The sequence below is a fragment of the Neoarius graeffei genome, chromosome 20 (genome assembly GCF_027579695.1).
Source record: "Neoarius graeffei isolate fNeoGra1 chromosome 20, fNeoGra1.pri, whole genome shotgun sequence".
NCBI lineage: Eukaryota > Metazoa > Chordata > Actinopteri > Siluriformes > Ariidae > Neoarius > Neoarius graeffei.
In genome coordinates, this window is record NC_083588.1 from 52,374,009 (window position 1) to 52,446,097 (window position 72,089).

Consider the following 72,089-nt stretch of genomic DNA (forward strand, 5'->3'; position numbering starts at 1 on the left):
TCAAGTGCTGTCTTGTTGGCAAAAGGGAGTTGTACAAAGTATTAACATCAGGGGTGCCAATAATTGTGGCACACATGATATCATCTCATCTCATTATCTCTAGCCGCTTTATCCTGTTTTACAGGGTCGCAGGCAAGCTGGAGCCTATCCCAGCTGACTACGGGCGAAAGGTGGGGTACACCCTGGACAAGTCGCCAGGTCATCACAGGGCCGACACATAGACACAGACAACCATTCACACTCACATTCACACCTACGGTCAATTTAGAGTCACCAGTTAACCTAACCTGCATGTCTTTGGACTGTTGGGGAAACCGGAGCACCCGGAGGAAACCCACGCAGACACGGGGAGAACATGCAAACTCCACACAGAAGGGCCCTCGCCGGCCACGGGGCTCGAACCCGGACCTTCTTGCTGTGAGGCGCCAGTGCTAACCACTACACCACCGTGCTGCCCACATGATTTCATGTAAAAGAATTATTTCTTAATGTGGGATTTTTTTCCCACTGAATAAATGCACTTGAATTAAAGGTTGGATTTTTCTCTTTTTTTGCATTGTTGTCCTATATTATTAAAAAAAAATGAATTTATTAGAAGCCTAAGAACATATCTTAATGAGGGGTGCCAATAATTGTGGAGGGAGCTGTATATATATATATATATATATATATATATATATATAATGTGTATATATATGTGTGTGTGTGTGTGTGTGTATAAACAATTCTAGCTTTTGTTTTTCAGTGCACCTGCCCTGCACTACTTTACACCTTGCGAACCGTGGAGCCAAGCAATCCTTCAAATGTCATTTTTATTTTACAAATGCTAAATAAGGCATGACTAAAGAGCTCTACGGCTCATATCCTGTATATTGTCCCAGGTGTTTCTACAATGATAAAGGAATCACATTTAGAAGTGTGTGTATTTGCTACAGGTTCAATTGTAGCATGTTTACGAAAGACTCACCTAAATGTCCATATCCCACAATTCCGACTCTTACTGGTGATGATCCGTCAGTCATGTCTGTACAGAAACAAAAGAATAATGACATGATGCAAACATTTCTGGTGTATGTGATGTCTATTGTGGCTCACGGCGTAGTTTTGGACACTGCTCATGTCTTTGTTGCACTGTGTACAGAACTCTGTACTGTACATTGTAGGAATACAATGAAATCAGAAGACATGAAGTTTATCTACGAGTGGTGAATATATTCACGAGTGAGCGTAGCAAATGCACCACTGTGTAATGTTCTTTATATTATATGGACACATTCACAAAAAAATACGCAAGTTAATCCAAAGGATTTTAATTTTGAACCGGTTCACCATTTTGACAATGCATGTGTAGTCAGTGGGAAAACACTGGGAGTGACATCATCGGAATGAAATATCAGGAATTATGATACATACAGGACGCTTTTTCGATGGAATAAAAACGTGTTCTATTCCCGTCTAGCAGGTTTCATTCATTTGGTTCAATAGCATGCAATATTGTTAGCATATCGCTTATCCTACGTGTACTCTACCCAATGGAGAATGAGCGTTGAATATGGTTTATGATATTGCATAGTTGTCAAGACAACACGACGTCACATGTCGGAGACATAAAACTTCCATGCTAACGAGCGACTGTGACAATTTGTAAACAAACATGGCCTTTTTTTCGTGGTCTATCAGTTATATTCCATTCAGCTAGCATGATATTGATGTCATCTTTGACTCATTCAATAGCATGCTAGCTGAATGGAATATATATATATATATATATATATATATATATATATATATATATATATATATATATATATATGATATACCACGGCGGCACGGTGGTGTAGTGGTTAGCACTGCCACCTCACAGCAAGAAGGTCCGGGTTCGAGCTCCGTGGCCGGCGAGGGCCTTTCTGCGCGGAGTTTGCATGTTCTCCCCGTGTCCGCGTGGGTTTCCTCCAGGTGCTCCGGTTTCCCCCACAGTCCAAAGACATGCAGGTTAGGTTAACTGGTGACTCTAAATTGACCGTAGGTGTGAATGTGAGTGTGAATGGTTGTCTGTGTCTATGTGTCAGCCCTGTGATGACCTGGCGACTTGTCCAGGGTGTACCCCACCTTTCGCCTGTAGTCAGCTGGGATAGGCTCCAGCTTGCCTGCGATCCTGTAGAAGGATAAAGCGGCTACAGATAATGAGATGAATGAGATGAGATGATATACCACTCAATGCCAGCCAATACTATTTAAATATGTCACTCAGATCCGTGATGTATTTCATATGAAAAATGCGAGTTTTTCAACAAGAGACGATAAACTTCATATCTTCAAGCCAACATGTGATTCTCTTTTTATTATATAGGCACATTCACAAACAAAAAGTACCTGAATTTATCAAAACAATTCATTGATTTCCTCACAAGTGAAGATACTGAGAAATATGTTACTCAGTGTCCCAGATATAGTTCATATGAAAAATACGTGTGGTGTATTTCTCAGTAAAACACTTGTGTGTGTGTGTATCCATCCATCCATTATCTGTAGCCGCTTTATCCTGTTCTACAGGGTCGCAGGCAAGCTGGAGCCTATCCCAGCTGACTACGGGCGAAAGGCGGGGTACACCCTGGACAAGTCGCCAGGTCATCGCAGGGCTGACACATAGACACAGACAACCATTCACACTCACATTCACACCTACGGTCAATTTAGAGTCACCAGTTAACCTAACCTGCATGTCTTTGGACTGTGGGGGAAACCGGAGCACCCGGAGGAAACCCACGCGGACACGGGGAGAACATGCAAACTCCGCACAGAAAGGCCCTCGCCGGCCACGGGGCTCGAACCCGGACCTTCTTGCTGTGAGGCGACAGCGCTAACCACTACACCACCGTGCCGCCCCGTGTGTATATATAATAAAAATAACTATAGGAGTAAATTTATGCAGTATACACTTGGATGTGAGGGTTATAAAGGCAGCACAGGCTATTAATACAAGTAATGTAGTGACATTACGAATACTGTAGAAGCCAAAACCTGATTTTCTCATCAAACTACAGTCCCATATTGTGACTAAGCCGACTCTCTGCAAGCCTTCGCTGCTCATTTAAATGCAGCATTTCAGGCTTTAGAGAGGGTTTTAAGTCACTTGGTGTTCCATATCTATGATCTGTGTTGTATCAGGAAACACTGCTCACATTAATCATGCATTACAAATACATGACATTTAAATATGTTGAGATGAGAATAAAGTTATCATAAATGCAATTATTCTAAACGACCAGGCCTCCTCCTCCTCCTCCTCCTCTGTTTCTCATTTCCTCATATCACATCGGTGTCTTTTTAAGGCCTTACATTCACCTCTACCCAAATCTCTACAAGTATTTCATAACTTTACCTGCTCGTTCCTCACCTTTTCTCCACTTGTCTGGCGTTCTCCGTTCTCCTCTGAAGCTCTTTCTGTGTCTGATCAGGCCAATGAGGTGTTTAAACCAGGTGGATTGTGGGAGGTTGAAGTTCATTGTAGCGCATATGTGTTAATGATTGATTTGTGCACCAGAGCAAAGAGACCCAGCTTCAGTGATTTCCCTGCTCCATCTGCTGTTCCCTAAATATATCAAAATATTATGCTGGATTGACAAGTGATCATACAAACTACTGTAGCGTGTGTATTACAGGATCATAAATTTATAGTCTCACACACAATTCCATATACGTGCAAGCACACTACACTTTTTTAGTTCCTCCATCCTCAGTTCTTCACTTTCATAACATACAACCCCGATTCCAAAAAAGTTGGGACAAAGTACAAATTGTAAATAAAAACGGAATGCAATGATGTGGAAGTTTCAAAATTCCATATTTTATTCAGAATAGAACATCGATGGCATATCAAATGTTTAAACTGAGAAAATGTATCATTTAAAGAGAAAAATTAGGTGATTTTAAATTTCATGACAACAGCACATCTCAAAAAAGTTGGGACAAGGCCATGTTTACCACTGTGAGACATCCCCTTTTCTCTTTACAACAGTCTGTAAACGTCTGGGGACTGAGGAGACAAGTTGCTCAAGTTTAGGGATAGGAATGTTAACCCATTCTTGTCTAATGTAGGATTCTAGTTGCTCAACTGTCTTAGGTCTTTTTTGTCGTATCTTCCGTTTTATGATGCGCCAAATGTTTTCTATGGGTGAAATATCTGGACTGCAGGCTGCCCAGTTCAGTACCCGGACCCTTCTTCTATGCAGCCATGATGCTGTAATTGATGCAGTATGTGGTTTGGCATTGTCATGTTGGAAAATGCAAGGTCTTCCCTGAAAGAGACGTCGTCTGGATGGGAGCATATGTTGCTCTAGAACCTGGATATACCTTTCAGCATTGATGGTGTCTTTCCAGATGTGTAAGCTGCCCATGCCACACGCACTAATGCAACCCCATACCATCAGAGATGCAGGCTTCTGAACTGAGCGCCGATAACAAATTGGGTTGTCCTTCTCCTCTTTAGTCCAAATGACACAGCGTCCCTGATTTCCATAAAGAACTTCAAATTTTGATTCGTCTGACCACAGAACAGTTTTCCACTTTGCCACAGTCCATTTTAAATGAGCCTTGGCCCAGAGAAGACGTCTGCGCTTCTGGATCATGTTTAGATACGGCTTCTTCTTTGAACTATAGAGTTTTAGCTGGCAACGGCGGATGGCACGGTGAATTGTGTTCACAGATAATGTTCTCTGGAAATATTCCTGAGCCCATTTTGTGATTTCCAATACAGAAGCATGCCTGTATGTGATGCAGTGCCGTCTAAGGGCCCGAAGATCACGGGCACCCAGTATGGTTTTCCGGCCTTGACCCTTACGCACAGAGATTCTTCCAGATTCTCTGAATCTTTTGATGATATTATGCACTGTAGATGATATGTTCAAAATCTTTGCAATTTTATACTGTCAAACTCCTTTCTGATATTGCTCCACTATTTGTCGGCGCAGAATTAGGGGGATTGGTGATCCTCTTCCCAGCTTTACTTCTGAGAGCCGCTGCCACTCCAAGATGCTCTTTTTATACCCAGTCATGTTAATGACCTATTGCCAATTGACCTAATGAGTTGCAATTTGGTCCTCCAGCTGTTCCTTTTTTGTACCTTTATCTTTTCCAGCCTCTTATTGCCCCTGTCCCAACTTTTTTGAGATGTGTTGCTGTCATGAAATTTCAAATGAGCCAATATTTGGCATGAAATTTCAAAATGTCTCACTTTCGACATTTGATATGTTGTCTATGTTCTGTTGTGAATACAATATCAGTTTTGAGATTTGTAAATTATTGCATTCTGTTTTTATTTACAATTTGTACTTTGTCCCAACTTTGTGCCAACACTGTTTACAGTGCGGGTGGGGAGCTGTTGACCTCGACTGGGGACATTGTCGGGCGGTGGAAGGAATACTTTGAGGATCTCCTCAATCCCACCGTCATGTCTTCCACTGAGGAGACTGAGGCTGATGACTCAGAGGTGGACTCGTCCATTACCCAAGCCGAAGTCACTGAGGTGGTTTGCAAGCTCCTCGGTGGCAAGGCACCGGGGGTGGATGAGATCCGCCCTGAGTATCTCAAGTCTCTGGATGTTGTGGGGCTGTCTTGGTTGACACGCCTCTGCAACATCGCGTGGCGGTCGGGGACAGTGCCTCTGGAGTGGCAGACTGGGGTGGTGGTCCCTCTTTTTAAGAAAGGGGACCGGAGAGTGTGCTCCAATTATAGGGGAATCACACTTCTCAGCCTCCCAGGGAAAGTTTACTCCAGGGTACTGGAGAGGAGAATTCGACCGATAGTCGAACCTCGGATCCAGGAGGAACAATGCGGTTTTCGTCCTGGTCGCGGAACACTGGACCAGCTCTATACCCTTCATAGGGTGCTCGAGGGTTCATGGGAGTTTGCCCAACCAGTCCACATGTGCTTTGTGGATCTGGAGAAGGCATTCGACCGTGTCCCCCGTGGTATTCTGTGGGGGGTGCTTCGGGAGTATGGGGTTCGGGGCTCTTTGCTAAGGGCTGTCCGGTCCCTGTACGAACGGAGCAGGAGTCTGGTTCGCATTGCCGGCAGTAAGTCAGACCTGTTCCCAGTGCATGTTGGACTCCGTCAGGGCTGCCCTTTGTCACCGGTTCTGTTCATAATTTTTATGGACAGAATTTCTAGGCGCAGCCAGGGGCCGGAAGGAATCCTGTTTGGGAACCACAGGATTTCATCTCTGCTTTTTGCGGATGATGTTGTCCTGTTGGCTTCTTCAAACCAGGACCTTCAGCATGCACTGGGGCGGTTTGCAGTCGAGTGTGAAGCGGCTGGGATGAGAATCAGCACCTCCAAGTCCGAGGCCATGGTTCTCGACCGGAAAAGGGTGGCTTGCCCTCTCCAGGTTGGTGGAGAAGTCCTGCCTCAAGTGGAGGAGTTTAAGTATCTCGGGATCTTGTTCACGAGTGAGGGAAGGATGGAGCGTGAGATCGACAGGCGGATCGGTGCAGCCTCCGCAGTGATGCGGTCGCTTTACCGGTCCGTCGTGGTGAAGAAGGAGCTGAGCCAAAAGGCGAAGCTCTCAATTTACCGGTCGATCTACGTTCCGACTCTCACCTATGGTCATGAGCTTTGGGTAATGACAGAAAGAACAAGATCGCGGATACAAGCGGCTGAAATGAGTTTCCTTCGCAGGGTGGCTGGGCGCTCCCTTAGAGATAGGGTGAGAAGCACAGTCACTCGGGAGGAGCTCGGAGTAGAGCCGCTGCTCCTCCACATCGAGAGGAACCAGCTGAGGTGGCTCGGGCATCTTTTTCGGATGCCTCCTGGACGCCTCCCTGGGGAGGTGTTCCAGGCATGTCCCCCCGGGAGGAGGCCCCGGGGAAGACCCAGGACACGCTGGAGGGACTATGTCTCTCGGCTGGCCTGGGAACGCCTCGGTGTTCTTCCCGAGGAGCTGGCCGAGGTGTCTGGGGAAAGGGAAGTTTGGGCTTCCATGCTTAGACTGCTGCCTCCGCGACCCGGTCCTGGATAAGCGGAAGAAGACGAGACGAGACTTTGTCCCAACTTTTTTGGAATCGGGGTTGTACGCTGTTGGTACACAGTTGGAAAACAGCTATATTCTGTACTCCATTATCTGTAACTGACCTCAGTTCAGAGCATCTTAATGAGGAGAGAGAGTGCTCATTGTCAAGTCGAGTTTATTTGTATAGCGCTTTTAACAATAAACACTGTCGCAAAGCAGCTTTACAGAATTTGAACGACTTAAAATATGAGCTAATTTTTATCCCTAATCTATCCCCAATGAGCAAGCCTGTGGTGACAGTGGCAAGGAAAAACTCCCTCAGACGACATGAGGAAGAAACCTCGAGAGGAACCAGACTCAAAAGGGAACCCATCCTCATTTGGGCAACAACAGACAACATGACTATAACATTAACAGTCCGAACATAAAGTCAGCTTCGTTGATGCCACAAACCCCCCCACTAATGGAAACCCGAGCACAAAACCGTTCACGACAACCGCCGTCCCAAAGTCAGCAAATCAACTGCAGTCCCCAGCCACAAAAGCACCACTGCAAGAGTCCAGAGTGTCCTCCAGGCGCGACCCCCAACTGTCCACATGGGGCCGCCCTCCACAGGAGTGATGCGATGAGACTCCAACCAGACACAGGGCACCAGGATGGATCGGGCAGGTCTGAGGAGCAGAAGAGGTCAGCATCTCGATCTCAGGACCAACATGTAACTCAGAGGGACAGATTTGGGGGGGGGGGGGGGAATAGGTATGCCCAATGTCACCTGAATAAGTAGGAGAAGTATACATATTGCACTGAGTACAAACAGGGACTCCGGCAACTAACTATGACAGCATAACTAAAAGGAGAGAGCCAGAAGGTAACACAGGCATGAGGGAGCCCCCGGACATAAAGCAGCCAGCCACTACACCGTCAACAAACTCGAGTAAGCAAGCAAGTGGGGACTGACAGCATCCATACATCCCAGTTTACCAAAACACTCTATGTCTGAGGACCCTCCAGATCTACACCTTTACCTCATAAACACCATTAACAAAAGGCTTGACTAAACAGATATGTTTTCAGCCTCGTTCGTTGTGCTGCTTGCTCTACCATTTAACGATCTTTGTGCTATGATGCTTTTGGGAAACCCACCCCGGCCATTTTCCTCAGACGTCTCTTATCAACAAGACGTTTCCACACACAGAACTGTCGCTCACTCAACTCAATGTTTTTTGCTTTCCGCACCATTCTGTCTGCGTAAACTCTAGAAACTGTTGTGTGTGAAAACCGCAGGAGATCAGCAGTTTCTGAAATACTCATACCAGTCCATCTGGCTGAAACCAACACCCGTGCCACAGTGAAAGAACGTCACACTTTGAGATCACAGTTTTTCCCATTCTGATGTTTGAAGTGAACATTAATTGAAGCTCTTGATTTGTAGCTGCATGATTTGATGCACTGTGCTGCTGGCAAGGGATCGGCTGATTAGAGAACTGCATCAAACAGCAGGTGTATGAGTGTTCCTAATAAAAGAATTGTGCCTGCCATAATTATTGGCACCCCTTGTAAAGATTAGTAAAAAGGGTTACCAAAAAAAGGGGTGGCACGGTGGTGTGGCGGTTAGCACTGTCGCCTCACAGCAAGAAGGTCCTGGGTTCGAGCCCAGCGGCCGGTGAGAGCCTTTCTGTGTGGAGTTTGCATGTTCTCCCCGTGTCTGCGTGGGTTTCCTCCGGGTGCTCTGGTTTCCCCCACAGTCCAAAGACATGCAGGTTAGGCTAATTTGTGGCTCTAAATTGACCGTAGTTGTGAATGTGAGTGTGAATGGTTGTTTGTCTCTATGTGTCAGCCCTGTGATGACCTGGTGACTTGTCCAGGGTGTACCCCGCCTTTTGCCCATAGTCAGCTGGGATAGGCTCCAGCTTGCCCGCAACCCTGCAGAACAGGAATAGCGGCTACAGATAATGGATGGATGGATGGGTCACCAAAAAAAAAAAAAATCCACCTTTTGGTCAAGTCGCTTCATCTCATACTGAAAAAATTAGAAAAATCCAACCTTTAATTGAAGTAAATTTATTTCGAGGAAAACAAATCCTTCATCAGGAAATCATTATTTTCAACAAAAACACATGCCACTATTATTGACACCCCTGGAACTTATAGTGAACACAATATAATCGAAACATATTTTCCATTTAAATTGTACATTTTTTTAGTTGATTGAATAAAAAGCTTGATGGAAATACTGGCCTGTTTGATGGATGGATGGTGTGATATCATACTATATGTGACGGCACATGATTTTCAGTTGAATATGATCCCTGTAATTGACATTACAGTTAGGTCCATATATATTTGGACACTGACACAAATTTTCTTTTTTTACCTGCTTACTGAAACATATTCAAGTTATAGTTATATAATGGACATGGACATAAAGTCCAGACTTTCAGCTTTCATTTGAGGGTATCCACATTAAAACTGGATGAAGGGTTTAGGGGTTTCAGCTCCTTAACATGTGCCACCCTGTTTTTAAAGGGACCAAAAGTAATTGGACAATTGACTCAAAGGCTATTTCCTGGGCAGGTGTGGGCAATTCCTTTGTTATGTCATTCTCAATTAAGCAGATAAAAGGCGTGGAGTTGATTTGAGGTGTGGTGCTTGCATTTGGAAAATTTTGTTGTGAAGAAAACATGCCGTCAAAAGAGCTCTCCATGCAGGTGAAACAAGCCATCCTTAAGCTGCGAAAACAGAAAAAACCCATCCGAGAAATTGCTACAATATTAGGAGTAGCAAAATCTACAGTTTGGTACATCCTGAAAAAGAAAGAAAGCACTGGTGAACTCATCAATGCAAAAAGACCTGGACGCCCACAGAAGACAACATTGGTGGATGATCACAGAATAATTTCCATGGTGAAGAGAAACCCCTTCACAACAGCCAACCAAGTGAACAACACTCTCCAGGAAGTAGGCTTATCAATATCCAAATCTACCATAAAGAGAAGACTGCATGAAAGTAAATACAGAGGGTTCACTGCATGGTGCAAGCCACTCATAAGCCTCAAGAATAAAAAGGCTAGATTGGACTTTGCTAAAAAACATCTAAAAAAGCCAGCACAGTTCTGGAAGAACATTCTTTGGACAGATGAAACCAAGATCAACCTCTACCAGAATGATGGAAAGAAAAAAGTATGGCGAAGGCGTGGTATAGCTCATGATCCAAAGCATACCACATCATCTGTAAAACATGGTGGAGGCAGTGTGATGGCTTGGGCATGCATGGCTGCCAGTGGCACTGGGTCACTAGTGTTTATTGATGATGTGACACAGGACAGAAGCAGCCGGATGAATTCTGAGGTATTCAGAGACATACTGTGTGCTCAAATCCAGCCAAACTGATTGGTTGGCGTTTCATAATACAGATGGACAATGACCCAAAACATAAAGCCAAAGCAACCCAGGAGTTTATTAAAGCAAAGAAGTGGAATATTCTTGAATGGCCAAGTCGGTCACCTGATCTCAACCCAATTGAGCATGCATTTCACTTGTTAAAGACTAAACTTCAGACAGAAAGGCCCACAAACAAACAGCAACTGAAAACCGCTGCAGTAAAGGCCTGGCAGAGCATTAAAAAGGAGGAAACACAGCGTCTGGTGATGTCCATGAGTTCAAGACTTCAGGCAGTCATTGCCAACAAAGGGTTTTCAACCAAGTATTAGAAATGAACATTTTATTTACAATTATTTAATTTGTCCAATTACTTTTGAGCCCCTGAAATGAAGGGATTGTGTTTAAAAAATGCTTTAGTTCCTCACAATTTTATGCAATCATTTTGTTCAACCCACTGAATTAAAGCTGAAAGTCTGAACTTCAACTGCATCTGAATTGTTTTGTTCAAAATTCATTGTGGTAATGTACAGAACCAAAACTAGAAAAATGTTGTCTTTGTCCAAATATTTATGGACCTAACTGTATATTTAAAGAAGAGTTTTTATGATTTGTGTACACAAGAAAGTGTGGATCAGGGTTATAAAGGAATAATAAAGTTTAGTGAGTGTAATAAGGATTTAATGATTTTAATGCATTAAATAAGGAATAAAAATGAGGACATACGCTGTTATAGGAAAATAATTAACAGTGGGATGATGTGATGTGATGTGATGTAGTCTGATGTGAAGCACAGTTTCCGTTTCCATGAAAAAGTTTATTTTCCAATAACAGCATTTCAAAAAGTGATTTATTCCTCTTATATTATAGCAATTTGCCAATGATTAGTTTTTGAATTAATTTAATAGTAGCATGCCATATTTATTAGTTTATAGTTAATTATAATGCTGTGCAACGTCCACAAAACGTTTGTTACATTTAACAAAGACAATAAATTAAAAATGCAGTTTGTCATGTTGCATATCAAAAAACTGCAAAGGGCAAACCTCTTCATCCTGAAGACCTTCCAGTGATGAAGAACTTAGGAACAACTTGACCTTTTGTTACAAAGCGCTGACACTGGAGACTCCTTCCAAAAATATTATCTTCCTACAGAAAATTTGACCATATTAACAGTTAAACGTATTTTTAAAACCTTTATTTGGAGCGTCCACCATAACAGTCCTTATCTACATTGTGATTGTAGAAATAATATCGTATTTGGGTGTTAAAGGAGAACTGAAGTCATTTTTAAACTTGCTTTATTTCTTAATTAACGTGTTATTCAATTACATTTTCAGTTTTAGTAACATTATATCGTGACTGGTATTGGCAACTAATTGCAATTAAATATTATACTTATCGGCCTATTTGGTTTTTAGCCGTGTTGAATTTAGTTCGTTTGGTCCACGGCAGGCGTCGCTTATCCGCGCGATCTTCACGAGACTTGTGTGAGACTTTGAAACGTGAAGTGTCAGCCAGGTGTCAGTGCTGCCATTTTGAAAACTGTTTTCCAAATGAAATATTGCACAAAAACGAGTTTAAATGACGATTACTGCCTACTTTTTTCAAACTTTCCTGATTGCTATCAAAACAAACAAAACTTCCGACTTGATTCCGTCAGCATTCAAAAGAGGGCGCGTGCGTCTTTTGACAACGTTGGCAGATGTTGGTCGCTTTGATTTCCGCTGTACGTTTTACTTCCGTCCTACGATGTCTCGCACAGGTCTTGACGAATCTCGTTTACGGCCATCGCTTTGACATATGGACTGATATATTACAGAGCATATTTCAAACACTCATAACTTGCTCTAGCAGTGACAAAATAGCGATCAGAAATGCATTCCTGTATTTAATAAAATGAGAAAAATAGAATTTTGATAATAAAAAAATTTGCCTTCAGTTCTCCTTTAAAGACCTTCTAACCAATCAGATTCAAACATTCAACAGTCATCATTCTGCCACTGATTTATTAGACCGCTATTCTGCATCTGCTCTCAGGTTGACTAATGAAAGAGTGTAATCCATGGGGAAGCCATGGTTAGAGAAGATGCTTTGGGACCAAAAGGTTGCTGGTTTGATTCCCTGGACCAGCAGGAATGGCTGAAGTGCCCTTTTTCAAGGCACCTAATCCCCAACTGCTCCCTAGGCTGCTCTGGGTATGTTGTATGTCACTCTGGATAAGAGTGTTTGCTAAATGTAATCCATATCTTAGGGGGCGGCACAGTGCTGTCGCCTCATAGCAAGAAGGTCCGGGTTCGAGCCCCGTGACCGGCGAGGGCCTTTCTGTGTGGAGTTTGCATGTTCTCCCCGTGTCCGCGTGGGTTTCCTCCGGGTGCTCCGGTTTCCCCCACAGTCCAAAGACATGCAGGTTAGGTTAACTGGTGACTCTAAATTGACCGTAGGTGTGAATGTGAGTGTGAATGGTTGTCTGTGTCTATGTGTCAGCCCTGTGATGACCTGGCGACTTGTCCAGGGTGTACCCCGCCTTTCGCCCGTAGTCAGCTGGGATAGGCTCCAGCTTGCCTGCGACCCTGTAGAACAGGATAAAGCGGCTACAGATGATGAGATGAGATGAGATGAGATATTATTTCTTTCTTTTCTTTTTTTCAAGTACTACAAGCGTTCCTGCACAACAAAACAGATCCTTGACCAACTTGATACGAACAGAAATGACCGGAGGTGTGACTTTGATTTCTATGCAGTTTTTTTACCCCCATTTTTTTTTGTTTTTTTCTTTTTAATCAAAACAAGTATGTAACTGTTAAGCTATGAAACCTTTGCTCATACTGATGATGTTGCCGCAAGGTCACAGGTTCTGAATAATGGGGGCAGGCTGTTCAGGGTTTATGGCTACACAATCTAACAGATAACGCATCACTCATATTGGTCTAAAGTCCAAATTCAGCTTTGCCAGTTCAACAAGCAGACACACTGCTTCCAGAGGCACCGCAAGACCCTGTGGAATAGATACATCCCATATTCACAGTGTGTGTCAGGGAGAAGGAGAAAGATGGACATCTTGGAGACGGACGCCTACGATAGGAGACAGCGCAGGAACACGGTAATCAGACATACACACACATGTGCCTACTCTCATGTATACAAATAATGTCCAATGATGCTGAGAAGTAATCCAATATAAAATATTTCTGAGGAGAGTTTTTAAATGGTGTGTGTGTGTGTGTGTGTGTGTGTGTGTGTGTGTAAGTAAAATTCTCTTGTTGTGCTCGATTATTTCCTGGCTATTATCAGATATAATTTGTCCATCGTATTCGCTCCATTGTTTGTTTTTCTTCTTTGGGAAATTGTCTCACTACACTCTTCTCATCTCTTCCCCATCTCTTCATTTTCAGTCCTGCATTCTGTTTCTTTTTCTCCTCCCTTTCTTCGCTTCTGCAGCACTGTATTTCTACCTGTGGATCCCAGATTCTGCTCCGTCCATCCTGGCTGCAGGTGTGAAGGCAGCCCCCGTGCTCTCACTGGTGTTCATGGTGCTGAGTTACAATGGGGTGTGGAGCCTGTTGGGCGTGGCTGGAGGGCTGGTGATGTCAGCGGGAGGAGACGTCTGTCTCATCTGGCCACATCTTTTCCTCCAGGGTAAATTAAAAAAAAAAAACCTGTGTTGTAATGCTGTACCTTGTGCACTGGCCATGATGAAATGAAAATCATGTGTATTGCAATACTGTTTGCAATAACCCACATCTAATACATTATATACACACAGGGCTGTGCAAAAGTCTTTGGCACCCTATTTTTTTTTTTTTACATACAAACTTTGTTATAGATGTCTATTTTATTATTTCTGCATTGTCGAGTCAGTTGAAAAACATTTTAGAGTCCAAATGTTCGTTTTCCAGCACAAAATTAAATGTTACAGAAAAAAAGGGTTTGTATCTGAGCAGCGTATTACATAAGAGAGCACTTTTCAGATTAAAAAAGAAAACATAATGAAGGCTGCTGGGTTTTGGTGCAAAATGAAGAAGCGAATGTGACAGTCAAAGAGTCCAGAAGAACTGTGGCTGGTTCTGGAAGATGCTCAGTAAAACCTACAGCTCATTTCCACATAAAACTGTACCTCAGACTACTCATCTCATCTCATTATCTCTAGGCCCTCGCCGGCCCCGGGGCTCAAACGCGGACCTTCTTGCTGTGAGGCAACAGTGCTAACCACTACACCACCGTGCCGCCCCACCTCACCTGCACCTTTTTTTTTAAAGCAAAGGGTCGTCTCACACCAAATACTGACTTTGTTTCATTTATTATGACTTACTGCTTATAGTATTTTTTAAATGTTGAAATATTTAATTTCGTTATTTTTAAGCCATTTTTTGTCTACAGCATTTCTTTACACGTGCCCAAGATTTTTGCACAGTACTATGTATTTAACAGTTATTACATGAAATCGAGTCGTACATGAGCTGATAGCTGACAAGGTGCATAGCACCGAGTCGGCTATAAGCCATGGACGATGAGATTGAGTGGAACAACTGTTATTATATCCACGTTCCCTGGATTTTGAGAAACAGAGTGTTTTTAGTTTTAGTTTTTGCAAATTCAGTAAATAAAAACTTTATACAAATGGCCCTTTTCCACTACCCTTTTTCAGCTCACTTCAGCTCGCTTCAGCTCACTTCAGCCCGACACGGCTCGCGTTTCGACTACCAAAAACCAGCACGACTCGGCTCGCTTCAGCCCCGCTTAGCCCCTAAAACTCGCACGGTTTTGGAGTGGGGCTGAAGCGAGCCAAACCGAGCTGAGTGAGGCTGGGGGCGTGAGCAGACACTCCCCTGTGCACTGATTGGTGAGGAGGAGTGTCCTCACATGCCCACACACGCTCCGCGAGCACGCTGGGATCTGTAAACACCGTAAACCCGGAAGAAGAATAATTACGAATTACGAGAATTTCTGAAGCCTTATGCGCCTCGCCTCATCTATACGCTCTTGCCAGTATCTGTTGGCGTTGTCAGTGACAACAAGCCACAGAACCAAGACCAGCAACACTAACGACTCCATGTCCTCCATGTTTATTGTTTACTATTCGGGTCGTGAGACTACCGCTTAAAAGATCACTGATGTCACTGTTTGCGCTGTTTAATGACATCACGTGACGTCCACCCACTTTCTCTAACTCCACCCAATGTGTCCACCCACTTCCAGCCAGCACGGTTCAGCGCGGTTGTAGTCGAAATGCAACTCCAACAGCCCCGCTCAGCTCGACTCAGCCCAACTCAGCACGGCACGGCTCAGCCGCGTTTGTAGTGGAAAAGCGGCAAAAATGTCCAACAAAATAATTTCCGCTTAGAATGTAAACAAACCAGCGGAATGACAGGAGCAATTTGTGAAAAATGCAATAATAATAATAATAATAATAATAATAATAATTCTTGAAAAATAAAAAAAAGATGTGCTTTTACCATCAAATACTTTCATTCCATATTTTGTTGCTTTTTATTTTTGTATTTTTTGGGAGTTTTGTTTTCGAGTAGTTTTTATTTCGTCCTCGGTTGGTTCAGCAACACGCTCCGCCATTTTGTTTTACTCTACTCACCACAGGCGATTGCTCTAAGACAACGAGGGAGGCTCAGCCTCCTCTAAAAATGACGAACATCGTGTAGGATGAATTGCGCTAGGCTTATGTTATAGCCGACCTTATAACATTGCTATTTCAGATCCAGAATCATAGAAATATATGTGCTCAACCCACTACAGTGCGAAACCATTCCCTTATAACTTTAATGTGTGCGTGAGTTTTTCCCCCTCGTGACAGCGCGATACAGCCCAGCCTCAGTGGATTGGGAGCTCTGTGCTTGTCAATCTCAAAATGCAAGACGATTATTGGACAAATACTGCGAAAATGCCCACCCACGGAGTCTCACAGACTCCCAGCCTCAATGGACTTCAACGGCATTTGGGAGCTATGCGCTTTTCAATCTCAAAATGCAAGATGGTTATTGGACAAATACTGCGAAAATGCCCGCCCACGGACTCCCAGCCTCACATGGGAGGGACATGGCAGTTTCCGCGAGGAGACTGGTGATTGGTGAAAGCGGCCGGATATTTTCTTTGATTGACAGCTCGTTTCAACTATAGACAGGCAGCGGACAGTGTTGCCAGATTGGGCGGTGGTTTTAAGTGTATTTTGGCGGGTTTTGAACATATTTTGGGCTGGATAACATCAGCAGTATCTGGCAACATCAGTTCAGTCCCATGTGGATTCGCAAGTGCTGTGGTGTATTGTAAGAGATCAGCTTACATTTCGATTTCATTCATTACATACGGTTTCTACCAGCTTTTTTAGTTTGTATATATTTTCATTGTAAATAAAGTGTAAATATAGTGTTGTCAAGTTTGCTATCTTAGTTCCAGAAATTTTGTTTATTTGAGTGACTGAACTTGAACTTGAGGGGGCTAGTCAGCTAGCAAGAAAGCTGCGCACGGATGCCAAGCATTGCTGATTTAATTTTGGCGAAGCCATTTGCCAGTCTTCCTTTCGAGGAAAAAATTAAAATTAAAGAGCAGGGTAGACCAACGCCTCAAATTGACTTGGTGAAAAAGGTAGGGAATAATACTCGTTCCTTTCAGCTCTCCTGGTACGAGAAAGTGAATTGGCTAACAGCAAGTGACCCACATCAACAACAGTAAATAGGCTACTTTAGTAATATGTCATGGATGGACCAAAAATATAGAATCTATTTAAAATATTTATGCTGAGTATATTATATTGGAATATATGTTTTTCTGGATATGAATTAAACACCGCTACAATTTGGAAAACATTTTTAAACAAAAACACAGCCGAGGTCAATTTTTAAACATGCCACAATTTTAAAATATAAAATGTTAAAATATACCCCCCCCCCCCCCCCCCAACACCACCATCATGTATATTGGACAGTAGGCTAATGGGCCAAAAGAACCTGTTATTTCACAGTTTGTGACGCTGCCAACAATCAGCCAGATCAGAGGCAAGAGTATGGGCAAAATTGATGTGTTTTTTCTTTTAAAATCTGGAAATATCGTAACCGACCAGCCTCCCCTGTTTGAAAGACTACCAGCCGCCACTGCTACTCACGGTATATGAGCTGATATCCTAGGAGTACAGTGGCCAATCAGAGCATGTGATTGCTCATATCCAGTGAATGTGGATAGAACAATATGTATTACACTGTGAATACATTCCCTGGCCAGATTATTAGGAACTCACGTAAACCTGTCCATTTATGCAATCATGTAGCAGCAGCACATTGCATAAATTCACGCAAATACACATCAAGAACTGCAGGTAATGTTCGCATCAAACATCAAAATAGAGGGAAATGTGATCTCGAAATGTGACTTGGCATGGTTGTAAGTGACAGGCAGGCTGGTTTGAGTATTTTAGAAACAGCTGATCTCCTGAGGTTTTCCTGGAAAGAAAAAAAAACCATCCAGTGAGCGACAGGTCTGTATGAGGAAATGCCTTGTTAATCAGAAAGGCCAAAGGAGAATGGACAGGTTGTTTTGATCTAAAGGAAGGTTATGGTAGCTCAAATAACTACTCTTTACAACTGTGTTGAGACTGAGAGGAAAAGCAACTTATAATGAACAACACAACAGAACACTGCAAGCTTTGAGGTTGATGGGCTAAAGAGCAGAAGACCATATTGAGTTTGGTAAGCCTGTGTCTATAGTAGACATGTACTGCTTAGCCTTTAGCAAACATTACTTGGACAAAAACACTCGAGAAACAGCATAAATACAATTTAACATGGTGGTAAGTGGTTTTCGATGCAGGCAATACCTATGTTTGATGTTCTATTTAATATATATATGTTATTTACCGGGCGGCACGGTGGTGTAGTGGTTAGCGCTGTCGCCTCACAGCAAGAAGGTCCGGGTTCGAGCCCCGTGGCCGGTGAGGGCCTTTCTGTGTGGAGTTTGCATGTTCTCCCCGTGTCCGCGTGGGTTTCCTCCGGGTGCTCCGGTTTCCCCCACAGTCCAAAGACATGCAGGTTAGGTTAACTGGTGACTCTAAATTGACCGTAGGTGTGAATGTGAGTGTGAATGGTTGTCTGTGTCTATGTGTCAGCCCTGTGATGACCTGGCGACTTGTCCAGGGTGTACCCCGCCTTTCACCCGTAGTCAGCTGGGATAGGCTCCAGCTTGCCTGCGACCCTGTAGAAGGATAAAGCGGCTACAGATAATGAGATGAGATGAGATGTTATTTACCAGCTGGAAGGTCCGTATCATGAAATTCCGTGACCAAGGTCTTGAAAGTACTGACCGAGGTCACAGTATTTCACCATATGGACTGACCTTAAGCCAGTAAATAATATATTTATTTTTTTCTTTACCAAATTCTAACAGAAAACGAGAGCGCCTGAAAGGCAAAAACCGAGCTGAGCCACCATTTTGAATCCTCATTCACGGCTGTAATGCAAATGGCTTCCTCCTCGGTATACAAGTGCACTTCCATGGCAGGAAAAAACTACATTTTGCCGCCTATGTAGTCCCCTATTTATACAAATAGGAGTCATTCAGGATTCAGCCATGACTTTGCTCGGCGTTAGCAAGTTACAGGTTTTTAGCTTCCTCCTGAAATGTTTTCTTTTATTTCTTCTTCCTCAGGGTAGTAAAACTCGCTTTTGCTGTGAAGACTGTCGTTATCGCTATCCATGCTGTAAAATTAATGCTATTCTCCTGAGAAATGCTGGCAAAAATTTATAAGATTTTTGATAATCTTATAAATAAATCTTATAAAAAAAGAGATAAATGTTGACAAAAAATGCAACTATGTTTGTTGTTGTTGTGAATGAGCGAGTCGCCAGAAGTCCGTAACTGGGGTCCGTAACTGGGGTCCGTATTGTAGGATATGGACCCGCTCGCTAGCCAATCAGAACACAGGATTTGATGGAAACCGGACCGCGAAAAAAAAAGTAATCTTATTGCACTATATTTGCATTATGGATAACAACTGTAAAACAAATTGGATGGAAAGCTATGTTATATATCTTCCTAATTTACTTTCTCTGTCTTTTAGGAATGGTCTGCTTTGCTCTGGCCCACCTACTGTACTGTCTTTCCTTCCTTACTTCCCGTTATTCCTCTCACGCCTCGTCTTCCTGGGGCTTCTACTTCTTCTGCCTCCTGCTTTGGGGAGCAAGTGGTGCAGTTTACATCTATCTCCTGCCCTTCCTCCAGAAGTCACCGGAGCCTGAGGTTTTTGTCCTGGCTGTTGGAGGCTACTCGTTTCTCATTGTTCTGATGGTGACTCTTGCGGCACGAACGAGGCATCCACTGGTCCTGCTGGGTGGCCTGGTCTTCATGGTGTCTGACTTCACTCTTGCGCTGCAGCAGTTCAAAGCTGTTGAGCATCTGGATCATGGCAGGCATATTGTCATGACAACGTACTACCTGGCCCAGCTGCTGATCGCCGTTGGTGACGTGAAGGTAACGATGACGGAGCAGGTCGAGGAGCTGCACAAATGGAAGAGGTCATAGGGACGGCACTGAGACTTGGGCATGTGGGACTAATGCAGACTTCATACAGATAGATATGAAGCATTACTGACAGGAGATTCTGTGTTCTGTATTTAAAGGGTTACATAACGTATCGGTTGTAATCCTGTATTGTTTAAGGAATAAATATGAATATTAATATAGATATTATTTATAGCTACTTACCATGCTTATCATTTGAGCTCAAACCGGGACATGTCCTGTCATGACAGAAATAAGAACTCTACTTAGCCTATACTATGCTTCTTACAATATTAAAATAACCAAAAACTCTTAAGCACTAAGTAAGAAACGTTGAATAAACTTGGGGAGTTTGCACATCTGAGCATCTCTCCTGATTCCCTGTTCACCAATTTCAGAGATTATGTGATATTTAACAGTTATTCCATGAAATCAAGTCATGATAGCCAATGAGGTGCGTAGTCCCGATGAGATTGAGTGGAATAACTGTTTTATTCTATCCACATTCAATAGATTTTGAGAAACAGAGCATTTTTACCTCCGCCAAGGAGGTTATGTTTTCGGTAACGTTTGTTTGTTGGTTTGACTGTTAGCAAGATGACGGAAAAAGTTATGAATGGATTGCTCTGAAATTTTTTTCAGAGGTGTGACTGGGCACAAGTAACAATCCATTAAATTTTGGCACTGATCCGGATCACCGTCTGGATCCCAGAATTTTTTAAAGGATTCTTGGCAGAGGTCTGCGCTCTCCGAGTGCTTTTCTAGTTATTTTTCATCTCATCTCTCATTATCTCGAGCCGCTTTATCCTGTTCTACAGGGTCGCAGGCAAGCTGGAGCCTATCCCAGCTGACTACGGGCGAAAGGCGGGGTACACCCTGGACAAGTCGCCAGGTCATCACAGGCCTGACACATAGACACAGACAACCATTCACACTCACATTCACACCTACGGTCAATTTAGAGTCACCAGTTACCCTAACCTGCATGTCTTTGGACTGTGGGGGAAACCGGAGCACCCGGAGGAAACCCACGCGGACACGGGGAGAACATGCAAACTCCGCACAGAAAGGCCCTCGCCGGCCACGGGGCTCGAACCCGGACCTTCTTGCTGTGAGGCAACAGCGCTAACCACTACACCACCATGCCACCCTAGTTATTTTTATTTTTTGCAAATTTGATCAATAAAAACTTTATACAAAACATCTGCCAAAATCATTTCTGCTTAGCATGTAAACAAACTGGTGAAATGACAGTAGCAATTTGTGAAAAATGCGATAATAATAATTGTTGGAATATAAAATAAAAAAGATACGTTCTTACCATCAAATACTTTTATTCTGTATTTTGTTGCTTTTTTGGTATTTTTTTGGGTTTTCTTCTTCTTCTTCTTCTTCTTCAGGGTTTTTTGGCGGTTGGCAAACCAACTTAAAGGTGCATTACCGTGACCGACTACAGTAGGCTGGAGCGTGGAACAGGAGATATTGGGAGGAGGAAGCAAAACTATATTCTTTTAGCTATTTCTGTTTCTTTTAAATACCTGATAACAATTTTTGGGGTTTTGTTTTCGAGTCGAGTTTTTATTTCATCCTCGGTTAGTTCAGCAACACACTCTGCCATTTTGTTTTACTCTATTCACAGTATATGAGCTGATATCCTAGTAGTAGAGTAGCCAATCAGAGTGCACGATTGCTCATATCCAATGAATGTGGATAGAATGAATTGTATTGTCCCTTAATGGAAAGGATCCACAGGACCAATGTTGGCAGTCCAGAAGTGATATTGATAAGGTGTGTGATTGTGTCAGTGTCACTGATTGTGCCATTTGATCAAACACTCTTCTAAACAGGTAAATAGTTCGAGACTAAACCTCATTTAATCATCGTGCTGTAAAAAGACATCCAGTTCGATTGCATTTCAATGACCTTGTGATTACTTTACAAGCTGAGTAGTCATGCAATTACTGCAGACGATTGCAACATCTAATTTCCCCACACAGGCCTGGATGATAACCTGAGCTGACTTTTTGTTGTGTCACTTACCGTACTAGGCATAACCTCCAAACACATTATTCATGTGGTATTTAAGGCTTGTTGTTGGTCCTCATGCCATCCAACATGACAAACTACTTCCAGCATGCAGGCCACACCATGAGGTGACTTTCCTCAGAGCACATATAAATACAGGAGTGTTAATAACTGCAGTAGCCTTACTGAATGTGTTTATCAACTAGTTAAGAGTAAGAACTGGTTTATAGATGAGTAATTGTGAGCCTGTAATGAATAGTACTATTATAGTTTAGGAGGCGAGGTGGCCAAGCGAACGGTCCCCGGTTCGAGCCTCGCCTCGGACAGTGATCTGGGGCTCGCTTCCTGTCCACCCAGCAGTGAATGGGGACCTGGTGGAAACACTGGGGAAGTTAAAGGCGGCGAGGAAAGGAACTGGCCACCCTACCTCACCATGCCGACGGCCTAGACAGAGTGTGCTCTCTAACAGGCACTCCCCAACGTACGTACGAAAACGTATATGGGGCTCTTTGACTTGACTTGATTATAGTTTATTCACTGAAGACTCAAAGTGCAACTTTCTACTTGACAGAGTAATACTGTACTGACTTTGACATCGATATTATCTTTGTGTTATCTTTATGAACTATTTAAATGTGTATGATAATCGTTTGGTAATTTATTGGAGCCATTTTATTCGTGACATGTCCACTCAGAACACATTTTTTTTAAAGCTGATGATCTGATTAGTGTAAGGAGGCTGTTATAAAACGTCTGTGAAGGTTCTCGGTCATCCAGGTCATCGTAATCCGTAGGTGTGACATGATACATAGATATTTGCAATATATACAAAACATGGTATAAATAAACAGTAGTGCAAATAGTGATAGTGCAATGAAGTCAGTTCAAGTCAATTCAGTTTGTTTGGGGGGGGGGTTGTTGATGAGTATGTGTGCATGGAAGGGGGAGCGTGGGGGGTGGAGTTCAGCAGTGAGACAGCTGAAGGAAAAAAACTGTTCCTGAACCTGGTGGTTTTGGTCCGAAGGCTCCTGTAGCACCTTCCAGAGGGCAGGAGAGTGAACAGTTTGCTCTCCTGAGACATCGCTTCCTGTAGACATCCTCAACAGCAGGAAGTGAGGCTCCCACGATATGCTGGGCGATCTTCACCACCCTCTGCAGTGCCTTCCGGTCTGAGACAGAACAGTTCCCATACCACACTGTAATACAGTTAGTTAGGATGCTCTTGATGGTACAATGGTAGAAGTTCACCAGGATGTCTGAAGAGAGGTGTTTTTTCTTCAGAGTCCTCAAGAAAAAGAGACGCTGGTGAGCCTTCTTGACCAAGTTGGAGCAGTTGGTTGTCCAGGTGAGGTCCTGCGAGATGTGGATCCCCAGGAATTTGAAGATGGTCACACGCGCCACTGCTGCACCGTTGATCTCATCTCATCTCATTATCTGTAGCCGCTTTATCCTGTTCTACAGGGTCGCAGGCAAGCTGGATCCTATCCCAGCTGACTATGGGCTAAAGGCGGGGTACACCCTGGACAAGTCGCCAAGTCATCACAGGGCTGACACATAGACACAGACAACCATTCACACTCACATTCACACCTACGGTCAATTTAGAGTCACCAGTTAACCTAACCTGCATGTCTTTGGACTGTGGGGGAAACCGGAGCACCCGGAGGAAACCCACGCGGACACGGGGAGAACATGCAAACTCCGCACAGAAAGGCCCTCGCCGGCCACGGGGCTCGAACCCGGACCTTCTTGCTGTGAGGCGACAGCGCTAACCACTACACCACCATGCCGCCCTTGCACCGTTGATCTCATCTCATTCATCTCATTATCTCTAGCCGCTTTATCCTTCTACAGGGTCGCAGGCAAGCTGGAGCCTATCCCAGCTGACTACGGGCGAAAGGCGGGGTACACCCTGGACAAGTTGCCAGGTCATCACAGGGCTGACACATAGACACAGACAACCATTCACACTCACATTCACACCTACGGTCAATTTAGAGTCACCAGTTAACCTAACCTGCATGTCTTTGGACTGTGGGGGAAACCGGAGCACCCGGAGGAAACCCACGCGGACATGGGGAGAACATGCAAACTCCACACAGAAAGGCCCTCGCCGGCCCCGGGGCTCGAACCCAGGACCTTCTTGCTGTGAGGCGACAGCGCTAACCACTACACCACCGTGCCGCCCTTGCACCGTTGATGTGGATGTAAATTACATTACATTACAGGCATTTAGCAGACACTCTTATCCAGAGCGACGTACAACACACCCAGAGCAGCCTGGGGAGCAGTTGGGAGTTAGGTGCCTTGCTCAAGGGCACTTTAGCCATTCCTGCTGGCCCAGCGACTCAAACCAGCAACCTTTTGGTCTCAAAGCTGCTTCTCTAACCATTAGGTCATGGCTTCCTCTAAATTACTCTTACTTGAGTGATTTTCTTGATCACTAGTCTACTTTTACTCAATGAATTATTACTTCAGTAGCAGCACTTTTACTTAAAGTCTCTGTGTTGTATTCTTTCCACCACTGGTTCAACCTGTTTTGTTGATGCTGTATAAATGTAAACGCGATGTCCACCAGGTGGCGCTAAAGCTTTACTCTTCAATTTCTCAGCTAGAAGAAGCTCCGGGTCACACAGGATTTCAGTTACATCTAAAAGCACACACCACTAAAGAGTGTATAAAAGTTTATGATGGAAAATACCAAGAGACAAGTTACAGTAGTATGACTTGGTAATAATTGTATTTTACACTTCCTTTTAGAAATGTGGAGACATGAACATGGTGGTGTAGTGGTTAGCACTGTTGCCTCACAGCAAGAAGGTCCTGGGTTCGAGCCCAGTGGCTGGTGAGGGCCTTTCTGTGTCTGCATGGGTTTCCTCCGGGTGCTCCGGTTTCCCCTAAAGGCATGCAGGTTAGGCTAATTGGTGGCTCTGATTTGACTGTGAGTGTGAATGGTTGTTTGTCTCTGTGTCAGCCCTGTGATGACCTGGCGACTTGTCCAGGGTGTACCCCGCCTCTCGCCCATAGTCAGCTGGGATAGGCTCCAGCTTGCCTGCGACTCTGTAGAACAGGATAAGCGGCTACAGATAATGGATGGATGGATGGTTTGTACTAACGTATTAAACTATTAAAAGATAGGGTTTCACGTGAGTAAATATGTGACAAGAACTAATCGCACACTCATTTTTCATGCATATGATCAGTTTTTCCAGGGGCACCAATAAGAATTTTGACCCTACTTACAGGTTAAAGGAGAACTGAAGGCAAATTTTTTTATTATCAAAATTCTATCTCATCTCATCTCATTATCTCTAGCCACTTTATCCTTCTACAGGGTCGCAGGCAAGCTGGAGCCTATCTCAGCTGACTACGGGCGAAAGGCGGGGTACACCCTGGACAAGTCGCCAGGTCATCACAGGGCTGCCACATAGACACAGACAACCATTCACACTCACATTCACACCTACGCTCAATTTAGAGTCACCAGTTAACCTAACCTGCATGTCTTTGGACTGTGGGGGAAACCGGAGCACCCGGAGGAAACCCACGCGGACACGGGGAGAACATGCAAACTCCGCACAGAAAGGCCCTCGCCGACCCCGGGGCTCGAACCCAGGACCTTCTTGCTGTGAGGCGACAGCGCTAACCACTACACCACCGTGCCGCCCAAAATTCTATTTATCTCATTTTATTAAATATAGGAATCCATTTTTGATCGCTATTTTGTCACTGCTAGAGCGAGTTATGAGTGTTTGAAATATGCTCTGTAATATATCAGTCCATATGTCAAAGCGATGGCCATAAACGAGATTCGTTGAGACCTGTGCGAGACATCGTAGGACGGAAGTAAAATGTACAGCGGAAATCAAAGCGACCGACATCTGCCAACGTTGTCAAAAGACACGCGCGCCCTCTTTCGAACGCTGACGTAATCAAGCCGGAAGTTTTTTGTTTTGATAGCAATCAGGAAAGTTTGAAAAAAGTAGGCAGTCATCGTCATTTAAACTCGTTTTTGTGCAATATTTCGTTTGGAAGACAGTTTTCAAAATGGCGGCACTGACACCTGGCTGACACTTCACGTTTCAAAGTCTCGCACAAGGCTCGTGAAGATCACACGGATAAGCGATGCCTGCCGTGGACCAAACGAACTAAATTCAACATGGCTAAAAACCGAATAGGCTGATAAGTATAATATTTAATTGCAATTCGTTGCCAATACGAGTCACGATATAAGGTTGCTAAAACCGAAAACGTAATTGAATAACACGTTAATTAAGAAATAAAGCAAGTTTAAAAATGACTTCAGTTCTCCTTTAAAACTCTGGGCCTCTCATAGAAGAAGCCAAGCCAAGAAGCCTTTATTTGTCACATGTACACTCAAGCACACAGTCAAATTTAACCCATCTGAAGCAGTGAACACACACATGCGAGCAAAGAACTGCATGTCTTTGGACTGTGGAGGAAACCCACACAGACACGCGGAGAACATGCAAACTCCACACAGAAAGGCCCCCATCGGCTGCTGGGCTTGAACCCAGAACCTTCTTGCTGTGAGGCGACAGTACTAACCACTACACCACCATGCCGCCCAATAAGATACCTCATTGTTCTAGATTATTTATGTTCCCAAGGGTCCTCTTGTCAATCCAGGATCCTTGGAATCATCTCACCCCTCCAACATCCATCTGAGATTTTTAATAGAGATGAAACGATACCACTTTTTCTTCTCTGATACCAATCCAGAAACTCAGCTGATATTGATATACACCCAATATTAATTAATTAATTAATTGTTTGATTAATTCTCTATACTGTTTGTCCAATGCAAAGGGGCGGGTGCACTGAAACGAATCCCAGCTGACTTTGGGTGAGAAGTGGAGTTCACCCTGGACAGGTCACTAGTTTATCACAGGGCTAACACAGAGAGACAGACAGCCATTCACACTCACGGGCAATTTAGAGTAGCTAGTTGACCAAATGTGCATGTCTTTGGACTGTTGGAGGAAACCGGAGCACCTGGAGGAAACCCACACAAGCACTAGGAGAACATGTAAACTCCACACAGAAAGGTCCCAGTTGACTGGCAAGTTCAACCCAAAGAGGCAGCTGATCACTGCATCACCATGCCACCTCTATCCAATATTCTCATCTCATCTCATCTCATCTCATCTCATTATCTCTAGCTGCTTTATCCTGTTCTACAGGGTCGCAGGCAAGCTGGAGCCTATCCCAGCTGACTACGGGCGAAAGGCGGGGTACACCCTGGACAAGTCGCCAGGTCATCACAGGGCTGACACATAGACACAGACAACCATTCACACTCACATTCACACCTACGCTCAATTTAGAGTCACCAGTTAACCTAACCTGCATGTCTTTGGGCTGTGGGGGAAACCGGAGCACCCGGAGGAAACCCACGCGGACACGGGGAGAACATGTAAACTCCGCACAGAAAGGCACTCGCCGGCCATGGGGCTCGAACCCGGACCTTCTTGCTGTGAGGCGACAGCGCTAACCACTACACCACCGTGCCGCCCTCTATCCAATATTGTTTTCTTTAATCCCTTTAATCTAAGTCACACAAAATGCACTTGCACTGTAACTATAATAAATATAATAAAGTATGAAGTATAAATATAATAAATCCTATCAATCCAAGCCAAAAAACCAAGTTGCATTTCATTATAGTCTGTAAACATTTCCATTTGCAAAAATAAATGACTTTCCCAAATCCAGTTGTCGTTTTTTTCCTTTGTTAAAAGAACTAATATTTGATATGTTTTCTCTGATATTTGATATTTGTTTCTGGTATCAACCAGATATCGATACTGAGTATCAGACTGATGCTGTCTTTGTTTCTGAATGATCACATTTGTATATTATGCATTTCTACCTTTGTGGAAAATTTTCAGCGTTTTGTTTTGTACTGTGAAAAAAAAAAACCCCACACCTGAAGTAATGTAACATCAATCATAATGCAATACAAACTTCCTTCTTCCTTCTTTCTCTAATCACAGAGACTGGCTAGACAGCTCGATGAAATCATTACCCAGTACAGAATAACATAATGGACTCAGTTTACAGGGTTCATCTCTGACACCTCACCCACATCCATCCTTCTCGAGCAGCACTTTGTTTTTAAATATCATCCGTGTAATGGATTATGTTCTGGGTCTTTTTCTTAACTGTATCTCAGTCGAAACACATTCCATGACCATGTTTAGGTTTTTGATATATTTGCGTAACATTCCCGTAATGTGCTTTTTAAGGCATTCCGTGTTGCTGGAAGTGGAATTTCCGCTCATTTTCGCAGGTTCCTTTTGCTGCTCTCAGATCAGAGCAGATTGGCTGCCGTCCTGCAGCCCTGTCGACAGATAAGGGACAATTTTTACTCAGCTATCAGCTGAAGCCATCAGCATTCACAATGGAGCATAGAAACAATTACCATTATAATGCGGCAGCTGCACTATATGAATAAATTTACAAAACCACACGGTGCATATTTTAGTTGACAGAAAATGTGGTTATTAAAAAAAAAAAAAAAAAGCAGGTGTGTGCAAACCCGGCATGCATCACACCTGCATAGGACAAAATCATTCGGACCAAAATATTTTGATGAAAAAAAGATTGTTACACATATCAGTGTATCCTGTGTGCTACCTAACATTCATGGCTGGGTTTTCCCCATGTGTCTCATATCAAGTGCTGTGACTTAAAGGAAAACTCCACCCTGAAGTCGATTTACTATCCTGAAACATTTGTGATGTGCTGAGCGATTATGGTGCTAATTTGTTGGTTGGTGCTGTATGTGAAATATTTCTGAGATATATTTGTGGTTGTGTGCTACTGGGGTCACAGGAGGACATTGCTTTTGTACAATAGTGCAGTAACAATGATGTTAATACAAGCTGCGTCAAAAGAGCTTCAGGAGCACTAAGCTACTGTGTGTGTGTGTGTGTGTGTGTGTGCCACCATCTTACTCTGTGTCAGAGAAAAACATTTGGAAGCTGATCTTTTCAAGAAAAGTGTGCAAATGCATAGGTGAGAGCTGGACAGATGAAAAGACTAAAGCGCCGCTGCATTATTCCCTTTAAGTAGTAAGTAAATGACACTAGCACCATTATCAGCAGTGGCACTGTGGGTAATGTGGTGTAAAACCATTACATTACAGGTATTTAGCAGACGCTCTTATCCGGAGCGACGCACAACATACCCAGTGCAGCCTGGGGAGCAGTTTAGGGTTAGATAGCTTGCTCAAGGGCACTTCAGCCATTCCTTCTAGTCCATGGAATCGAACCGGCAACCTTTTGGCTCCAAATTGAGCTCAGATTTCCATTTCAAAGTAAATCTTGGACTTGATCACATCTCATCTCATCTCATTATATCTAGCCGCTTTATCCTGTTCTACAGGGTCGCAGGCATGCTGGAGCCTATCCCAGCTGACTACGGGCGAAAGGCGGGGTACACCCTGGACAAGTCGCCAGGTCATCACAGGGCTGACACATAGCCCATGTTTACATTAGACCGTATCAGCGGATCATCAGATTAACGTTTTTAAAACGATTAGCGTGCACACAGCAACACCAATACATGATTTGCGTGCACACAGCAACACCAATACACGGATACGCTCGGCTCCGCAGGCATCCTGCGCTCCAAATCACTCCGCCCTGAACAGCGAGTGCCCTCTGGAGGGTGCGCACTCCGGCCTTGCGCAGCTCACAGAGCGCGCGAGTGTAGTGCACAAGCTGTGATTCGGGACTGAGCCGCTGTGTGTGTGATCCCAGCGCATATCACTTACCACTTGCAAGTGGAAGGATGGCAAGCCTAAAGACAATCATAACTACACAATGGGCAGTATTTGCATCAGTATTTGCAGTATTTTCATACTTTTATACTCTTTAATGAAAGGTGATACAAGGCGGAAGTCCGCGCCGTTTTTCAGCAGTCGCATCACATGACCAACGCCAGCGAATCAGGAAGGTAGATGTCACAGTGACGTTGTCCAATGACGACGCCAGCTAGAGCTCAGCACAGCGTATCCGCGTATTCTCAATGTTTACACAGCACCGGTGCTGACACAATCTGGATTGAATACGTGGACCCTGGCGGATTCCTGTTTCCCGGCGTTTCCAGGCGGTTTAATGTAAACGGACAGTGCATCCGCGAAGAAAACGAGACAGATATGGTCTAATGTAAACTTGGTCATAGACACAGACAACCGTTCACACTCACATTCACACCTACGGTCAATTTAGAGTCACCAGTTAACCTAACCTGCATGTCTTTGGACGGTAGGGGAAACCGGAGCACCCGGAGGAAACCCACGCGGACACGGAGAGAACATGCAAACTCCGCACAGAAAGGCCCTCGCCGGCCACGGGGCTCGAACCCGGACCTTCTCGCTGTGAGGCGACAGCGCTAACCACTACACCACCGTGCCACCCTTGATCACATCTCATCTCATCTCATTATCTCTAGCTGCTTCATCCTGTTCTACAGGGTCGCAGGCAAGCTGGAGCCTATCCCAGCTGACTACGGGCGAAAGGCGGGGTACACCCTGGACAAGTCGCCAGGTCATCACAGGGCTGACACATAGACACAGACAACCATTCACATTCACACCTACGGTCAATTTAGAGTCACCAGTTAACCTAACCTGCATGTCTTTGGACTGTGGGGGAAACCGGAGCACCCGGAGGAAACCCACGCGGACACGGGGAGAACATGCAAACTCCACACAGAAAGGCCCTCGCCGGCCCCGGGGCTCGAACCCGGACCTTCTTGCTGTGAGGCGACAGCGCTAACCACTACACCACTGTGCCACCCTTGATCACATGTTAATTGATAATATTTCCACTAAAAAATTGGATTTTTCCCAGCAAATTTTGATTGTACGGCGGTACACACAGTAACCAGGAGGTGATAAGGCTTATATGTTGCATTAGTAACCGGAAGGTTGTGAGTTTAAATTCCAGGTTTGCCAGAGATCCACTTAGTGTTAAGACTGTGTTTTACCTCACGCCTGATTACAAAATGTAAACCAAACCCTCGGGATCTTTTTGTTTATGTCACCATATCAGATGCAATTCAGGAATAAGCTTTATTACGACATCACTATATGAATAACGCCTCAGAGCTGACATTGCGTCTTTACACATTATGAAATGTCACACTAGTATTATGCCAAAGCAAATGGTAACGCATAGCCTTTGGTTTTACGCAACCAAACGAGCATGCAAATCCGGGTTCAGCCGATTCACAGCTGCTTCACTTCAACTTCAACAGCATGGCAAAACTAAAAGCATCCAGAGGATGATTATCCTCTTAGTATGATTAATATTATTCAGCTTAAAAGCTGTCTGAATAATCAGTGATGATGATGATTATTATTTCAGTTGTCGTTAACTACTGTAGACTAGCAAATTAGGACGCTACACCTCGTGTAAGAAATAACACAAACTCGACGTGAGTTGAGTGAAAAAAAGCAAAGCTGCAAATAAATCTCTTTATGTATTTATCTCAACAAAACACTGAGTGCAAAGCTTAGTACTACAACCGCAAGCCCCTGATTTATCTCATGGTTTCATGATTTACATAATGACTCATATCCTACATGCAAGCTTTGAAACTTGTTACAAAAGACTATTTTCAAACAAGATCTCTACTTCTACTGACATGTATAATACTCCTTTGTTGAGAAGTCTATTAACAATCTAATGTATCATCTATGAATATTAATGCCTCGGTGGTGGGGCACAGTGTTGGCAAAAGTATGTGGGAGAGGCAGAAAAAGTGATTTGGTGTCATTGGAGAATGTAGAATATGGGAATATGAACTGTTTATCAAAGAGAAGCACCAATTCAAAGCTGCATAACCACACCAACTTTCAGATCTTTTATTCTCACGCACTGCACCCAAACAGGATGTTGCACATTTAGCACTGTTGTGCATGTTCACATGCAATGCTGAGCAGCACAGACAGAATGGGTGACATTGTGCCATAGAGATCACTTCATTTCTACTGAGCAGTGGATATAAGATGCAAACACACACCCTACAATCAAAGAAAAAGGCAGGCGCAACAGAAAAGCCTTCACCCTATCGTCAGCAAGTTTGAATCCCAAAGATGCCACAGCCAGCTGTGGCTGGGAGTCCATGAGGACAAATTTGGCTGTGCTTTCTGGGTGGGAAGGATGGCATACTCTCTCTCTGCTGTCAATCACAGCAACACTAGCCAATCAGGTGGGTCTGTGAGCTCATGTACAGTATGTGGAAGAGTGTAGATAGCACTTTCCTCAGAGTGTGTGCGTTGTGACGCTGCATGAGCAGCTGGTTGGAAAAAATGCAGTTGGCTAGTGGGTGGGAATAGAGGCTTTGCACCATCATGTGACCCCATAGCAATGGTAACTACAGTACGCCACCATGACAGGGGGCACGCTTGTAGTGCTTCATTCAGCCGAGTTAGTTGTTATTGATCGGTATGGGAAGGTTTTGCTGCGTTTTTGGATGTGCAAATCGTTCTGAACAAAACAAAGACATCACATTTTTTAATTTGCCAAAAGTAATTCATAATCGGGGGAAAAATAGAGAGATTTCTAAACGTAGAAGGGAAAAATGGGGGGGGGGGGGACATTCAGCAGGACTCTGTGTTGAATGGAGAGGTCAAAAACCCTCTGGTATGCTCACTTCATTTCCATGAAGGTAAGGATATTCTCATTCTCATTAGCCGCTTTATCCTTCTACAGGGTCGCAGGCAAGCTGGAGCCTATCCCAGCTGACTACGGGCGAAAGGCGGGGTACACCCTGGACAAGTCGCCAGGTCATCACAGGGCTGACACATAGACACAGACAACCATTCACAGCTACGGTCAATTTAGAGTCACCAGTTAACCTAACCTGCATGTCTTTGGACTGTGGGGGAAACTGGAGCACCCGGAGGAAACCCACATGGACACGGGGAGAACATGCAAACTCCACACAGAAAGGCCCTCGCCGGCCCCGGGGCTCGAACCCAGGACCTTCTTGCTGTGAGGCGACAGCGCTAACCACTACACCACCGTGCCGCCCAGGTAAGAATATAAAATAAATAAATAATAATAATAATAATTTCACAAAGGCAGCAAGGTACTCATTCTTATACAGTGAAGTGAACATGAGTAGCACAGCAGCTTGGCATCGCCTAAACTTCTTAAAAAGACATAAAAAGTGCATTTACATTCGGGGATCCTTCGGAGCGTGTTGTGCGCATGCTCGGGACCCAGTCGTTATGGGAAATACCTGATGCTGATTTGAGCGCAATCAGCACGCACATATAAGGACTCTGTTTTCACAGAGACTTTGTGAAGTCTTCTGTCAGGTATGCGGCGGTAGACGGGTCTAAGTGCAGGAAGAGCGTTTATTAGCAGGCATGATATTCACAATAACAAAACACAAACAAAACCGAAAGCAGAGTCATAAACACGGCTAGAAACAAACACGACAGTGATAATGATAATACTTCACAAAACCTCTGGGTTTACATGCACGTGCTGATTGCACGCAGATCAGCATCAGGTGTTTCCCATAACAACTGGGTCCCAAGCGCATGCACAACGTGCTCCGAAGGATCCTCGAATGTAAATGCACTTTAAGTTTCGGTGAAGGTTAGGCTCTGCCAAACCGCTGTGTTGAAGCTCATGCTCACTTCACTGAATAAGAATGAGCACCGCACTGCAGTTCTCATCTCATCTCATCTCATCTCATCTCATCTCATCTCATTATCTGTAGCCGCTTTATCCTGTTCTACAGGGTCGCAGGCAAGCTGGAGCCTATCCCAGCTGACTACGGGCAAAAGGTGGGGTACACCCTGGACAAGTCGCCAGGGCACTGCAGTTCTGAAATTTTTATTAATTTATTACTGTCGTGGAAATGAAATGAGCATACCATAGGGTTTTTGACCTCTCCATTCGACACCGAGTCCCACTGAATATTTTCCCCCATTTTTCCCTTCTACGTTTAGAAATGTCTCTATTTTTTCCCTCTGATGATGAATTACTTTTGGTAAGTTAAAAAATCTGATGTCTTTATTTCGTCCAAACGATTTGCACATCCAAAAATGCAGCAAAACCTTCCCATACCGATCAGTAACAACTAACTCAGTTGAATGAAGCACTACAAGCGTGCCTCCTGTCATGGCGGCGTAGTTACTGTTCTTATGGGGTCACATGATGGTTCAAGGCCTCTATTGGCCAAGACTAAATGACAAAATGGGAGAAAACCAAGAAATAAATAAAAGGGAGTGTAAAATTTAGTTGGAATACAGAAAGTACATACATACAGTACTTCCTAGGATGCCATTACGTATCTCCATGAAACACAAAGTTTGTTCCATGCAGTATTGATTGTATCAAAGCATTTCAGCAATGTAAGCGTCTGTACATATATATATATATATATATATATATATATATATATATATATATATATATATATATATATATATATATATATATAGGATAGCACAACTCAGATTTTGCACTGTCTGAGATACTGCAGGAGGTAAAAATAGGACCTGGAGAGAAAAAAATAATTCCAACCTGCAAAACACATCAGAAACATCCGGCTACAGCCAAGAGCAACATAAAATGACCATGCTTACAAAGCAATACCAAGAGAGGAATGTATGCGGATGTGTGTGTGTGTGTGTGTGTGTGTGTGTGTGTGTGTGTGTGTGTGTGTGTGTGTGTGTGTGAACGTGTGCTCAGGGATCCTCCGGTGATGCATTTTTTCCTGCGTGTGTCAGTGGAGGATAGGTTTGGGTTTCTCTGTTCTCTGGGAAAGTCATCAAGGCTGAAATGCAGAAGGCTGAGATGATGAAGACACTTTTGTTCACAGGTAGCAGTTGTAAGTCTAAGTGCATGTGTATGTACTGTACATAAAAATGACATCAATGGCTACTTATATAACTAAATATAACTTATTATCTTGTCCACTGAACAAGTGACAGCTCCAGTGTGCAGCCTAGTCTCATGTTTTAGTTGCCTGGAAAATGCATTGACTAAAAAGCAGTAGCTAAGAAAATGTAATAACATTTTGCAGGTTAGTTGTAGACCTAAGGGAAGCGAACACATATACACTACCGTTCAAAAGTTTGGGGTCACTTTGAAATGTCCTTATTTTTGAAAGAAAAGCACTGTTCTTTTCAATGAAGATCACTTTAAACTAATCAGAAATCCACTCTATACATTGCTAATGTGGTAAATGACTATTCTAGCTGCAAATGTCTGGTTTTTGGTGCAATATCTCCATAGGTGTATAGAGGCCCATTTCCAGCAACTATCACTCCAGTGTTCTAATGGTACAATGTGTTTGCTCATTGCCTCAGAAGGCTAATGGATGATTAGAAAACCCTTGTACAATCATGTTAGCACAGCTGAAAACAGTTTGGCTCTTTAGAGAAGCTATAAAACTGACCTTCCTTTGAGCAGATTGAGTTTCTGGAGCATCACATTTGTGGGGTCGATTAAATGCTCAAAATGGCCAGAAAAATGTCTTGACTATATTTTCTATTCATTTTACAATTTACGGTGGTAAATAAAAGTGTGACCTTTCATGGAAAACACAAAATTGTCTGGGTGACCCCAAACTTTTGAACGTTAGTGTACGATCATGTGTTCTGGTTTGGGTACTTGATTTAAAAAAAAATCAGCAAATCACGGGCTGATGTTACGACCATGAAATATATGTTCTGTCCTCGCTTGAGACGTAAACAATGTTAGTCGAGTTTTGCTGACTAGGGCCTTTGAGTGAAGAGTTTGCATGTTCTCTTTGTGCCTGCATGGGTTTCATCTGTGTGTTCCGGTTTCCTCCGACAATCCAAATACATGTGGTTTAGGCCAACTGGTTACTCTAGCTTGCCCTTATGTGTGAATGTGAGTGTGAATAGTTGTTCATCTTTGTGTTAACCTACTGGAAAAGGGTGGCTGGATGCATGGAATTTGTGAACAAGTACTGGCATTTACAGCCATTTAGTAGGCGCGCTTATCCAGACTCATACATGTCAACCCCTTTGGGCGTCCACCTGTAGTATCAGAGGAAGAAATCCATAAAATCAACATAAAATCCTTATAGCCTTCGAATCGCACCAAACTTAATAAATAAATAAGTAAATATAACTTGCCTGAGAACTTCGTCCAGCATGTTGAAAATCGCCTCGCCCGTGCCGATATTGCACATGGGCATGTCTATGATTCTTGACTTCGCCCCTCTGTTTATGTCGAAGATCCGCACCAAAACGGCCAGTCGCTTGTCCGTCTTTTTGTCATTGGATTCGTCGATCATCAAGGAAAATGCCAACGTCCGGCAGTGCTGGATGATCAGTAGTGTAGCTTCAGGGGCCAAGCTCTTTTTGATTATTTGCATTGTTTTGGTGCGCCTACAGCTGATAGATTTCGCAATCGTACTGTCCATGCAAATTCGCGGCAACAGTTCTGTCAGGTGGTCCGCAACGGCTAGCAGCAAATTGTGCTGAGCAATAAAATTACAGATCGTAACTTCTGCTCTTATTACACTTGTTGGTTGATCATCGGTCTTAGGCTTTGCAAACATCGTCATTTGCGGCTGATTCTGTTTCTGGTGCAAATTTTGCTGATGTAGTTTGGACCTCATGTGTTCCCTCACGTCGTAAACTCCAGACGCCGCAACTTTTATATCTCGCACACAAACTGTGCAGTGCGCGTACTCCTCATTTTTCGCCTGAACAATGACACCATTAAATGTCTCCTTCCATTCAGGAAGATACCGCCCGCCGTATCTCATTTTCTTTCTCGGTGTTCCCATTCTTTCACTCAGCAGACGCTATTCAAAATCTTTCAGGTGTAAACAATGTCGCTCGTTCGAACAATGACCGTTTGGCACGTTTAAATGCAGATCATGCGCATGACCGGAACGAGCGAAGTTTCGCAGTCGCGATACTGCACGAGGCTTGAGGAATAAACATCCGGGTTCACATAGTCTGGGTTATCTGCCCCTGCATACACGCTGTTCTTTGTCTATAAATCGAGCTTTTGTATGTTTTTGCGACTATCAGCTGACGATGTTCAAATAAGATACACAAAATAAATTTAGGTCAGAAAATACTGAAAATCCATAAGACTTTGTTTATACGCCCGTACGCCCTTGAAATGAGCTAAAATCCGTATAATTTCCGGACAATCCGTATAGGTTGACATGTATGCAGACTAACATACAACAAGACCCTGATATACCCACAGCAGTGGGCAGCTTGGGGAGCAGTTGGGAGTTTAGTACCTTCTTCAAGGACACTTCTGCTATTCCTGCTGGTCCAGGGAATCGAACTGGTGACCTTTTGGCCCCAAAGCTCCTTCTCTAACCTCTAGGCCTTAGAATATGCTCTAAATGTATACAGATACAAAAAAAAGGCACACTCTTGTTGTTGAATTCTTGGCTTGCCAGAAAGTTCCACAGGTAATTAGAGGTGTGAATCAAGTCTGGAATCCAGCAGGCAACAAAAACAAAACAAAAAGTCTTGAGGTTTGGCGGCTTTTACTTTCATATCGGCACAACCAATTCTCAGATTTAAAACTCAAATAAAGACCTTAGAAACTGCCTGGTCCATGTTGTGGTGATTTATATTAGGCTACTCTTTTGTTTATATTTTGGGAAAGATAACCAGCTAAATTGGGACGTCACGGTGGTGTAATGGTTAGCACTGTCACCTCACAGCAAGAAGGTTCTGGGTTCGAGCCCAGCGGCTGGCGAAGGCTTTTCTGTGCGGAGTTTGCATGTTCTCTCCGTGTTTGCGTGGGTTTCCTCTGGGTGCTCCGGTTTCCCCCACAGTCCAAAGACATGCAGGTTAGGCTAATTGGTGGCTCTAAATTGACCGTAGGTGTGAATGGTTGTTCGTCTCTGTGTCAGCCCTGCGATGACCTGGTGAATTGTCCAGGGTGTACCCCACCTCTCGCCCATAGTCAGCTGGGATAGGCTCCAGCTTGCCTGCGACCCTGTAGAACAGGATAAAGTGGCTAGAGATAATGAGATGAGATGAGATGGGATGTACAAAAAAAACCCAACCCTGGTGAGCAGGATTAAAAACAGTACTAAACACATCTCTCAAGTGGATATGGGGTTGTCTGAAACAGTATTCACAAACCATACTGATAGTCTTGCCATTTCTACCTCTCACGATGTTCTTTTTTTTAAATGTTTTGCTGTGTTTTACAGTGGTAGGGATCATATTTAATGTCTGTTTTAAAAGCCACATCCACTTCAGGGTTAACTTAGAATTAAAACAAAAAACAGTTGCACATATTTGAAGCATGAAACAAAGATATAGATACAGGTTGTATTACACCCCTAGTGTAGAAAAATGTATCAGTCAGGAAATCAATCTCTTGTCCATCAAAGATAAAGCTCTCCATAATCAACCTCCAGCTGATGTCCCGGGTCTACTAAACACATGCAAAACATTGGTTTCAAAAACGACCCCCTTCATTCATATTCCCCCACTTTGAAAACGATCCCTTCACACAGTTGAATATTTTGCACCAGACTCAGACCAGTACTGACGGTGTGTAAATAAACCTTGAACGTGTCCTCTTACACCCACTGAAAATGATAATAACACACTGGTGAAACATTATTGGAACCCTTAAAGAACTTCTTTTTAAACATCTCTACTGGTTTAAAGGTCAGCTTTGCCCTTTAATTCACTTCACTGAGCGCGGTACAGATTTCAGATGGCAGATCAGAATCTCCGAGAGCATTCTTTCTTCTGTGGTCATAGGACAACATACGAGCCAGGCCAGAATAGGAGAACTCATCATCCAAAGCAAACAGCCACAGAGAGAGGTTTGCTATTTGTTCTTGGTTGTACTTAGAAGTCCTGACCACGGCCTTAGGGAAAGTGTACTCTAGCGACTGAGGTTAGAAGCTGTATGATTGGATAGCTATCTGACCTCAAGTACGGAAAAATGGCAGAACTATATTTCATACTTTACGTATGTGTACGAGGGAGTGTACTTCTGTCCCCTTGAGGAACTTGGTCTGCGTCAGCCATTAGCACTAAGATCATGACTTTTGACCTTGATCATCTGTGGACTTTAGCTCTAATCTAACTGGTTGGTTCCTCTTTTGGAGGAAGAAGTGAAGCTTGGGAAGTAAGCCGTGGGAAAATGTTCCCATCTCCAGTGGCCAAGTGGGATGCTTTATTTTGACCCTTGAGCTTTGAACGAGGAATGAGGAACAAGGAACATCCTTTTCCTGCTTTCTTACTACAAGGCTTTCAGGTCAGAGCTGCTGTTCCTATTATATATGTGTATCTAAGCCACTATATGAGCAACACCACATACCTGACATTACACACTGAAGAACTATGAAATGACGTGTTCTTAAAAACACAGATTTTGTTTATCACAACCAAATTAAAATGCCAATCCTGTTTGAACTAGTCAGATGTTTCAGTGATAACTGTGTAAACCTGCAACCAGGATATAAGACTCTTACAATGCTTGATATATTTTAAAGGAATACTCCATCGCGAGCTAGCCTAGTGGTTAGCGTTTCCGCCTCTTGACCGGGAGATCACGAGTTCTACTTGCAGTCAGGTCATACCAAAGACCATCATAAAAATGGTACCTACTGCCATCACACTGCAATACAGATGCGAGTGGGGAGTCAACCTCTCACAGTTACCAGAGGGCTAGCCCCCCATTGTCACCTTAACTGTAGGAGAGGCTGAGGGTTATACAGTAGAAGCGGAGATTGGCGCCACCCAATATGCCTTAAGGGCCTGGTTAGTATTGGGACAGGAGACTGTCTGGTAAGACCACCCTTATCAAAAAGAAGTATACTTCAAGTTAATTTTATTAAGTATACTTAAGTAAAGTATATTTCCTTAAGTGTACTTTTGTGTACCAAGTATACTGATATCAAAGTACTTCCAGAATACTTGTAAGTAAACTAATCTAATACTTCTTGGGACTAAATTGGTCCACTTTTAGTTTATAAAAAGTATACTTTAAGTCTAAGAGAAGCAAGCTTTGAGTATACAACTAGTATTTTTTATTTTATACTGCAAGTATACCACAAGTAAACTTATATACTAATAGTTTACTAGTTCTATACTTGTAGTCCACGCTTTAGTTTACAAAAGCATACTTCATAGTATACTGGAAATATACTATGAGTTTATTTGTTTTATACTTCTAGTCCACTTTTTAGTTTACTAAAGTATACTTTGTAGTATCCTGGAAATATACTATTGGTTTACTTGTTACACACTTCTAGTTCACTTTTTAGTTTATAAAAGTATACTTTATAGCATACTGGAAATATACTGTTCATTACTGGTTATGTACATCTAGTTCACTTTTTAGTTTTGAAGTATACTGCAATGACCCTTCTAGGTATACTATTAGTTTTCTAGCCCGAACCCTTACCTCATGCACACTACCAGTAGACAACTGAAGTGTTTTGTACCTTAAGGTACAATTAAGTTATAAAGGTAAGAATTCGCAAAATAACAACAGATCCTCAGGATTAAGAACATATTCATTTTCTTTAAAAATAAAAAATTGAAGCAACATTGTATTAAATGCCAAAGTATAAAAACATGGCAATGACAACTGAAATTGACATCCAAGCTCTAAAGAAAAAGAAATAAAAACTAGATAGAACTCGACACCAACGGCGTCGATGGGGATGCCTCTGACTGGTAGACTACACGCCTTATTAAGTTGTGATTTGGGGATGGACATTTGACCTCACAGAAATCTTGACCTGTGACCTTTTAACCTCAAAATCTAATCAGTTAATGTTTGTCCCCAAATGCACAAATGGTGAAAGTTTGGTGAAATTCCTTTCATTTGCCTTGGAGATATTGTGTTCACAAGGTTTTCGGATAGACATTTGACCTCACAGTGACCTTGACCTTAGACCTTTTGATCTCAAAATCTAATCATTTCATCTTTGTCCCAAAGTGCACAAATGGTGAAAGTTTGGTGAAATTCCTTTCATTAGTCTTTGAGATATGGCGTTCACAAGGTTTGGGGATGGACATGTGACCTCACAGTAATCTTGACCTATGACCTTTTAACCTCAAAATCTAATCAGTTCAAGTTTGTCCCAAAGCACACAAATGGTGAAAGTTTGGTGAAATTCCTTTCATCAGCCTTTGAGATATCGTGTTCACAAGGTTTCGGGACGGACAGACGCACGGACGCACGCACGGACGGACGGACAACCCGAAAACATAATGCCTCCTCCTGCACCTTAACCTTCATCCTACCAGCCAATTTTACATACACAAACTACCAGGTGGGGTCCGTATGGACCTCAGGAGGGAATACCTTGAAATCAATGCAGTAAGAACCAATTCAATGCAGCAAACAGACATAACTTTATTGAAGAACAAAATCCACTACTGGTGAATATCAATGATGTATTATAAATGCAATAACTTTGCAATAATATTGCAATAACTAGCATACATGTAGCAAATTATAGCGCCACAAAAAAAAAAATTGCCGTTATATACATGATTTTTGCAGCTCATGCAGCTGTAAAACATTCTGGATTACAACTTAGGTCTTTTCTTACAGAATTTAAAACAAAAAAGTAATTGTAAAATAATTTAGGGCTTTTGTTTTGCAGCATGTGCTTATTGCAGCAGTGGGGTCCACACGGACCCCAAGAAGGAATGCCTTGTAAGTTTTATATTAAGGCAAAACTGAATACAGCAATCATTGGTAGCTTGATTATGGAACATGCTACTGTACTTCCCATCTTCTCTGAGGTATTACAAGTTTGTCAGTAGCTTGTCTGGCTTCACGTGTGGCTTTGCCATCAAACCTGAGGAATTTCAAAATGTCAGTAAACCTTCCCCTGGACATCGTAGCTATGAACAGTGGTCTTCCTTCAGTTTCCAACCATAAAGCTGCCACTGGTTCTTTGCTGGATTTTTGAACCCCTGCTAGTATGCAAAGACCCAGGAAGGCTTTCATCTCAATATCATCGAGGAGCTTCCATTCTCCTCTTTGATTCTCTTGGTGTGCTTCATTCCATTCTTGAATCCATCTTCTGGCATACCTGTTTGTCTCACGAACTACAATATCAATCATCTCAGGTGTCATATACAAAAGAAAGGCCTCTTCAATACTTGCACATTCAGCTTCATTAGTGACACCAGGTCGGTTCCTAATGATGTCTTGAGCCTGTCGACGTCCACCTGGAGGAGGTGCCTGTTGCCATACATTCCCATTTCTTCCTTGTAGTACACCTTGCTGGTTATTCTGTTGGTCTTGATCCAATGGATGAGCAACTTGAGCAGGTTCATCACCTGGATGTTCCCCTTCAGCATCCCCTTGTGGCTGGGCTTGTCCCCTACCTCGTCCTTGCCCTCTACCACGGCCACGGCCGCGGCCTATACCACGCCCTCGGCCTCTTCCAGGGCCTCTGTTTGGAGCAGCTGCAGCACCATGGTTCCCTATTTTTTCTGGATTTTGATCACTGGGTCTGTTTTCATCTGCATGTACTTGCTGCTGAACTACTACTTCAGTGTCACTTAGATCTGAGGCTTCAGAGATGTGATCTGCCTCGGATCCTGATAAGTCACTAAATTCACTGTCCTCAGAGTCATTGTTTGTGTTCAGAATCTGCCTTAAGGCCTCTGCTGCTGTGTATCTAGCTTGTCTTTGTCTGTTAGCCATTATGAATCTGAAACAACCAAAAAGAAGTTAACTTTCAGTGTGCTATTCAATTATAAAATGAAAGACAGATCAATTTTACTCTGGGGTCCGGTTGGACCCCAGTAACAAATTAATTATACCTTCACAATGCAAAAAGCTGATCTTCCGGTGCTTTAGTGTTTTAATTAAGACATAAATTCCGACAAATTCATAAAACGGTGAGGCAGTATGTCACATATTTTTAAAATGGCAAACAAATATATAGGTGCGGGGTCCAGATGGACCCCACTTGGTAGGATGAAGGTTAAGGTGGCAGAGGCATAAAAAAAAATTATCCCACTCAGGAGAAATAATAATTTAAAAAAAAACCTTATTTGGAACCACAGACATACCTAAGAGTCAACAATACTGTCTAACCCAGCAAAGAGCAGTGACAGAACTAGTGCAAAGTCGGAAGAAATATTGCAAATGTCTGCACTATGAAATGTGTGAACTACAAGTTCTTTGCCATGTCTCTCAGTCCACAACTGTGCGAAAATTCTCTACTATCTTTATAGTTTCTGTCCAGCTTAAATGTTGCAGTTGAAAGTCCTTCTCAATGATGGAAATAAAAATATGTTTATGTGGTCAGCTTGCTTTTACTATCAAAAGGATAAGCACAACTACAGGGCAAGTACATTTAAACATAAGGCACAAATATTTTAATACTTTATTACACTTCTGTTAAGTATATCTTGATCAAAAGTTTAAGTATAAGCTTAATAACCCTTATAAAAAAAGAAGTTTATTCAAGTGTGCTTCTAGTCTACTTCTTTTAAACTAAAAATAAGAGAGTATGCTTTCAGTTTACTTTTTATTTATTTATCAGAGATATACTTAATAAAGTTATACATAAGTATACTTGGCTTATACTGAAAAGTATATAGAAAAGTGTAAGTATATTAAGCTTATACTTAAACTTTTGATCAAGATATACTTAACAAAAGTGTAATAAAGTATTAAAATATTTGTGCCTTATGTTTAAGTGTAGTTGTGCTTATCCTTTTGATAGTAGCCTATAAAATACTTCTTTTTTCACACATATTGGCTTCTTTGTGATCTACGGCAGCATGTTTTAACAAAACACTTCAGTTGTCTACTGGTCGTGCGCATGAGGTAAGGGTTAGGAATAGAAAACTAATAGTATACCTAGAAGGGTAATTGCAGTATACTTCAAAACTAAAAAGTGGACTAGATGTATATAACCAGTAACTAATAGTATATTTCCAATATGCTATAAAGTATACTTTTATAAACTAAAAGGTGGACTAGAAGTGTGTAACGAGTAAACCAATAGTATATTTCCAGTATACTACAAAGTATACTTTTATAAACTAAAAAGTGGACTAGAAGTATAAAACAAGTAAACTCAGAGTATATTTCCAGTACACTATGAAGTATGCTTCTGTAAACTAAAGAGTGGACAACAAGTATAGAACTAGTAAATTAGTAGTATATAAGTTTACTTGTGGTATACTTGCAGTACAAAATAAAAAAAATACTAGTTGTATACTCAAAGTTTACTTCTCTTAGACTTACAGTATACTTGTAAGTAAACTCATCTAACACTTCTTGGGACTAAATTGGCCCACTTTTACTTTATAAAAAGTATACTTTAAGTACACTGATATCAGTATACTTGGTACACAAAAGTATACTTAAGGAAATATACTTTAACTTTACTTAAGTATACTTAATAAAATGAACTTGAAGTATACTTCTTTTTGATAAGGGATACTTCAACTTTTCTATATACTTTTCAGTATAAGCCAAGTATACTTATGTATAACTTTATTAAGTATATCTCTGATAAGTAAATAAAAAGTAAACTGAAAGCATACTCTCTTATTTTTAGTTTAAAAGAAGTAGACTAGAAGAATAAACTTCTTTTTTGTAAGGGAAGGTCCTGGCATGGGAGTGACTTTGAAAGGAATACTCCAGTGTTTTCCAGCTGAATGCCAATGTGTGCATATATACGATTACAACAGACATTATTTTTGTGCCGGGCTCCCTTGTGACACGATATAAAAGCATCCACTCTATCTTTATGAGATCACATGCTCAAAAATGTTGTCTTTTTTTTTGGGGGGGGGGGGGGGGGGGGGGATTTCTCCATTCTCCATTCTCCATTCAGTCTCCTCTTCAGGAGGTGAAATGCAGGCTCAACTGAATTAAAGTCTAGTGGTTGACTTGGCCAGTCTAAACCTTCCACTTTCCCCCGATGAGGTCCTTTGTTTTGTTGGCAATGTGTTTTGCATCATTGTACTGAGTTAATTGAATTTATTCTGCTGCTACCTTCATGAGTTACATCACCAATAAAGATTAGTGAGCTCATTCCAGAAGCAGCCATGCAAGCCCAAGCCATAACACTACCTCCACTGTGCTGGATCATTGTTTGTTTTGGATCATGAGCAGATCCTTTCCTTCTCCACACTTTGGCTTTTGTATCACTTTGGTAGAGGTTAATCTTGGTTTCAGAATTTTTTGTGGCTCATCTCTGTATTTCTTTGCAAATTCCTGGCCTTTTGATCCTGACTGCTGATGAGTGCTTTGCATCTTGCTGTCTGACCTTCTCTGAATGGTAGACTGTGATACCTTCACGCCCGTCCCATGGAGGTTGTTGGTGATGTCACTGACTGTTGTTTTGAGTTTTTGTTCACAGCTCTCACAATGATAACAGTTCTTTCATCAACTGCTGTTGTTTTCTTTGGCCAACCTGTTCCATGTCTGGAACAGCCATGTGAACAGATCAGTTCAAATTGGTGTATTGTCACTGCCCAAGGCTTGTGCAATGGTTCTGATCAATTTTCCTTCTTTTCTCAGCTTCATAATGGCTTGCTTTTCTCCTATAGACAGCTCTCTGGTCTATATGTTGGTTTATCTTTTTTAACAACAAATGCAACCTTCACAGGCAAAACCCAGGGTCCAAACAAAGCCTAGACCTTCAGAACTATAAAGTGTTTAAACAAGCAATCTAACAGGGCACCCCTGGAAACACCTGTCAGTCACATGTTCCAATATTTTTTGATTACTTGAAAAATGGATGGGTTCAAACAAAAAGTGCCATGTTAAAATGCTAAGTTGTTCTAAGTTACATCCACCATATCTGGATGTAAATATAAGAAAATAAATGGTGAAATTCTGATCTATTATCTTATATTCTTTCTTTCTTTTATTTATTTATTTATTTTTGGAGTTTGTGTAGTTTGATGTTTGTTTTGTTTGAGTGTTTTGTCCGCTGGTTGTGGTGTAGCTTTGGACCCAGTTTTGGGCGTTGGTTCCCTCCAGGCCTTGGTTCGTAGTGGGTGATGCCTGTGCTCCTAGCTATGGACTGCAGGGAGCTCGTTGCTTATTTTAACATCATGGTTGTCCAGCGCTCTGTGCAGCAGTGCTTTAGTGCTTGGTGTGATGTTCCGAGCGATGTTGCTCAGTGGCGTCACGGTGGCTGTGCAGGCGGTTTGGGACCTACCAGCATTTTGCATGGCGGTGCGTCTGTGCTCACTTTGTGGATCCATGGCACGGTGTTCCAAGTGATGTTGCCCGGAGGCATCGCAGCAGCTGTGCTGGCGGTGTGGGACTTGTTTTCGTGCACCTTTTGGTGGGACTGTGGCTGCTACACCATTGGAATGACATCCTGACCTTTATTTGGTGGACTTTTTTTCCCCTATAATTGTAACGCGACCTTGGGTTTTGAGAAAGGGGCTATATAAATTGAAATTATTATTATTATTATTATTATTATTATTATTATATTCATCTTTTGATCTCCAACCCAAATGTCTTCAGTGCAGAGGGGAACCATCAGGGCCTTCTAGGCCTTCAGAGATGGGCCAAACATATCAGCATTTCAAATGTTACATTTAATTTCTTTCATTTTTTAATTTCTTTCATTCTTTCATAATTTCATTATAATTATTCTCTTCTAATTCTAATTTGACCTCATTTTCTGTCATATTTGCTTCAGAAATGAAAGAGTTACTGTCCTGAAAACATTAAAATCGAGTTATCCAGTGAGATTTTTTTGTTTGTTGTCTCTAGGCTGAGAAGAGTTTCGAGCTGGCTCACTCATTGGTTAGGACTTCATTGCCGGGACAGAAGGCCATGGCAGTGTGTGTTTAAGTAGGAAGTGACAGATGAATTAACCAATCAGATTTTGATTTATAGTGGGAGGGACCAAAAATGTATCACCCTAGGCCTTCTCGAAGGCCAACGCGAGCTTAATTGTGAGTCGGCGCCATCAGTGCAGCAGTGATGTCACCTTCCAGCCGGTGTAGCGTTCATCAATAATGTTAGCGAATGCTAATAAAACAGTCAAGCCAGTGCTATCAAGAGCAAGTAGCACAGGCTAAAGATCAAGAAACTAAGATTTCTGTCTCCAGACTCTTTCTCCACGCTGCACGCTCGCTACAGTATTTTTCACTCAGACTTAAGTATTCATTTCCCTCTGTAATTTACTAAGTTACTTTTAAAATCAACATCAACAACGACACACAACGGAGTGACCTGGCAGCCTGCCGCTAATCCCTTGCAAAATCCTTTGCCCTCTTGGTTTTTCGGTGTGTCTGGCTAAGTTTTGGCCGAGCTCAAGTCCCAGCTCTAATAGTAACAGTTCACCACCACTTCAGTGTATAGCAAAAACAAAAGAATTGGCCTTGCCCGTCCAATATTTTCAGAAGGGAGTGTATAAACAGTTCTGATAAGACATTTCAGAACGGATGTCTCATTTCATGCCCTTCAAAGTCACATAGTTGAAATATTTCCTGATAAAGTTCAACAACTGCCCCTAGACTTCCATGATAAGTGAATTTCAAGTAATGACATTCTCTGTACATGGAAATGTGTTCTCCATGCTAATCACGCATATGCTATAGATCCAGTAGGTAAGGATTTAGGTGGAAAAATGCTAGTGTGCCTTAAGCTTTAATCTTAACTTCCGAGATGAGAAGAAGAAGGACTAAATCTCCTTTGACCTTCTAACTACAAAGCTAACAGAGTTTCTTCCTATCTTCACCAGAAACAGAAAATACCATACTGCTCCCTTCATTGCCAAGGTGTAAGGTGAGGTTGTTCAGATGAAAGGAAAAAGTGGAATGTTTTCATCTTTTAGAGATGGTTGGATGAAAAAGTGTGAGAAATGAGCGAGAAAGAGGAGGGAGGAGAGGTATGTGGGTGGCTGCCACACCTGCAGCTCAGGTATGGAAGGGGGACTCCAGAAGCTTTTTATCCTGACATGATGACACATGGATTCTTTTTCGAGGGAGTGGCAGCAATCATCATGGCAAAACAGTTTGGAGGTATCTCTGGCATTTAATCTCTCTCTCTCTTCATTTTTTTCTAGGCAGTGCCCTTTCTTTGCTCTCTATAAAGTGCTTTCTTATAGACTAGCAAAAGTCATGTATGCTTCTACCTGTTTATGTCACAGGCTCCTTCCTGTTTCATTCCTCTGATGTACGGATGTTTTATGTAAGCTACACAATAACAATCTGCACAACTCCAAATATGAACACTGAAGTTGCTCTTATGAGCTATTTGCATAAAGAGTAATACATTCTTGACAAGGCTTGGTCCCATCACAAGCCCCACCCCCAACACATATGCCAAGGACAATTTAGAATAGCCAGTCCATCTACTGACATGTTTTTAAGAGAAAACCAAAGTATCATGACTCAGGATTGATCCCTCCCCCCAGTAACAGCACTTCAAGTGTTTTATTCCTTTTATGCCACAACAATTAAAATTTTTAATATATTAACAAATGAGACGTCATGCTTTTATAGTTACGTTTAATGCTGCATAATGTCCACAAAGCAAGTTAGTTTCTGCGATCCCATAAAAACTCTGTCAAGCCTCGCACTTGAAATTAAGATCAAAAACAACGCAGCTTGTCCTGTTACTGCGGAAGAGGAAAGCAAAAATCTCTTGTATCGACAGTTATAAAATGCTGACACCGGAGATTTCTTCCATTTTGGAGTGTTAAATAATGTCTTCATAGAAAACTTCAGCATATCAACAATTATTCTATCTACATTCACTGGATATGAGCAATCGTGCGCTCTGATTGGCTACTCTACTACTAGGCTATCAGCTCATATACCGTGAGTAGAGAAAAACAAAATGGCGGAACGTGTTGCTGAACTAACCGAGGCTGAAATAAAAACTACTCGAAAACAAACCCCCCCCCCCAAAAAAATACAAAATAAAGCAACAAAACATGGAATGAAAGTATTTGATGGTAAGAATATGTCTTTTTTATTTTTCAAAAATTACGATTATCACATTTTTTCACAAATTGCTACTATCATTTTGACAGTTTATGGAAGTGGAAATGATTTTGTTGGACTTTTTTATTTCTCGAATTTGCAAAAAATAAAAATTAAAAATGCTCTGTTTCTCAAAATCCAGTGAATGTGGATAGAATAAAACGGTTATTCCACTCAACCTCATCATACATGACGTATAGCTTTCAGCTCATGTACGACTCGATTTTGTGGCATAACTGTATGCTTTTCTTTGTTAAATACCAACCCTTTTCTTAATCTCTTAGTTTATCTGTTACTCTGTTATTAGAATTAGATTATGCAGCTTGCCCACCTGTAAATGAATTGTTCCTATAGAAGCAATAATGCATTTTGTGATTTAAATTACAGCCAGAACTATTGTCCTACGGAAGAGCGATAGTGCCACTAAGAAATACATATATTTTTTTAAATTTCTGAGAAAAAAACTCAGAATTTTCGAGATTAAAGTCAGAAATTTCGAGAAAAAAGTAAAAAATTTCGAGAAACAATCTCAAAACTTTTGAGAAAAAAAGTCAAAAATTTTGAGAAAAAGTCTAAATTTTCGAGAAAAAAGTTGAAATTTTTGAGAAAAAAAGTTGAAATTTTGAGAAAAAAGTCAAAATTTTCAAGAAAAAAGTCAAAATTTTCGTCAAAAGTTTTGAGAAAATAAACTCGAAATTTTCAAGAAAAAAGTCACAAATTTAGGCTACCAGGAAGTACCAGGTCATTCAGAGCTGACGGAGACTTAGTCTGCTACTACCGTGTTTAGTGCTGCTGAAATGGACGACTTAATCAAATGTTATTTCGGGATTGGGTTTAATAACAAAGAGATCCTTGCAGTCTTGGCACAGAATCACAATATTGTGATTTCTATCCGGACTTTGAAGAGGCGGTGTTGTGAACTTGGTCTTTTCAGGAGGCGAAATCAGTCGGACATTGACAATGTGATAGCCTTCACATCACCAACCGACTTCCTGTACCCCGGTTGTCACAACTCTGAATTCCATGGCTCTGGTCTCAGCCATTCATGTCTACCGGCCGCGAGTGAGTGTCACTTCCGTATGGAAGCCCGCCTTCTACAGATTTCTGATATTTTTTTTCTAGAAAATTTTGACTTTTTTTCTCGAAAATTTTGACTTTTTTCTTGAAAGTTCTGACTTTTTTTTCTCGAAAATTCTGACTTTTTTCTTGAAACTTTTGACTTTTTTCCTCGAAAATTTTGACTTTAATCTCAAAAATTCTGAGTTTTTTTCTCAAAAGTTTCCAAATAAAATATAAAACCCTGGCCCTATTGCTCTGCCATAATTGTCAGAGTTGCTGTTCTAGAAAATTCATCAACACCTACAGACCAATCAGATTCAAGAATTCAACAGCATTGTGATGTACAATATAGTAATAATTATAGTCTATCATGATGGTAGAAACTTGCATTTTATTTTTCAGTCAGGTATTAACAATTTCCCTGGAGGCATGTACAGACAAACAGACAAAAAAACCAAAACCAAAAACACCCTCTCGTGCAAAGGGAAATCTTTCACAGCATTCCCTAAATGCCACGACACGTTATTTGTTTTTTATGTCCATTTTAGGAAGCTGTGTGTGGGCTGCTTTGGTTATATCAGCATAGCTGGAACACACCTGTAGCACTGTGGCATCCGAGTAATTCATTTCTCTGAACATGAGAGGATTAGCTGTCACATGACTACCCTGTATCAAGCTTAATGAAGCCTGGGTGTTTTTTTTTTGCATTTCTAAGCATGGCATCAGCCACATAAGCTCTCTGCAACCAAAATAGGAAATGTCACCTAGCTTCATTCTTAACATTCTGAACAATGCCACTGTGCAATCTTTCCCATAAACGCCCATGAGTATCTTATGAAATGGTCAGGAAATGTTGTTTTTTTATGGTATGTAAAGCTGAATTGGCTTCACGTCATATGTAGCATACTGTTTTTGCGCTAGGTTAAGGGAGTAAGCGTGTTTTACAGGTCTCCATGACAAATCCGTCAAAACACACAACCGCTTAATATTTGCTAGTTAACTTTAGTTTACCTTACAGTTAGTCTGCCTCAGTGAAAAATGTACAGTTCACAAAAATGCTGATTAACCTCGCAAAATATGAAGAAAAGCTACTCATTATAGATAACTATTTTGTACTTGGATTTGTGCTTTGGGTCATTATTCTGCTGGAAGGTGAAATTTTTCTTGATTTTCTTGATCTTGACTAGAACCTCAGTCACAGCTGAGGAGAAGCTGCCCTGTAGCAAGATGCTGCCACCACCATGCTTCACCCCGGGAATGGCGTTCTTTGGGTGATGAACTATCTTGTTTTTGTGCCAAATATACTGTACCTTATCCCCAAAGAGTTCTACCTTGGTCTCCTCAGATCATAACAGATTTTGCCACACAGTTTGGGGTGATTTCGGCAGGTTGGGATGTTTTCTTTGTGTGTGTGTGTGTGTAAGAGAAAGATAGATAGAGAGAGAAAGTGGTTCCGTCTAGCCACTCTACCACATAGGCCAGATATGTGAAGAATATCTCATCTCATTATCTGTAGCCGCTTTATCCTGTTCTACAGGGTAGCAGGCAAGCTGGAGCCTATCCCAGCTGACTACGGGCGAAAGGCGGGGTACACCCTGGACAAGTCGCCAGGTCATCACAGGGCTGACACATAGACACAGACAACCATTCACACTCACATTCACACCTACGATCAATTTAGAGTCACCAGTTAACCTAACCTGCATGTCTTTGGACTGTGGGGGAAACCAGAGCACCCGGAGGAAACCCACGCGGACACGGGCAGAACATGCAAACTCCGCACAGAAAGGCCCTCGCCGGCCATGGGGCTCGAACCCGGACCTTCTTGCTGTGAGGCAAGAGCGCTAACCACTACACCACCATGCCACCCGTGAAGAATATTAATATTGATATTAATAAGAATATTGAAGAGATTGTTGTCACACTTAAGGAGTGACTACTACTTGCCAGATGTTCTTATTTATCAGATAGAACTTTTATCTCAGTGGAAAATAATAGATGATATTTGATGATGATGATGATGATGATGATGACAGCTTATTATCAGCCGTGTGACCAGCAGCAATTCAGTCATAACCCCTGAACAAAATAGATCAGAATTTTAAAGGCCTACCTTTATTTGAATGCATATTTATATACAGTACTGTGCAAAAGTCTTAGGTACCCTATTTTTTTCCATACAAACTTCATTATAGATTTCTATTTTATGGCTTCTACATTATCGAGTCGGTACAAAAACATTTTAGAGTCCAAACGTTCGTTTTCCAGCACAAAATTAAATGTTACAGGAAAAAAAATGTTTGTATCTGAGCAGCGTATTACATAAGAGAGCACTTTTCAGATTAAAATAGAAAACATAATGAAGGCTGCTGGGTTTTGGTGCAAAATGAAGAAGCGAGTGCGACAAAGTGTCCAGAAGAACTGCGGCTGGTTCTGTAAGATGCTCAGTAAAACCTACAGCTCATTTCCGCATAAAACTGCACTCACTGTACCTTAGACTACTATATATATATTTTTTTAAAACAAAGGGTCGTATCACACCAAACATTGACTTTGTTTCATTTATTATGGCTTACTGCTGTTTATAGTATTTTTTTAAATGTTGAAACATTTCATTTCATTATATTTTAAGCCATTTTTGGTTGACAGCATTTCTCTACGTGTACCGAAGACTTTTGCACAGTACTGTACTACTATATATAGGTTGGTCTACTTACACTACTATTCAAAACAGGAACTTTCAAAATAGAGTATTCAACATTGAGTATTCTGACGTATCCCAACATACATACATAGAAATATTTGATAAGGCTCAGATACTGAAATCCCACTCTTATCTCCTGCAAGCTAGTTTACTAGCAGTTAGCTAATTGAAAAGCTGTGAATTGCTGGGTTTCAGTCACGTGACTTTTCTTAGCGGTTTTACCGGAAGTGAAATAGCTGGTGGTCTAAACGACTGCCGTAGTGCAAACAACTAGCGATAACTTATCAGAGTACGCTCGTAATCTAGAAGCCGCTGGTCGCTTTAGATATCAGAAGATTGCTATGTGCAATGGAATCGACCCCTACAGTCTGGGAAAGAAGGATTTGTCATACGATCTCAAAAACTACCTTTCAGTCGAGTTCCCCGACATCTCGAACTATCTGGTGTTGCTGACGTCCTTCTACACCGCAAAACAGATGAAAGTGTGGAAGAGTATGGAGGCTTACAACTTTTTTTGTACATGGCTGGGTAAAGGACCTCGCTATCAAGTTGCTGCCAAATGAATCCTGTATTGTTTTTGCCCGTGTAAGTATGTTTTTTTTAAAGCTTTTTGTTCGCATCTTTACAACGAAGCACTGCAAGTTGAAGTGCAAACAAACAACAGTTCGCTTGGTTCTCACTTGTGTTGGCTCTTATCTCTCAGGTAAATCATTCACAAAGATTATCAGAAACCCCTTTAAAGACGTGGATCTTAGTTAAACAAGACGAAGAAGTGATCACGGTGCATTGTAACTGTATGGCTGGGTAGGAATTTTGTTGCGAACTTCATGCATATGGACTTTGTGAGGAGTGAACAAAGAAACAGCTGGGGACTTTAGCGCTTCGTGACTGAAAAAAGTACCATAAAATAATGACACGTAGCAAGAAAAGTACTTGGAAAACACTAAGGACATAGCTGAGAGGGAAATACAAACCTTTCACCAAGTGATCACTGCAAACTCGAGCAGGCTTCGACTCGGCTCCCTTCGATTTCAGTGAGAGGTTCAAAAGCCACCTTTCTCGACGTCTTTTTGTGAAATCCTGTGTTTGTTCACCCTTTTTTATTAGTTCATGGTTTGATCAGTTCAAACAACCTAAAACAACGCAAGCATAAGGCGTTTTTCATGCGAACAATGCACCTTCTTTGTACAAACGCTTTGTCAACTGAGCTTTGGTTGACCACCAGCTAAAGTTTTGAATAACTAATGAGGGGGATGTGACGTCACATGAAACCCAGCAATAGCAGGGCAACAAGGGAGCATTTGCAAATTTAATAATGTAGGCCAGGGCGGCATAGTGGTGCAGTAGTTAGCCCTGTTGTCTCACAATAAGAAGGTTCTGGGTTCAAACCTCGCGGCCGACCAGGGCCTTTCTGTGTGGAGTTTGTGGGTTCTACCTGCCTCTTGCCTGAAGTCAGCTGGGATTGACTCCAGCATCCCTGTGACCCCCAATGGATAAGTGGTATAGATCATGGATGGATATTTCTGCCATTTTAAAGAAAAAATAATTTATTGTTCTACACAGATTATTTTTAATGGTAAACTTGTGAAGATAAATCTTTTTAGGCAGTGAATGTACACGTTGCATTTAAAAAAAAAACAACCCAACTTGTACAACAGCACTAAAAAAAAGCCCAAAATGGCCATAATGTTTTTTTGCAGCGAACCTCCTCCAGCTGTGCCTTTGCTCTGCCATGAGCTACATGAGGAAAGTAAGATTGCATCTGAAATAGAATTTGAAACAAGGCCCAATGTCCCATTTTGGGTCAGTCAGAAGGATCTTAAAGCCTCACTCTGGAACTGCTGAAGCAGGCAATATACTGAACAGGAATACAGCGAAAACCGTGATAACTGCTTGAATTAGCGATCAGTTACCCAAAAGAAATCCCCACATAGTTCAAGTGTATTTTTTATCCTTATTAAAATGGATGCAGACAGCTCAGACTGCAAAGTCGTTTGGCACGGAACCCAAAACCTCATGAAAATCTAAACCCGCTATGAGCTACCTCAGAGGCTTACAATCGCCTCCAAATGACAGCAGTAACTGAAACAGCGGAAAGAAAAACATGCTAGTGGAAAAACTAAGGGGCAGTCAGTTCAGCGTGACCCCTCGAGATCTTCACAGTGATGATACGCTAAATATGGCAGCATATGTTGCACTTATACAGGCTTCAACCACTTTGTTTATAAGTGTACAAGATCCAATGAAAGCAGTGACAAAATCATCATTAGAAGTAGGAAGTAGTAGAGTACAAGTGTGTACTCTACTTATTATTTGTAGTTTTTCTTTCATCTAATACTTTTCACTTTTACTCACTACATTTTAAAGAAACATCTCCATTTTCTACTCGCTACTCAGTCATATATATATATATATATATATATATATATATATATATATATATACAACCTCGATTCCAAAAAAGTTGGGACAAAGTACAAATTGTAAATAAAAACGGAATGCAATGATGTGGAAGTTTCAAAATTCCATATTTTATTCAGAATAGAACATAGATGACATATCAAATGTTTAAACTGAGAAAATTTATCATTTAAAGAGAAAAATTAAGTGATTTTAAATTTCATGACAACAACACATCTCAAAAAAGTTGGGACAAGGCCATGTTTACCACTGTGAGACATCCCCTTTTCTCTTTACAACAGTCTGTAAACGTCTGGGGACTGAGGAGACAAGTTGCTCAAGTTTAGGGATAGGAATGTTAACCCATTCTTGTCTAATGTAGGATTCTAGTTGCTCAACTGTCTTAGGTCTTTTTTGTCGTATCTTCCGTTTTATGATGCGCCAAATGTTTTCTATGGGTGAAAGATCTGGACTGCAGGCTGGCCAGTTCAGTACCCGGACCCTTCTTCTACGCAGCCATGATGCTGTAATTGATGCAGTATGTGGTTTGGCATTGTCATGTTGGAAAATGCAAGGTCTTCCCTGAAAGAGACGTCGTCTGGATGGGAGCACATGTTGCTCTAGAACCTGGATATACCTTTCAGCATTGATGGTGTCTTTCCAGATGTGTAAACTGCCCATGCCACATGCACTAATGCAACCCCATACCATCAGAGATGCAGGCTTCTGAACTGAGCGCTGATAACAACTTGGGTCGTCCTTCTCCTCTTTAGTCCGAATGACATGGCGTCCCTGATTTCCATAAAGAACTTCAAATTTTGATTCGTCTGACCACAGAACAGTTTTCCACTTTGCCACAGTCCATTTTAAATGAGCCTTGGCCCAGAGAAGACGTCTGCGCTTCTGGATCATGTTTAGATACGGCTTCTTCTTTGAACTATAGAGTTTTAGCTGGCAACGGCGGGTGGCACGGTGAATTGTGTTCACAGATAATGTTCTCTGGAAATATTCCTGAGCCCATTTTGTGATTTCCAATACAGAAGCATGCCTATATGTGATGCAGTGCCGTCTAAGGGCCCGAAGATCACGGGCACCCAGTATGGTTTTCCGGCCTTGACCCTTACACACAGAGATTCTTCCAGATTCTCTCAATCTTTTGATGATATTATGCACTGTAGATGATGATATGTTCAAACTCTTTGCAATTTTACACTGTTGAACTCCTTTCTGATATTGCTCCACTATTTGTCGGCGCAGAATTAGGGGGATTGGTGATCCTCTTCCCATCTTTACTTCTGAGAGCCGCTGCCACTCCAAGATGCTCTTTTTATACCCAGTCATGTTAATGACCTATTTCCAATTGACCTAATGAGTTGCAATTTGGTCCTCCAGCTGTTCCTTTTTTGTACCTTTAACTTTTCCAGCCTCTTATTGCCCCTGTCCCAACTTTTTTGAGATGTGTTGCTGTCATGAAATTTCAAATGAGCCAATATTTGGCATGAAATTTCAAAATGTCTCACTTTCGACATTTGATATGTTATCTATGTTCTATTGTGAATACAATATCAGTTTTTGAGATTTGTAAATTATTGCATTCCATTTTTATTTACAATTTGTACTTTGTCCCAACTTGTTTGGATAGGGTTGCCACCTGTGTCTGACAAAAATCCTGGACATTTCGACCATCCAATCGACCTTTTTGCTTGTAAGCAACGGCGCCCTTCGCACATCTAACCCAAGACAAAAAAAAAAAAAATCGCCCTTCTACGCTGAAATTGTATTGCTCTAATTAGTAAAAATGACGCTTTTGCTAGTTATTTGTTTAGTTAATTGCTTTACATAATAAAGCAGGTCTTCATTATTTTGGTTTATTTCCAACAGTTTTTGGTTGTGGACACCTGGGGGCAGTAGTGGGCACAGGTAAAAGGGGAATACATAATTAAGTTCTGTTTGTTTGCTTATGTGGAATAAAAATAATTAATTTTTCATTGTATCTAAGAATACCTGAATGTAACAATGTAAGGTGTAGTGTCAAACAGCTTACCTGGTTGCTTAGAGTGTGGTGTGTGCTTTGCTTGTGCTTGCCGGTGCCTCTGCTGCTTGCTGCTCTTGGCTAAACAAATACATAGGAGGACATGTAACTGATATAACTGGGCACATACAGGAGTATGTACTACACTACACTATTTCATTTAATTCACCAAAACCTTTACCTAATCTTCCATTTATATTTGGTGTTTTTCTTTGCTGCTGCTATCAGTCCTGGCTGATTTTCAATGAATGTCTTGAACTCAGTACAGGACAACTGAAAGTTTAGCCTGACTTGAAGCTCAGCCTTCACCATTGCAATAGAGAGTCTGTTTCTTTTATCAGTCCAAGCATCCTCCATTGCCCCTTTTCCACCAAAGCAGTTCCAGGGCTGGTTCGGGGCCAGTGCTTAGTTTGGAACCGGGTTTTCTGTTTCCACTGACAAAGAACTGGCTCTGGGGCCAGAAAAACCGGTTCCAGGCTAGCACCAACTCTCTGCTGGGCCAGAGGAAAGAACCGCTTACGTCAGCGGGGGCGGAGTTGTTAAGACCAACAACAATAAGACCGCGAAAGATCGCCATTTTTAAGCGACGAGAAGCAGCAGCTGTACAAACGCGAAGTCAGCCATCATCATTATTATTGTTGTTGTTGCTGCTGCTTCTTCCGTGTTGTTTTTGCTTTGATATTCGTGCCAAGGTTTATGCAAACGTAGCGCCGTAACTGACGTATACAGTGACGTAAGTGACGTATACAGCGACGTAATGACGTATTCAGCGACGTAATGACGTGGCTCCGCTTAGCACGGCGAGCTCGGAAAAGCAAACTGGTTCTCAGCTGGCTCGCAAGTGGAAATACACATTTTGCCCATTATGTACAAAAAACCGGGACATTCAGTGTCCCGGATTTTTTTTTTTTTTTTCCGGGACAGACCATGAAAATCCGGGACAATCAGGAAAAACCGGGACAGGTGGCAACACTATGTTTGGAAATGGGGGTTGTAGGTGACTTTTTAGCATTATAAAGAAGCTGATCTAAATAAGATCGACTATCTGTGTTGGGTAAGCTACTTCACAGTTCTAAGCTGAAGCTACAAGCTAGCTACAGCTAAATTACCCTTTTCTTAAAGTAGCTAATCACACTATAAGCTACTTAAAATGTAGCTCACTAAAGCTACTTTGTCAAGCTGAGGAAAAACTAGTGTTGGGAAAGCTATTTTGCAACTGCAAGCTCAAGCTACACGCTAGCTATAGCCAAACAGTATCTGGTGGTTTAGCCCTCAGTGTATTAGCCCCATCTTCAAATGTTTTAGCCCCATGTTTAAATGTGAATAAAGTTGCTCATACAAGTGTCTATGATTAATCATTCTAGATTTAAAGAGAACAGAGCTTTTTGAAAGGAAAGTTTGAACTTGAAGTTTTTGACTAGATTTTTCATTTTACATTAGATTACATTACATTAATGGCATTTAGCAGACGCTCTTATCCAGAGTGACATACAGTGTACCCAGAGCAGCCTGGGGAACAGTTTGGGGTTAGGTGCCTTGCTCAAGGGCCCTGCTGGTCCAGACTCGAATTGGTGAACTTTTGGTCCCAAAGCTGCTTCTCTAACCATTAGGCCATGCTAATTGAGCCCAATGGGAAAGTGTTAGAGTGTTAATGATTAGCTAATACACTAGGGGCTAAACCACTAGATACTGTTTGGCTGCAGCTAGCTTGTAGCTTGAGCGTGCAAATGCAAAATAGCTTTCCCAACACAAATTTTCCCTCAGTTTGACAAAGTAGCTTTATGTACATTTGACTTATGTAAACTAAGTTAAAGTAGTCGAAGAAACTGACTCGCTCGCTGAATCAAATCAAGGGTTTGCATGTTTAAATCTATGCTAGCTTAACAGAACAGTTTCAAAGGACATTCTAAAGATGCAATCGTCATTGTAAGAAACATATCATGATTGCCAGTAATAATTTAGTGCGATGTCAAATTCTCATCTTTAGTACCATTTGACGTAAATAATTAACTGCTGGTAATAATTTGGAGCGATTTTGAATTCCTCTTGTCTTTAGTATGTTCAATCGTGTCACATATCAGATGTTAAACAAACACAAGCGATGATCCTTCCTCCAAAGTACGATGAAAATCCAAACTGAAGCGCTTCACGTCAGGATTTTGTTGCTGACTGTATTAATTTCGACATGAAATCGACATGCATGTAAACAACAGAATCGAAACCACTCGTATTTCGTAGTAAATCACAAAAACACAACTTTCACTTCTCCTACTTGTTATATTTTGGCTTTTGCTGATCTTTTAAAGGTCATCTAAACTAAAATAAAGCTATTTGAAATGGAATTAAGAAGTTCTTGTAATGCCTTCTAAAAGCACGTATGGTGTTTTAGCCCCATGCGCAAGATCCCTGAAGATGGGGTTAATACACTGGGGGTTAAACTGTAAACTCAGCCAAACGACCCTTTTCATAAAGTAGCTAACTACACTACAAGCGACTAAGAAAACATTGGTAACTACTGCTACTACTGCTGCTACTACTAAAGAACATTTTGCTTTTCCATTTACAAAGCGCTCTTAGTAAGAAGCAGTGAATATTACTTAACTGTAAAACAACACTCTTTAAGTTTCTAACTAGCTAATTCTAGTTGATTAAAAACCTAGCTACTTGGTTTAAAAACTAGCTAGTTACTAGTTAGCTAGTCATTAACACTCTAACACTTTCCCATTGGGGTCAATTATGTCCTACTGGAAAAATTATATTATTTTGAAAATAACTCATCTCCTGCCACGCCATTAAAGTGCTAATAGTTAAGCTAGCAGCATTGTTACTGTCCCTCTGAGTTACATGTTGGTCCTGGGATCTAGATGCTGACCTCTTCTGCTCCTCGGACCTGCCTGATCCATCCTGGTGCCCTGTGTCCGGTTGGAGTCTCATCGTATCGCTCCTGTGGAGGATGGCCCCATGTGGACAGTTGGGGATCGCACCTGGAGGACGCTCTGGACTCTTGCAGTGGTGCTTTTGTGGCTGGGGACTGCAGTTGACTTGCTGACTTTAGGACTGCAGTTGACTTGCTGACTTTAGGACTGCAGTTGACTTGCTGACTTTGGGACTGCGGTTGTCGTGAACGGTTTCGCGCTCGGGTTTCCGTCGGTGGGGGGGTTATACCATCAATGAAGCTGACTTTATGTTCGGACTGTTAATGTTATAGTCATGTTGTCTGTTGTTGCCCAAATGAGGATGGGTTCCCTTTTGAGTCTGGTTCCTCTCAAGGTTTCTTCCTCATGTCGTCTGAGGGAGTTTTTCCTCGCCACCATCGCCACAGGCTTGCTCGTTGGGAATAGATTAGGGATAAAATGAGCTCATATTTTAAGTCGTTCAAATTCTGTAAAACTGCTTTGCGACAATGTTTATTGTTAAAAGCGCTATACAAATAAACTCGACTTGACTTGTTACATGTCGCTAGCATCTCCCCAGCACTGTAACCTATCTGTTGCTACATATACTTGAGTTATTAGTTTAGCTGTTCATATAGATAAAACTAGCTATTAGCATTCAGCTAGTTTGTATCATCAGAGTTATTATTATGCTAGCAACCATTTGAGTGATTAGCAATAAAGTTGTTGTTCATTCGCCTTAGCTAATGTTTTTCTGTGTTTCTTGGTTCCTTGGTGAAAGAGGCACTACTTTCTTGTACCTTTTACTTTTACACTTTGAGCAAATTTTAGTTTATACTTCATTATTACTTTTACCATCTCTGATTATCACATGATAAAATCTTTAGAGTGGATTCATGGACTGAAGCCCAAAGTAGCTACATCCGTATTTTGTTTACACACACACACACACACACACACACACACACACACACACACACACACACACACACACACACACACACACAGAAATGGAACATTCCACTGGATGAACAAAGTCCTATCTTTTAAGCACATCACTTCCTGTGAATGTATTACAGGAATGTATTACAAAAATCCAAGGTTTTTTTTTTCTCTTTTGCAGCAGGGATGTACGTGCTTGTTAAATATCAACCTCCATCTGCTTGTCCTCCATAAAGACACAGTATCTTCATGTTTAGGATGGACGTGCCTCACAGCACACGTCCCCAAAATGGCACAAATTCCTCACTAAAGAGCTCTGGGTTTCTGACCTCTCCTCCTCTTACAGCATTGGACCACTAATCTGTCTTTCTGAGTGTAATTGCATAATAATTCACGTCCCCAACCATGCAATTTATCATATTAAGGGAGCAATTTGACCTCGATTGACCCAATGACATGGGTAATAGTTAAGGAATGCAAGTGGGCAACCATTCACATTTAATCATGCATGCTAATAATAATAAAAACTGGTGGAAAAGGATATTTAATCTGATCTCAGAAGGACACAGAGAGAAATCCAGTGAAGGAAAGAGAATAAAATGAGATAGTACTACTTGCTTTATGGAGACGTGACTTAGTTAAACAGTTCAGAAATTTCATGTAGTTATTAGGTATTTTTATGTTCTGTTTGTGACATAAACTTGTTTTGTTTTCCATGACAGTGATCAATTCCAGCCTCCAGCACAGTAGCTCACACCTGCAGGGTCTCAGGTTTGATCCAGAGCTCAGGTTACTGTCTGCGTGACGTTTTGAATGTTCGTCCCGTGTCCACACGGGTGTCCTCGAGGTTCTCTGGTTTACTCCCAGCTCCTAAAAACATGCCAGTAGGTGAATTGACTACACTACATAGCCTCATGTATGGCATCCTACAAGAGACTGACACCCATCTAGGGTGTATTCATGGCTCGCACCTTGTGTTCACAGGATAGACTCCGGATTCACTACAATCGTAATTAGGATAAATCAATTACTTAGGAAGAAATTCCATTCCACTCCAATGTGCATGTGGTACTGAAATCTCACAGAAGCCTAACTGTGACCTCAAAACAGTCCGATCGAAATTCATGTGATTTTTTTTATCTACTATAACTACAATAACTCATTATGGTGTTCATCATAATTTTACATCAAACGTATGTTCCCAGTAATCAGTAACAGTTTCTCTGGAATCCATATAATCCTGTTTTCATAGAGTGATAGGCAACATGGGAGGAAAAATTTTATCATAATTTGTCTGTACATTTGCACTTGGTCTCAACAGAATATTTAACGCTCCCTCAGAGGGACTACCAAAGAAACAAGGTCGGTATTTATCAGATTTATCCTTTTTTTTTTTAAAGAATGGTTTACTTTTTACTTAGTGCTATGATAAACTGTGGTTGCAAGCCTACATTTGCATATTTAAACCTGATTGGCTCTTCTGGTTTATGATGCAATAATACTCCTGGCCACTAACTCAAATTAACCAATGAGATTTTCAGTTCGGGGCAGCACAGTGGTGTAGTGGTTAGCACTGTCGCCTCACAGCAAGAAGGTCCTGGGTTCGAGCCCAGCGGCTGGCGAGGGCCTTTCTGTGTGGAGTCTGCATATTCTCCGTGTGGGTTTCCTCTGGGTGCTCCGGTTTCCTCCACAGTCCAAAGACATGCAGGTTAGGCTAATTGGTGGCTCTAAAATTGATCGTAGGTGTGAATGTGAGTGTGAATGGTTGTCTGTGTCTATGTGTCAGCCCTGCGATGACCTGGCGACTTGTCCAGGGTGTACCCCGCCTTTCGCCCATAGTCAGCTGGGATAGGCTCCAGCTTACCTGCGACCCTGTAGGACAGGATAAGCAGCTACAGATAATGGATGGATGGATGGATGGATGGATGGATTTTCAGTTCGAGTTTCTTAAGACAATGCAGTAAAAAATAAAATAAACAATGATGATTTTCATTATTTGATTGGACTGTCTATCACCTCTTCAAGGATATAATTATGCAAAACACATTTTACGATATTTAAGACGACCTTTTATGGTTTAATCAACACTCACTTGTCCTTCTGATGCCTTCTGTTGTGTTTCTCTTGCTCTAAGAAACCTGCATCTCCTTTTCCTCTCTTTCTTTGCCTCTATGACAGTGTGTGTTTGTGTGTTCCTCTACATGGTTCTTAAGTCCATTCATCCATCCATCCATCCATTGTCTCTAGCCGCTTATCCTGGACAGGATCGCAGGCAAGCTGGAGCCTATCTCAGCTGACTATGGGATAGTCAAGACGTGGGGTACACCCTGGACATGTCGCCAGGTCATCGCAGGGCTGACACATAGAGACAAACAACCATTCACACTCACATTCACACCTACGGTCAATTTAGAGCCACGAATTAGCCTAACCTGCATGTCTTTGGACTGTGGAGGAAACCGGAGCATCCATCCATTATCTGTAGCCACTTATCCTGTCCTACAGGGTCGCAGGCAAGCTGGAGCCAATCCCAGCTGACTACGGGCGAAAGGCGGGGTACACCCTGGACAAGTCACCAGGTTATCACAGGGCTGACACACAGACACAAACAACCATTCACACTCACGGTCAATTTAGAGCCACCAATTAGCCTAACCTGCATGTCTTTGGACTGTGGGGGAAACCGGAGCACCCGGAGGAAACCCACGCAGAGAACATGCAAACTCCACACAGAAAGGCCCTCGTCGGCCGCTGGGCTCAAACCCAGAACTTTCTTGCTGTGAGGCGACAGCGCTAACCACTACACCACCGTGCCACCCAGTTCTTGAGTCTGACTACATATATATGCGTGTGTGTGTGTGTGTCACATTCTAACACATGACAGAGAAAAATCCTTATACATTTCTATGAAAAAGTCATAGCCTGATCTCAGACCAGGTTTAGTCTCTGTCTCATGTTGCTTGTGATGTGACTTTTGGACAGGAGGCTGGTCTGGGAGCTGAATGATGTATCTGCTTCCACACAGATGCTCTTCAGGTCAGAGGGTATTAGTGTTTGTGGTAGGGATTTTGTCAGGGGTGACATTCTGTGTATCTGTGTCGACAGCAGAATAAAGACGTCTGCACAGCTGAAGAGAGAGAGAGAAAGAGAGAGAGACATGTCATGTTCAAGTTTTGGACACCGGCAGGTAAATGAACCTAATGGGTTGAACACACACACACATACACGCACAATAAGGAATAATTGTCTGTGTCGTTGTCATCTGCCAAGGCTGATTATGAACAAGACATAATGTCTTGCACATTTTTCAGTCCTTTGTATGCTGAAGTATTTCAGAAAGCTGAGAAAATATGAACGTGTGTGGTATCGTGTGGGTGGGAAATTCAGAGAGCAGTTCTTTTTCTGGGAAGGGTAAAATAAAAACAGCTGAGTGTCCACATACACACACACACACACACACACACACACACACACACACACACACACACACACACACACACACACACACACACACACAAACATTGTGCTGAGGCTGCAGGAAAGTGTGCTGCAAAGACGTGTATCTGTGACAATGGCTGTGAGTCAAGGAAAAAGACATTCTCAGATTCTTATCAGTAACAGTAATAATCTCATTGGGAAAGTTCAAGGTATTTAAAAACCTATTTTTACATGCATATTTGTGTGTATGAGGGATGGAGAAAGCAAGACAATGACTAACAAAGCCCTCTTGGGACCTATTTAGTGCTGAAGGATGCTCTATCCAAAGATTCATGGTTATTTGAGACAAGACGTCATTCATACGTCTTTATACACAAAGACTGAGTGGTTGTTTTTTTTTTTTTTTAAATGACTGCATTCCTTTTTGTCTGCTCTCACAGCATTTGTGTTTCTATGAAAAGAAAAAATAGACTGCTCGGCAATTTGCCATGAGTTTATTTGGATGCCGTATCGAACCAAATCTGTGGTGTGGTTGCATGCTATATAAACCCAACAGAGGTTTTAATAGGGAAAAAGCATCTCATAAGAATCCAAATTATCCAGTTAAATCTAGAAAAAAAAAATAAAGTCATTATATAATGTGGGTGAGAGGTACATGGTCAGATTTAACACTTTGAAGGATACTCAAGAGCACCTTGCACTGACACAGGAAATCCTGGAAATTCCGAACAGAGATACGGAAATCCGTCCGCTGTTCCACACAGGGATTGTTTCTCTTTCGATCCTCCATTCCAGAAATAAATACCCAGCAATCCAAGCACCGAGCTGAACTGAGCAGTGAAGCACACCACCAAATGGAATTATGTCAGCTAGCATTTATGAAAAAATAGTTGTGGTATCATTCATAGCCAAACAGTGATACGCATCCAAACAGTGCTTTCTCATGAAATGGGTCAGTGAACACATAAGTCTCAGGGATTTGAATGCAAACCCTGTGGTTTCTGCAAGACTCTGTGTTTCACAAAGTTTCATTTCTTCAGCATTTCATCGCACATTTTCCAATGTAGTTAGCTGATTTTTTTTTTCTTTTTGGAACTCCATCTCCAAACCACCAGCCTCTCCCATTCAAATGATGGAGTTCCCAGGCAGCTCCTCTCTCTGACTGCTGATCTTCCTGGCGCTGAGGTCTAAAGCCCAAAAATTACACTCAATTTTTAATATTATGGGAAAAGGATTTTTTTTTTCTTCCTGAGTTCATATGACCAGTAAAGAACACTTACAACCAGTGCAGTTCACACACACACACAGGTTCGTCTTACTGTTGTGAGGACCTTTGATTGTCATAATCATTAACGCAGCTAATTATGCCAGACCTAAATCTAACCCTATCTTTAGTAACCAACAAATAAATAAAAGTTCTTGGTTTAAAAAGAAAGAAAGAAAGAAAGAAAGAAAGAAAGAAAGAAAGCAGTTTTCCTTGTAGCCATCAGCCAAAAGTACTAATAAACTCCCCCCCCCCCCCCCCACACACACACACACACACTGATAAGCCATGTTTAACTGAATTCATCAAGGTCCCTGGCTGTCACACTGATGAAACCATCATTATTATGAGCTCCAACACACACATGGAGACCAAAGGACAAGGTCGATGACCTCACACCTAGATGTCTCCATGGTAACCAAATAAACCAAACCCCGTGACCAGATACACATACTATTATCTTTGTCGAGTATTGATTATCTAGGTAAAGGTTAATGCTGCAATGCAAAAGATAGCCGTGCTGTGTTATAACAGCCTCCTTGCACAAAAGAACACACACACACATGCGTGTGTGCGCACAAACTCAGACCCAGTGTGCGTGTATAAGTGGTTGGCTGCTTTTGCAAACGAGTTCAGGATGCAGGATGTGGGCAAGTCATGCTCACGTTGCTACCTGTGAAACGTCTTTCATCTTCTACTTCTTCTTTTTCTCCTCAACCGCTCTGTTTTCTATATTTCTACTGCTGTTCTGTTCATCCACCCACTCACTCTAGAAACACAAACTGCTGAACCTTCAGAGGAAACATAGCAGCTTATATCAGTAAATGACTCACATCTGATAAATCATTTTGCAGATGAATGGGATTTCACTTTTTGCATCATCTAGACCCACTTTTTTTTATCAGTAGCATGTTGAGCTTCTCTTATCGCTTTGGAAACAAGTTCCAATTATGATGAAGTATGACTTATGTATTGCATCTATACATTTCAGTAGTATTTTAAGATAAAAGGAAGACACTACACAGTACAATAATATTGATTACAGAATGTTCTAATACGTGTACGCCAAATGTACTGAGGTTTAGTTCAAAAGTTTGCATACCCCAAGAAAAAAAAACAATAACAACAAGACATTGTTAGGTTTTACAGATTTTTCTTTATCACAAGCAACAAAATAGCCAAATAGTTTAATTTATTAAGTCAGAAATAAAACATGTTGGGATGTGCCATTATTGGAAAATAATCAACCATATGGTTGTGTGATGTGAAGCAGAAGACTGTTACCATCCCAAAGTTGGTTATTTTCCAATAACAGCACATACCAAAGTGTTTTATTACACTTATACCATAACAATTTTCCTCCCTCATATTTTGTATTTATTAATTTCCCATTTTAAATTGTTTAACTTATTAAAGACCAATATACCAGGTTTTTCATCCATTTATAGTTGCATTTAAAGTTGTAGAATGTCCACAAAACAAGTTAGTTCCTATTATCACTTATGTTATAGCAGCTATAAACAGTCATCCCCTCACCAGCCTCTGTTTTTTCTTCTTCTTTTTTTTTAAGTTAATAAGCTTGTCGTGTTACTGAGATCTCTGTCCTGAAGATTCTCCAGTGGTGGAAAACTGCAAAAAATAAAAACTAAAAAAAATTACAGCTTTACCTCTGGCTGTTACGAAGCTTTGAGACTGGAGAGTCCTTCTAAAAATGTGAAATAAACATCTCCTTACAGAAACCTATATCAACAATTATACATTTTAAACCCAGTTAATGTGAGCATGTGCCATGAAAATTCCCGTTCTAGTTACTACAGTAATGATAACATATTAAAACTAGATCATTCATTATTCTAAACCTGTGATTGGCCTTGCACTCTCAGAGTGCACCTTCTGACTGAACAGATTTGAGAACTCAACAGGGTCAGCGTCGCAGGTGAGCTGGAGCCAATTCCAGCTGATTTTGGGCAAGAGGTGGAGTATATAACATAAATATAAGAGGTGGAGTATATAACTTGGCTACCTATCGTAGCTTGCATCAAATTTAAGACATTGGTGCTAGGTTACCAGGCTCTCAAGGGGTTAGGTCCAGCATACCTCCAGTGTCTGAGCCGCCCCTACACGCCAGCCAGATCCCTACGCTCCGCTACTACTGGTCGCCTGGCCCCTCCTTTCTACTCCTGCCCAGCCCGCTCAAGACTGCTGTCTGTCCTGGTTCCCTGTTGGTGGAATGACCTTCCTATTGAGGTCAGAACTACCGACTCCCTGACTACCTTCAAGTACAGATTGAAGACCCACCTCTTCAGGCTGCACCTCTCCCCTTCCTCCCTGCCCACTGTGCAACTGCGTTTCAGTCTGGACCAACCCAGGCTATGTACCGTCTAGCCTGGGATTAGCCATTTGGAGTGCTCTATTTAGTTGTACTTTATATGGTTGGTTTGTTTCCTTGGATGTTTGAGTATTGGCACAGTAGGTTTGCTGTCACTTGTTCAGTTGGCACTAGACACTTTCTTGTCTCGAAGTTCAGCACAGTGTACCTGACTTCTGCACTCGTTGTACATCACTTTGGTTAAGAGCATCTGCTAAATGCAGTGTAATGTAATGTCATGTAATGTAATATAATATAATATATCCTGTGCAGGTTGCCAATCTATTGCAGGGCTACCAGAAGCCCCTTTCACATACAAAACACGTTATTGTCTGAGGTGAAAATAACACAGGATAGATAACAAATTTTCATTCTCATACAGTCTTCCATAACGGAAGCATCATAGATATTGTGTATTCCCACCTGACTGGATTTAATGGAATGCTACCGAGCGTGAACTCCAGTGAGAAATGTCAAACATGCGAGAAGGATATGACTTATAAATACACTAGGTGGAAAGTCCATTGTTGTGTACAGTCCAAGCTGAGACGTAAGGTTAGTTAGCAACATGGTATCAGTCGAGCTGCATCACGTTTCTCTTGAGAGAGTTCCCTTCCTGTTTCTCAACATTTGTTTTGTTCAAGGAAAGGCTATTAGTAACATTTTTGCTTATATGTGCTGATGTTTTCTTTGCTTGTTGTTTTGAGTTTGCCACTGGTTGCTTCACATTGAGGCAGTATGAGTAGTTCCATCGCAATATCACTACATCATCATTAGTTACATCACCGCTAGCTATATCATGACTGGTCACAACATGTTATTCTGATGGTTCTGATTCCCACTGCTAGCAAAAAAATTATCGTAAATGTTACTAGGTCAGGGCGGCATGGTGGTGTAGTGGTTAGCGCTGTCGCCTCACAGCAAGAAGGTCCGGGTTCGAGCCCCGTGGCCAGCGAGGGCCTTTCTGTGCGGTGCTCCGGTTTCCCCCACAGTCCAAAGACATGCAGGTTAGGTTAACTGGTGACTCTAAATTGACCATAGGTGTGAATGGTTGTCTGTGTCTATGTGTCAGCCCTGTGATGACCTGGCGACTTGTCCAGGGTGTACCCCGCCTTTCGCCCGTAGTCAGCTGGGATAAGCTCCAGCTTGCCTGCGACCCTGGAGAACAGGATAAAGCGGCTAGAGATAATGAGAATGTTACTAGGTCACCAGGGGATAGATTATTAACGTTTTGACTTTGCCATTTTGTTCCTATTCCCATTACAGCATAATAGCAGCATATATAATGTGGCAACAGAAATGAACAACCATTTCCACTCACATTCACACCAATGACCAATTTAGAGTAGCTAGATGACCTAATCAGCATGTCTTTGGACTGTAGGATGAAACCCCTGCAGGCACAACGAGAACATGCAGACTCAGTACAGAAAGGTCCCGGTTGGCCACAGGGCTTGAATCCAGAACCTTCTAGCTGTGAGGCGACAGTGCTAATTACTGCACCACCGTACCGCCAGAATAAGATATTTATAATGAAAAAACAAGCCAAAATATCCATTAAGAAGTTTGTATCTCCCCATCTGATATGAATAAACTGTTCTCTTATAACTGTAATGGCCACCGTTTGACCTTTTAACCGCAATCTTTTGTATAAAAAAAAGATTTTCAGTTGTTTTCAGCCCCCTGGACTTCTTGACTTCTGGCAGTTCTGACTCTGCCAGATTGCTTTTTTCATTTTGTAGTCCATTCTTCTTGACAGCTCTGGCAAGACAAATATTTTCAGTAGATTTTGGCATATGTATTGTATCATTGTCCGGTTGTCAGATACACCAACATTTCATTCTAGTTTCATTTTAACTTCTTTGTCATTCTGTTTTCCTGGTAAAGAGAGGCAAACTAAAGGTACGTTTAGCTTTTTCACCCAGAAACTATGAACGATGCAAAGTTTTGTGCTGGACTCTACATTTAGCTTTTATTAAAATCCTTTTTTTTAAGGATAAATTTACCAGTTGTCCAGTGATGTGCCTTAAATGAGTTTTAAAGGTATACACAATCAGATATAAACTAATAATGCGGAAAAACAAACAAGCAAAAAACCACATACTCTTAAGATTACCTCACAGTTTATGATATCAAGCTTTTGAAGGTATAGAGGGTGCGGTGTGCATACACATAGCTAGGCGATGATGTCAACTAGAAGACTTGTTTGCTTTGACTCCCGTCGGGTTTCACCCCTGCGTAATTACTGAAGGCCCTGGGGTCAATTTCACATCCCTGTGCTTGTTGAGTGTGTACAACCCCGATTCCAAAAAAGTTGGGACAAAGTACAAATTGTAAATAAAAACGGAATGCAATGATGTGGAAGTTTCAAAATTCCATATTTTATTCAGAATAGAACATAGATGACATATCAAATGTTTAAACTGAGAAAATGTATCATTTAAAGAGAAAAATTAGGTGATTTTAAATTTCATGACAACAACACATCTCAAAAAAGTTGGGACAAGGCCATGTTTACCACTGTGAGACATCCCCTTTTCTCTTTACAACAGTCTGTAAACATCTGGGGACTGAGGAGACAAGTTGCTCAAGTTTAGGGATAGGAATGTTAACCCATTCTTGTCTAATGTAGGATTCTAGTTGCTCAACTGTCTTAGGTCTTTTTTGTCGTATCTTCTGTTTTATGATGCGCCAAATGTTTTCTATGGGTGAAAGATCTGGACTGCAGGCTGGCCAGTTCAGTACCCGGACCCTTCTTCTACGCAGCCATGATGCTGTAATTGATGCAGTATGTGGTTTGGCATTGTTATGTTGGAAAATGCAAGGTCTTCCCTGAAAGAGACGTCATCTGGATGGGAGCATATGTTGCTCTAGAACCTGGATATACCTTTCAGCATTGATGGTGTCTTTCCAGATGTGTAAGCTGCCCATGCCATACACACTAATGCAACCCCATACCATCAGAGATGCAGGCTTCTGAACTGAGCGCTGATAACAACTCGGGTCGTCCTTCTCCTCTTTAGTCCGAATGACACGGCGTCCCTGATTTCCATAAAGAACTTCAAATTTTGATTCGTCTGACCACAGGACAGTTTTCCACTTTGCCACAGTCCATTTTAAATGAGCCTTGGCCCAGAGAAGACGTCTGTGCTTCTGGAAAATGTTTAGATATGGCTTCTTCTTTGAACTATAGGGTTTTAGCTGGCAACGGCGGATGGCACGGTGAATTGTGTTCACAGATAATGTTCTCTGGAAATATTCCTGAGCCCATTTTGCGATTTCCAATACAGAAGCATGCCTGTATGGGATGCAGTGCCGTCTAAGGGCCCGTAGATCACAGGCACCCAGCATGGTTTTCTGGCCTTGACCCTTACGCACAGAGATTCTTCCAGATTCTCTGAATCTTTTGATGATATTATGCACTGTAGATGATGATATGTTCAAACTCTTTGCAATTTTACACTTCGAACTCCTTTCTGATATTGCTCCACTATTTGTCGGCGCAGAATTAGGGGGATTGGTGATCCTCTTCCCATCTTTACTTCTGAGAGCCGCTGCCACTCCAAGATGCTCTTTTTATACCCAGTCATGTTAATGACCTATTGCCAATTGACCTAATGAGTTGCAATTTGGTCCTCCAGCTGTTCCTTTTTTTGTACCTGTAACTTTTCCAGCCTCTTATTGCCCCTGTCCCAACTTTTTTGAGATGTGTTGCTGTCATGAAATTTCAAATGAGCCAATATTTGGCATGAAATTTCAAAATGTCTCACTTTCGACATTTGATATGTTGTCTATGTTCTATTGTGAATACAATATCAGTTTTTGAGATTTGTAAATTATTGCATTCCATTTTTATTTACAATTTGTACTTTGTCCCAACTTTTTTGGAATCGGGGTTGTATGTGTATATATATGTGTGTGTGAAGAAGAAACATAAGGTGTGTCTTAAGCAACGGTCCTTTTCATGGTATCTTCTAAACGGGGATCCTGGCTGGAACAACACTAGCAGCTGGATCCTCAGTCAATAATAACAAACATGCTGTTTCTCAAGAGGGAACCTCTAACAGGAAACTGTAGAGTTTCCCTTTTTATT

At 41.9% G+C, this 72,089-nt stretch overlaps 2 protein-coding genes across 2 annotated transcripts in view; one reads left to right on the forward strand and one right to left on the reverse strand.

Annotated features, from left to right (window-relative positions):
* The window catches only part of aspdh (aspartate dehydrogenase domain containing), a 13,607-nt gene extending 12,585 nt beyond the window's left edge, over positions 1 to 1,022 (reverse strand). The window contains exon 1 of the mRNA XM_060902664.1: positions 968 to 1,022. Within this exon, the coding sequence (XP_060758647.1) occupies positions 968 to 1,022 (55 nt within the window). The remainder of the gene's footprint in view (positions 1 to 967) is intronic.
* A 12,413-nt stretch (positions 1,023 to 13,435) lies between these two features.
* Positions 13,436 to 19,905, forward strand: tmem86b (transmembrane protein 86B). Its single transcript, XM_060902665.1, has 3 exons — positions 13,436 to 13,486; positions 13,779 to 14,022; positions 19,445 to 19,905. Exons 1-3 carry the CDS (start codon positions 13,436 to 13,438, stop codon positions 19,903 to 19,905), a joined length of 756 nt encoding a protein of 251 aa, XP_060758648.1.
* Positions 19,906 to 72,089: the final 52,184 nt, after the last annotated feature.

Excerpts from the sequence above, each read along its gene's own strand:
- tmem86b (XM_060902665.1), top strand. The coding sequence starts at position 13,436 with ATGGACATCTTGGAGACGGACGCCTACGATAGGAGACAGCGCAGGAAC. Across the intron at positions 13,487-13,778 it reads GGAGACAGCGCAGGAACACG|TCCTGCATTCTGTTTCTTTT; the intron begins GTAATCAGACAT and ends CTTCATTTTCAG. Across the intron at positions 14,023-19,444 it reads GCCACATCTTTTCCTCCAGG|GAATGGTCTGCTTTGCTCTG; the intron begins GTAAATTAAAAA and ends TCTGTCTTTTAG.